The sequence below is a fragment of the Talpa europaea genome (genome assembly GCF_964194135.1).
Source record: "Talpa europaea genome assembly, chromosome: 7".
Taxonomy (NCBI): domain Eukaryota; kingdom Metazoa; phylum Chordata; class Mammalia; order Eulipotyphla; family Talpidae; genus Talpa; species Talpa europaea.
In genome coordinates, this window is record NC_140074.1 from 96547624 (window position 1) to 96619712 (window position 72089).

The following is a 72089-nucleotide window of genomic DNA, read 5'->3' on the forward strand; positions in this document are numbered from 1 at the left end:
AGAATTTTAAAATATATTTTATTAAAGTAGGAGGTAATGGAACACTTTTAAAATACTGAAAAGAACTCTCAGAATTCAGATAAAGATGTTTCAGATAAATTAAAAATGAGGGGAATGTTTTACAAAAAGACCAAACTGCAAGGTATACTAAATCATGCTCTTCTGACTGAAGGGAAATGATACCAGATGCTAAATTGCATCTACAGGAAGATAAAAAGAGCACCAGAAAAAGTAAGTATGTGGGAAAATCAAAGACAACTGACTATAATTATGTAGAAGTAAATATATGTCAGTAGCACAAAAAAGAGGAGAAAAATGGAATTACACAGACATAAAGGTCTTAGAGTATGTGAGGTGGTATAATATTAATTTTGAATAGGTCACGATAAATTTAGGAAGAATTTTGTAGGATAACTACAAAATAATGCTAGTAAGAGATGTTGGTCATATAGTGGTGAGCATAGCTTCCTTCCAAAATAATGCTAGTGAAAATAATACAAAAGTATAATTAAAACATTAAGTATTAAAAATATTTATTTGACCCTCAAAAAACGGGAAGATAAATGAAAACAGAAGCAAAAAAAAAAAGTTGGAGCAAATCACTCAATAAGATTTACTTTAAACCCAAACATAGCAGTACCTACATTTAATATAAATGGTCTGATCAGCCTAATTATTAGGCAAAAATTGTCATGTGTGTGTGAATATGTATATACACACAAGACTCAATTATGTCCAGTCTATAGGAGATTCATTTTAAGTATTAAAATACAGATAAGAGGGCCTCCCCGGTGGCGCAGCGATTGAGCGTTGGGTTGCGAAGCTGCCCGCAGCCTCTGCAGCGCCGGTTCATCCCCGGTTGCCGGGCGAGGGTCCCGCATGGCGCGCAGACCTCTCCTGCCGCCCGCTGCTCCCCTCAGCAGTGTACTTCACCACTCTGCCTGTTCTACTCTCCACTCTGGCTCTGGTGAATTCCCTCACCCTCCCGACTTCTGACTGTACCCAGTGCTTGTATAACTAAATTAATTAATTAAAAAAAAGATGTTAAAAAAAATACAGATAAGAGAAATCAAATGATGGAAAAAAGATATGCAAACATTAAGCATTTGAATGCTGGACATGACTAGAGTCCATATCAATATCAAAGTGACTTGAGATATATAGGGACATTTTATCATGATAAAAGATAAGTCATCAGGTTTACCCTCTAGTCCCAACAACACACGTCTAATAACAGTTTGAATGTGGATGGTATCGATAAAATTGTTAAAAATACACGAAGGAAAAACTAAAAATTAAAAGGAAACGAAACAAATATGCAATTACAGTTGGAAATTTTAATATTTCCTCTATCTACAATGGATAGATATTAGAAGAAAAATGGGCCAGCAGTGGGTCTCCCTGGTGGCTCAACGATTAAAGACACAGCACTATCAAGCTGTCTCCAGTCACTGCAACATCAGTTCAATCCCTCGCCAGGGAGCTGACCCACATGGCACAGTAGACCTTGCCTGTCTCACCCACTGCTTCCCTCAGCAGTGTATTTCAGTACATCTGCCTGTTCTGCTCCCCACTCTGTCTCTGGTGAATCCTCACACCCCCTGCTTCTCTGGCCTACACCCAAGTTCTTGTATGCATAAATAAATCTTTAAAAAATATTTCAGGAAGGATGGCAAAAATTGAAATACTGTCATCAACTTACTTGTTCTGATCAAAAAATTTAAAAGCACCATTTGTAACAACTATTGAATGCATGCTGTTTTTAAGTGCACTTGGGATGATTACGAAGGCAAACCATATGTTGAACCATGGAACAAGTATCAATATTTTTTTAAAAGATCGCAATCTTGCAAATAATATTTTATGGTCCAAGTAGAGTTAAATCGGTATCAATAACAATTAGATATCAAGAAAAGTTTAAAATATTTATAAGTTCCACACATAAGTAATCCAAAGTTTCAAAGAAGAAATCATCAGAAAATATATCAAAGTAAATTATAAACATGACAAATCAATGGTTGTGGGATACAGCTAAAATAGTAAAGGGAAATTTATAGTTTTAATTGCTTATATTAAAAAGAAGGCTTAAACCCTGGAATCTAGTTCCATATTAAAACACTCTTAAAAGAACAAATAATTAAATAAGTAAGGACAAAATTAAAATGTAGACAGAAAATTAATATTTGGTTCTTTGAAAGGTTTAAATAGAATTGCTATAGCTTGTAGGAAGATTAATCAAGAAAAAGAAGACAACTAAATATCAGAAATGACAGAAGTAATATTACAGATCCTATAGATATTAAAAAGGATTTAATGAAGAAACTGTGGGAAACTTTATGCAGAAAATATGACTTAAATGATCTAAAGATACTCCTTTTGAAACACAATTTCCCAATACTAACTTAGGAAGAAATAGAAAGATCTGACTAGCTTTAACTCTATTAAAGATACTTAATTCATAATCAAATAGCTTCCCCCAAAAATGAAGTTCCAACTGTAGCAAACATTTAAGGAAAAAAGTAATGCTGATGTTATATGAACTCTTAACACAGGTGGAGGGAATAGTTAACAATTCATTTTATGAGTCTAGAATCATGCAGCTACTAAAACCAAAGCTATTGTGAGATCATTAAAATGCTGACCAATATCACTTATAAGCAGGAAACAAAACCCCTCAATTTAATATTTACATATAAAAAAGTGTATGAAAAGGATTATACCATTTTGGTTTACTCCAGGAATGTCTGGCCACTTTAACATTTGAAAATCAATCAATGTAATTAATCACATAAACAGAATACATGGGGAAAAGTTATCAAATCATGTCCATAGATACAGAATGAATTTTTTTATAATGCACCAAGCTAGGAATGAATGGAAGCTTCTTCAATTCCATAAAGACTGGTTTTGAAAACCTACAGGTAACATCATACTCAGTGGTGACATTCAGAATGCTTTCTCCCCAAGATCATATATGAAGCAAGGATAAAGGATGTGTACACTTACCACTTTTATTCAGTATTGTACTGGAAGTTATGCAATGAGAAAAGAAAAATAAATAAAAAGCGTGAGCATGCACAGGTGTATGCATGCATGCGTGTGTGTGTGTGTATGAGTAGATACAAAGGAGTAAAGTGGTCTGTATTCACAATTGCATTTATCGTCTATATGGAAATCCTAACAAAAAGCAACTACTACATATGACAATTAGCGAAAATTAGCAAAGTCAATATACAAAATAAAATCATAAAAAATGAATTGTGTTTCTACTTGCCTGCAACAAATAATTAGGAAAATGAAATAAAAACATCACATTTACATTTGACTTAAAATAGAAAATATTTGGGGACACATTTAACCAAATATATGCACAATTTATACACAAAAATGACAAGCAGCAGTTAAAGTTAAGAGAAAGATGACCTAGATAAATGGAGAGATGTGTCATATCTATGGTTTGGATATATTGCTAGAGATATGATCATTTCCCTTAAAATCACATATAGATTCATTATCATCGTATCAAAAGCACAACAGCATTATATTTTTAGAAATTGACAGATGATTCTAAAATTTAATAGAAATGCAAAGACCGATAGAAGCCAAAACAAACCTGAACACAAAAGCACAGTCGGAGGATTTAACTGCCTGATTTTTAGATTTACTATAAAGTTGCAGCTATTAAGACAGTACAAAACTGTGTAAAAATAAAAAGGAAACTATGTCTGTGGAACAGAGCAGTGTCCAGATAGCCCCCACAGCCAGTTGTTTATGAAAGGTATTTAATCATTTCAGAGGGGAAAAAATATCTTTTCAGCAGAGAATGCTGGATCAACTAACTATCCCTATAGAAAAAAAAATTGGCACGTCATCATACTAATATACACAAATTAATTTATGATGGATCATAAACTTAAAATATTAAAGCTAAAATTATGAAGTTTGTAGTAGAAAATGTAGTGAAATGTCGTCATACCTTTACAGTAAGCAAAGATTTCTTTAAGCAAATGAAAAAGCATTAATAAGATAAAATTCATCAAAATTTAAATCTGCTTGTAAAAAAATGAGCAAGGAAATCCACAGATTGGGAGAAAATATTCAAAATACTTTGATAGCATAAGGACATAATTTAGAATTATTATGAGTAATGAAAAGACAAATTTTAAAAATAAGGAAAAGCCATGAAAAGAACTACACAAGACTTGGAACATGATTCATTATCAGAACAACACAAATTAAAACTGCATTAAGCTACCTCTGAACACCCACTAGAATAGTTAATATCAGAAAGACCTTCACCTACATGTGTTGGTAAAGATGTGAAGCAACTGAAACTGATACTTACATGGGGCGGCGGGTGTAAAATAGTAAAACTAATTGAGAAAATATGTTTGAAGTTTCTTTTAAAGTTAATCATACATCTACCCTGTGACCCAGCAGTTTGACTTTGAGGTATTTACTCAAGAGATGTCAAAACATACATCCACAAAAGGACTTTACCAGGTCAAGGAACGCTCCCCTCACCTGCTGTTAATGTTGGTGGCTGATGGCTCACAGCTGCTGCCTCTCCAGAGAATTGGCCTCAATTAATAGGTGCCACCTCATTCAAGAAGTTATACTCCCACCCTCAGAAGGATCCACACAACTGATGACTGATACAAAGTGCAGGAGGCCAGCCTCCTTGCTTCAAGAGTAATCTAAGACTTGACCTCAGACCTCATTTTACCCTTCCTCTCTCATAGGTTTTTCCTGAGAACACTCCTGAAATAAATTAACTCCACCAGAATCCAGGTAACAGGGTCTGATTCTAGGGGCCCTAACATGGGGATGAGAGGTGACAATCCTGAGAATTTCTTGTATAGTTCTTTATAGAAGCTTTATTTGTTTTTTTTTCTAAAAAATTTTATTTATTTATGCATACAAGAGCTGGGTACAGGCCAGCGATGTGGGAGGGTGAGAGGATTCGCCAGAGACAGAGAGGGGAGTAGAACAGGCAGATTAACTGAAATACACTGCTGAGGGGAGCAGCGGGCAAGTCAGGAGAGGTTGGCTGCTCCATATGGGTTTTTCCCTGGCCGACTGGGGATCTAACTCATGCTGCAGAGGCTGCGGATTGCTTCACAGTGTGGTGCTTAACCCCTTGCACCACCAGGGAGGCCCAAGCTTTATTTGTATTAACGAAAAACTGAAAGAAAAAAACCAAAAGCCTGGAAGGGGAAATCCACCAATACCAATTTGCAATGGATATAGAAACATCGGTACATCTTAGAATTGATTTGTACCACAGAACTGAACTGAGAGGAATGGAATGGAGCAGAATAGAATTTTATCCATAGAACTTAATACCATTAATAATTAATGCATGAACTGATACAGGGAACAAAATGTATGATTCTCAAAGACAAAAATACTACAACAAAGCAGACTTATTTCTTAACGATTCAAGGTTAGTCAACAGTTGGGACATGCATCAATTTAATTTCCAATGAGAATAGTTATGATCATCTCAATGGTCTCCACACCCATTAGTAATTAGAAAGGTACTGATAAAATAAGAGATTATATAAAATTCTCTCTCCTTCCCTCCTGATGAACACATGCTATATTAAAGTATAGTACACATGTTCTATAATTGTGTTTGTGGATTGGCCAAATTTTCAACTTTTTCTTGAGTAAGTTTTCATAATTTTTTTTTTCACAAGTCTTTCATTCAGATTTATTTTAGTATGGGTCTTTTCTGTGGGGGATTTACTTTTACTTTTTGAATGAATGAGTTCTTTTTAATCACTATTTTTTTTTGAAAATGCATTCTTTTTTTTTAAGACTTATTTATTTATTTATGCAAGCACTGGGGTAGAGTCAGAGCACTGGAGGATGAGCGGATTCACCAGAGCCAGAGTGGGAAAAGAACAGGCAGACTGACAAAGTACACTACTGAGGGGAGCAGCAGGTGGCAGGAGAGGTCTGCGCACCATGTGGAATCCTCACCTGGGGATCGAACCGGTGCTACAGAGGATGCGGGCAGCCTCACAACCCAGCGCTCAACCGCTGCGCCACCAGGGAGGCCCTTAATCACTATTTTTTAAAGAATATCATTCTTCTTGCTTAAATTATAATCTTTAATTTTTTTAAAAGATTTATTTATTTTTATACAAGAACCGGGGTATAGGCCAGATGCACAGGAGGGTGAGAAGATTTGCTGGAGACAGAACACAGGGAACAGAACAGGCAGACTAGCGAAATACACTGCTGAGGGGAGCAACGGGCAAGGCAGGAGAGGTCTGCTTCGCCATGTGGGATTCTCGCCAGGATCGAACCCGCACTGCAGAGCTGCGGACAGCTTCAGAGTGCAGTGCTCAACCACCTGCGCCACCAGGGAGGCTCTAATCTTTAAAATTTTCTCAATGTTTTTCCTGTGGTTGCCTTCCATTTTTCAATTTCTTTTTTTCTATTTTTATTTTTGATTGGAAATAGCACAATTTTTTCTATTTTACTTTTTTTAAAAAAGAACTGAATTTTTTTTAAATAAATTTTATTTTTATATTCCCCATACAATTGCAACCCCCTTATTTTGACCCCAATCCCTCCCCTCCCCACACCCTACACCCCATAGAGTGTCTCTGGTTCATAGTTGTTTGTTGACTTTGATTTTCACTTTCTTATTCATTTTCCTGGTCCCTTATTTAAGTTTTCTAGATTCCTGCTATGAGTGAGACCATCCAGTATTTTTCTTTTTCTTTCTGGCTTATTTCGCTGAGCATGATCCCTTCCAGCGCCATCCATGTTGCTGCAAATTGCATGTGTTTATCTTTTTTGAATGCTGAGTAATATTCCATGGTGTATATGTACCACATCTTCTTGATCCAGTCATCTATTTTTGGGCATTTGGGCTGTTTCCAAAGCTTAGCTATTGTAAATAGTGCTGCTATAAACATAGGGGTGCAGGTGCTCTTTGGAATTGATATTTCTGTGTCCTTTGGGTAAATACCTAGGAGTGGAATTGCTGGATCATATGGAAGCTCTATGTTTAGTAGGTCCAGAAATCTCCACACAGCTCTCCATAGTGGTTGGATCAGTTTGCACTCCCACCAACAGTGCAGGAGAGTTCCTTTTTCTCCACATCCTCGCCAACATTTGTTGTTGCTAGTTTTTTTAAAATGTGCCATTCTCACTGGTGTAAGATGGTATCTCATGGTAGTTTTGATTTGCATTTCCCTGATTACAAGTGATGTTGAACATTTTTTCATATGCCTGTTGGCCATTTGCATTTCCTCTTCAGAGAAGTTTCTTTCTAGCTCTTCTGCCCATTTTTTGACAGGATTATTTTCTTTGTTGTTGAGTCTCATCAGCTCTTAGCAGATTTTTGTGATCAGTCCTTTATCATTAGTGTTGTGTGCAAAAATGTTCTCCCAGTGGGTGGAGTTTCTCTTTGTTTTTGTTATTGTCTCTTTTGCTGTGCAGAAGCTCTTTAATTTGATGTAGTCCCAGCTGTTGATCTTTGCCTGCCAAAGCAAAGAACTGAATCTTGATTGATTCAATTATTTTCTTGTTTAGAATTAGTTTTCTTTTTTTTATTTTTAAAGATTTATTTATTTATTTATTTATTTGTCTGTTTATTTATTTATTTATTTATACAAGCACTGGGTACAGTCAGAGTGCGGGAGGGTGAGAGAATTCACCAGAGCCAGAGCAGGGAGCAGAGCAGGCAGAAGGACCGAAGTACACTGCTGAGGGGAGCAGCGGCAGCAGGAGAGGTCTGCGCTCCAAGCGGGACCCTCCTCCAGTGGCTGGGCAGCAGCCGGGGATCGAACCGGCACTGCAGAGGCTGCGGGCAGCTTCGCAACCTAGCGCTCAACCACTGCGCCACCAGGGAGGCCCTAGAATTAGTTTTCTGATTTTGTATTTATAAATTTCCTTTTCCTGACTTGTGTGATTAGTTTCATTGCCCAGGTGAACAGCATCCTAGTTACTTGAATGGTTAGTTTTCTTACTGTTTTTTGAAATGAAAGCATTAAGTCTTTACTTTTCTCATATCATTTTGACTGAATTCTAAGGTCACAATATGTAATGTTCTCAGTTTTGTTTGCATTAACTTGTTTTGTAATAGAAACCATTAATATCATTTTGTACAATATTTAAAGGACAGTGTTCTTGTCTTGCCCTCCCAAATCCTAGGTATTTGGGATTTTGTTGCTATTCTGGTGGTAAGTTTGTCAATTTCTAGTTTTATTACGTGCTAACCACGTTAGGTAGCCTGTACATTCTTTCCTTTTTAGAAATTATTTTTTTTTTTGTATTGTAGATGCTGATCAATATAAAAATTCTTCATGGGGCTTTGTAAAGAATATGTATTCTCCAGTAGTTGAAAAATTGACATATCTAATAAATCAACCTATTTCTTTTATTATCCAATTATGTATGTTATGTCTACTTCACCAAATATGCTGTGTGAAAATCATCAACATATTTCTCTTAATATTGTCTGCAGTTACTAGACTTTTACTTTAAATATTGTGAAGACATTTTACTTGACTAGAAAAAGTTTCATCCAATTGTGGTTGATAATTATTTTATTGAGGTTGATAATTATCCTCAAACTGAAATGAATTATTTTCCTTTTAATGTATTTTGCCTTGCATGTTATGTACCTAATGCTAATGCTGTCACTTTTCTCTTTTTTCTCAAACTCACTAGCATTTAGCCTAATATGTTCTTCTCCATTACATATACTGTATATTTAAGTATACCCAAAGCAAAGTGTGTGTGCGCATGTGTGTGTATCCCAATGTAATATTTGTTTCACAGCTGCAAGCCAGATAGGTCATTTTAAACTCTAATCTGGGTCACTCAGAGTATCCCAATTTCAGGTTCCAGAAGATTTTATTGCATTTATCTATGACCCCTGGTATGTGATCCAGCAGGAGACTGCTTTTATTTATTTGTTTGTTTGTTTGTTTTTTATGCTATTGGAAAGTATGGATTTGGGTCCAGGATATTTTGCTATGAGGTCTGCAGAGATACTTTGGTTTTATTCAGCTATAGAATAGGGATAGAACCCCATCCTACCACCATAGGGATATTCTGGTGCTCACATGCTGGAATTTGCATATGGAAAGTTGATGTCGCAAATTCAATCCCCTGCCACTGTATCACAGGATGATGCAGCAGTTAAGGAAATAGCCTCTCACTGATTACCAGGAGACAGTTCTCAGCAATAATCTTCAGCAGGTACATACTTGGAAGATTGCTTAATCCCTGTGCCTCATTTTCCTGGGAAAGAGATATTATCATTTCCTGCCCTAAAGTTGTGTTGCAAGAATAAAACAACATTTCTCTGTGCCTGGCATAGAGCAAATGCAATTAAATAGATCCTGTTAGCCCAGAGCTGTTATCCAGTTCGGTAGAATTCCTGCATCTACTGAATATGGACTTTCAGAAAGACCTTATTCTTTGATCTTCCCACACCAACTTGAAAAAACGCCACGAAACTGCCCTCAATCCATTATGAAATGTATGTCCCCACAGGCTTCACCTCATTTTCTGTTCTATGTAGGCATCCTACAGCTTGTTTATAATCATGGATAGTGGTATTTTAAAACTAGAAGGGATATTTATCCAACCCAAATCCATCTTTTTGTAGAGAAGGAAATTGAGCTAGAAAGTTCAGACAACTTGACATAGAACTAACTTGATGCTGGAGCCAGGCCTTCTCACCCTGAGGCCAGTGTTTTTTCCACAAAGCTTGACATGTTCCAATAATATTCACAGGATTATAATGCCCTTTCATGTAGAAAATACTGGCCTGCACCCCCTTTCTCACAACTTCTGGAAAGTCCCTAAGGTTTCTGAAAATTCCTAAGAGCTTCAATTCCTATTTCTTCATCAGTTGACTTCATCTGTTCCAGGATTTCCCATCTTGCATTGCATTGACCTTCTTTCATGCTGCGTTGACCTTTTCCGTTTCATTTCATTTTCAAAATGATTCTTCTTTCAGGAGCCAATTCAGTTTCCACATTCAAAAGTTAAGTTCCCACTTCTTGCATTTTCTCTCTCCTGACTGCTCTCTTTTGTCCTTCTGCATTAGTTGCTCTCCCCCGCCTCCTCCTGATTTTTCATTATCCTGAAACTATGTTGTTAATGTGATGGCTTTTTAAAGAAGGTTTAGTTTAACAGGTATTAATTTCAAAATCCAAAAACAAAACTTGTTCTTTTCCTTTTCTCCTGCAGAGCAATTCAACTCTCAAACTTTGGGCCATCTTCCTTTGCCTCTCAACTTAGATATACCATTTGTGAGGATTTGCATTAGCTTGTGTACCAGGAAACTCCCCTCACTGAGTTGTGCAAAATGGCTGCTAGGGCCCCTCAGTCACAAATATTTCCTTATCAGTTCCAGCTGGATGAGTTCCTTAATATTTCTGTCAGAAAGCACCAGGAAAGATTGTGATTGTCCTGACTTGGGCCAGGTGTTCACTCCTAGAATAAAATTTATGGCCAGAAGTGAGATTCACTCTCCTCAGACCTGTGTGGCAGTCCCACCCCTCTCATGGTGATACTATGGTGGTAAATTATCTACCCCAGTCATGGAAGAATGTTCCCTGCCAGGAATAGGACGTCTGGTGCTGAAAGAGATGGGGAAGGGGTCCTGGGCAGACAAGAGTAAAGTCCACTTCAGGTACCAGTATTAAGAAAAGGAGTCCCTTGGTCTGAGCCATTCTCCACATTGCTGCCATGTTAGTCTGCGAATACCATTATTCTGAATTTCTTCCATCTTCAAAAACTTCTGAAGACATCCCATGGCCCAGTTGATAAATTTGGGTTGGAGATAGTTCAAAGACAGTACCAAGATTACCTGTGACCTGCCCCCAGGTTTCCTTTAATTTTAGATCCCGTATCTCCCACTGCCCTTTTATAAAGACATTCTCTGGGACATTCTCTCGTTGCTGTGCCATAAGTGTGCTTTGTATAGTCCTGCACCTGCATTGCTATACAAGCCACTGCACCATCAAAGTGCCCCCTCCTTCATTTATGAAATCCTTACTGTTCTATAAGGTACTTCCTAACCTGATCTCTTTTGTGAAACCTCCCGAAATCACCTGCTTTCTATCACCCAGGATAGTATAGACAGAAACAAGCAGGGGAGGACAGTGGCTGTAAACAGAACTTCCTCATCTGAGTGTCAGGGGTATCAGGGAAAATACCTCCTTAGGATGCATCATTTTTTATATTAAAAAAATCAAATCCTTTTATACTTTCTCATCCCATTTAATTTTCACAAAAGAGTGTTGCACTAGATGATTGTAAGGTCCTTGCTAACTCCAAAATGCAACAAGAGAGCCTATAAAACTAAGTTTAAAACTGGCAATTGTATAGCACCTGTGATCGTATGACTTATATAAGAAATATGCATTTGATCTTTGTTCCCATTCCTGACACAGAACTTTGTAATCTCCTAAGGATAAGAAAAGATATGAATGATGAAAATGGTACAGGTAAAAGGTGACTCTTTTGTTATTCATAAGCCCCTTTCAGCCACCCCTGAGTTATGTTAAAAAGTGACTTGGAAAGCCCCTGAGAATGGGGGCTGCCAGGGAAATTAATCATGTGGTTAGAGAGTTGGAACTTTCAGCCCCACCTCCTCACATTCAGGTGGGGGCAAGGCACTGGAGGTTGAATTCATCACTAATAGCCAATGCTTTCATCCATCATGTCTGTGTAATGAGGTCTCCATAAAAAACTTAGCCAGAGGGGTGGAAGGAGTCTCCAGGCTGGTGAATGAGAGGTGCCGGGAAGGTGGAAGACATGGAAAGGACATTCATGCCCCTCCCCATGTGCCAATGTATCTCTTCCATCTGGCTTTTCCAAGTGTGTGCCTTCTTATAAGAAACTGGTAATCTAGTACATAAACTCTTCCTGAGTTCCGTGAGCTGTTCTAGCAAATTGTGCAATTCAAAAGGGAAATGTGGAACTGCTGATTTGTAGCCAGTGTGTCAAAAGTACAGAAGGCCCAGGACTTGAGATTGGCCCCCACAGTGTGAATGGTCTTTGGGACTAAGTCCTTTACCTGTGAGCTGTAATGCTATCTGCAACTAGATCCTATCAGAGCTGAATTGTGGGGCACCCAGCTGGTGTCACAGAATGGGTCAGTATGGAAAAAAATCTCCCTCTTGTCCACCAGAAGTGGTGTGAATAGTAGAGAGAAAAGGGGAGTTTTCCTTTCAGGACAATATGTAAATTTCCTTTCAGCGCTTTAGAAAACACCCACTTCAGAAAACAGAAAGATGGTGTGTCCCTACATCACGTCCTTTCCTTTTTCAAGAGCTGTTTGGCATTTTCTTTTCAGGAAAATATAAATAAACACTTACCTCTCACAGTGCTCATGGCTCCCTTAAAAAAATGAATGGAAGAAGCAGATGGAATGCCAGCTTCTCTGCGTAGTTGGGGAGAACAGAAATAAAGTTCTTTTTTTTAATACATGTCTGTTCTCTCCAGTAGAAGCAATCAAGCTTTAGAACTGCTTTTGTAGTTTACTTTCCAAGAGGGTGGGATGGTCACAAATTCTGCCAAGGAAACAAGAAACAAAGTATAATGGATAATAGTACCAGTTTAGAAATTTGCATGCAAGGTGATTTTTAAATGATAGTTTATTAAGCATAGCATATGAATACATTGCCAAGAAATGGGCTGCACACAAAGGTGTAATGAATAGAATCATCTTCATTTCCAACATTTCATTTTGCAGCTCCATTTACTTGAAATGATCTGATGCAAAAATATATTGTACAACTTATTTCCTTTCATGAATATACTTATATACCATGAGAGAAGATAGGATCATTTTTGTTTGATAGTGGGGAAAAAGTAAGGAAACATACAAGGTAGATTTCAAGCTGAAGTCGGTGTACTGTGCTTTGTTCAGTTGTCAAGAGAATGTCATATTATCTTGTGCGAAGGTATTACTACAACTTAAGTGTCAAAAGATGCCTTTAAACTGTCTTCTGGTCTGCCGATCAAATTAGTAAACATTAGCAGCTCCATAGGTCATGCATCTTTTTGGCAAACACAGATGAGATTAAGTCTTTTTGTAATCTATATTTACAGATGCACGCTGGTAGATGAGGTAGAAATACTTTCCTGGTTAGGACATAAAATGGCCCCTGATCAAAATATATAGCTGAAATAGCAAAGGCGATTGCAAGGTTGGGGGCAGACAGGATTTCCTTTATTAATTCAAATATCTGTTGGCTGGAGAAGGTCTAAGCACTCATATTTTTCTAACAAATGGTTCTCCTGAAAAGGCTTGAGAACACCAAAAGAGATACAGCTTTTCTATCAATATGGTAAAGAATGTGCTATAATTTATACTTCAGTCTACCCAACACATACTGCCCGTGTAGTAAGTAAGTAGTAAAGTTATTTAAACTCTCAGTCTCAATTTTCTTAGCTGTAAACTAAGCATTAATCTAGCTACCCATTCATTCATGGACATCTTGTCCCCCTCCCCAGACTGGAAAGTTCTAGGGAGTAAGAACTCTTTCATCTAAATATTTTTCCCTTCCCCAGCTCTTTGTCCTTGTCAACATGGCCACTCTCCTCTTGCTGTAGATGTTCTAGGGCTCAAGTTCTCCTGTGCTGCAGATTACCATCTATATTCTTGTATCCAATTTACTCATGGATGTCAACCTATATTATTAGCCCATTTAATTTTCTGCCACAAAATAGTCTCAGTCTAGCAACATTTTGTTTTTATCTTTAAAGCCTCTATTTGTAATCCCTGTGATTTCATCAAGTACCCCCCCCTTACTCATGAGTGTCTTCTGCCTTATTCAGACAAGCTGTCATTCAACCCTACACTGAAATACACAGGAGTCCTATGCAAGAAGCCACAAACATCCAAGTCGAAGGCTGGAAGCACTGCTTGAGAAGCAAGATGCAGTCTGAGTCATAGGTAATGGCTGGTGTAAAGAAAAGAGCAGAGGAATAATCAGAAAGAGAATGCCAAGTATTGAAAGTAAGAGTCAGAGTGAAAGAGATGCTACCAATTAGAAAATAAATCAAAGTACTTAGAACTAAAGAAAATGATAGTGACACTGAATTTATTGAAATCCTACCATGTATCAGGCACTATGCTAAGTGTTTTCATGTGTGGTCTCACTTAGTCCTCAAAACATCTCTAAAAGGGTATTATTATCCCCATTTTAGCGATGAGGAAACCATGGCTCATAGTTAAGTAACTTGACCAAGCCACACACATAGCCAGTAAGTGACAAAACCAAGATTCAAACAACTCAAGCTGTCAGATGCCAGACCTCAGGCTCTTAACCATCCTTATACACTGTCTTCCAGCTAAAGGAGGGTGGCTAGAAGAATGGAAAAAAATGATGTTTCCACCCTACTGAAGTTGGAAACTTACACTCTGCATTTTTTGCAGCCTTCTCATCTATCCTAAATAAGTAATTTCTGCTTACACCTTTTTCTTTCTAAAGAGTAAGGTTAAGGGACATCAAGATGCTTCAGATTACAAATAACAATACTGAACAAAAATACCATAAGTAATAAGGGCTTTATTCTCTTATCTAACCCCTAGAGACATGTCAGTTCAAGAAATTTTAATTGAGTGGCACAACTTTGCCCGGTGTTTCCACTCTGCCATGTCAGCTTATCAGAGCAGCGGCTCCTCGTGATCATAAGATGGCTGCAGTACTGCCAGTCATCAAATACAAAGTAAAATATCCAATTAAAAAATGAAGTATTTTTCCCTATTCTTCTCTATATTACAGAGGATATTCTTTACCAGAAGCATCTTTGAAGACTTCTTGAGTTTGATACCCATGGCCATACCTAGACCCAACACTGGCCAGAAAGATAGGGTAGTTTAGCCCAGTGGTGGTCAGTCCTGGATCTGAAGGACTGACCTTATTGCTAAGCAAAGTACAGACAAAACTGGGAAGAAGAAGATGGAGGTTGGGGGGAGGCAAGGGGTAGGGAAGTTCTACTGAGTAAGCAGAATAAAATATATATATATACTGACTGCCCTGCTGGGGTAGGGGGAAAGGAGATTGCTTAATTTCTACCTATTTTTTCCATAAGGTAAAGTATACAAATCAGTAAAACACACCAGAAAATAAAGAATTTTAAAGAATCACTATGGGAATTATAGCTACAACACAAATGGTCTCCACTCTGTTTATTCAGTAGGTTTATGCAGTTGTGAATTCCTGTGGACTCTTAAAAACAAGGTGCTCTTCAGACCTCCTAAGGTTGCTGTCTTACTCCCAAAGATGTCTCCTTAAGGGGTATCTTTACTAAATTACAGCTGGAGAACACAGAAGTAATAATAAAACAATAATGCCACTGTTGAATCACAATCAGTCTCACCTCCTACCACATTTTTGTCTTGATGAACATATCAAGCAACTCAAGTCTGTCACATTTATCATTTTCAACACACCACAGCTTAGCTGTTACATCACGGCGATTTCTCCTTTGATAGCACATTTTTGTATAAGAGATGTTGGGGAAATTAGTGTCAGGGAGACTTCTAGGCATCTCAGGCTTATTCTGTTTACCAGTGTAGTTCCAAGAAGAATTTTTAGTTTGCATGCAAACTGTATGAGAATATGTAATCAACAGGGTTCCCTATTTGGTGGGAAACCAGGCTAGAAACCAAAACTAAATGACCCATGGAAATTTATTTCAGGAGCAGAAGTATTTCTACCCTGAGAGAATCCTTCAAATCAGCAGAATATTAAACTGATGTTAATAAAAACAAAGATGTGAAATCTCCTACTGTCCTCCTCTACATTCAGTTTTAGCCACATGTTCCACTCAGGAGAACCCCCCCTAGAGTGGGAGAATCAGCTCCTCGCTCAGGAGACTCCCCCAAAATTGGAAGTCATGTAAGAGTCCAGATGAGTCAGGAATGGCCTCAAGTTCTCAATGTTGCACATCCTGTGAAGTGTGAGAGGAGTATGGCCGTCCAGTATGGCAGGCAGGGGTGCGTAGAGGAGTCAACGCCTGTGCCCACGATGCAGAGTCTATAAACTGATTGGGACAAATCCTTTTGCCTTCTGCTGAATTCTTTAGCCTTCCTACTATACAGTGTCTTTCCCATATTTTAGGAGAAAAAAAAATTGGAGAGGGAGAGCCCAAAAGCAAATGGATCCGCTAATAAATAAGAAGTTCCAAATGCACCCCTCTTCCTAGCTTCCTCAAACCCCCGCAGGAAGATAATAAAGATCAGTGGAAATTAAGCTATTAACACTGTGAGTTGTCAACTGTGGAACGCCTGTGTTGGCTGTGTTCATTGCCATTTTGAACCTCACATTCTCAGAGTGCATTAATGGGATTTTAATGTATTGTTAACTTTATTTTACAGAATTCCTGATTCCTAATTAGAAGCTGCTTTGTAAATACAAAGTTTGTTTTGACCATTCAGTTGCTGTTACCACAGCCAGTAAAACAGTGAGCTCTCTAAGTGGTTCCTCTCTACCCAGGTACTCAAATGGATTTTGAATGTAAAGGGGGCTCTGAAACTGATGAAATTCCTTATACAGATTCTGTTCCTTTTCACTAGTGCTGGAAGGACTCAGATGAATGAATACTAGCTATTGAGTATCTGTGATACGTTAGGCACTTTGTTGGACACTTTTACCTGCCTTATACTTTAAATCACAATATCCAATATTCATCAAAGCAAAGGAGCCTACAGAAACTCTATGATTTATTCAAGTTCTTTCAGAAAGCAGCAAAGCAGTGTGATGCAAAGCCAGTCTTTTCCAACAGAGCTCATGCTTTTCACACTGTATCATATTTTTCCATCAACAAAGACAACAAATGGGGACATGCCAATGAAATAAACAATGTATTTATGTAGAACTGCTATATGCATGGCTCCATGGTGGCGGTGAAGCCAGGCTTTTTGAGCGGGGCAGGTTTCAGATTGGAAGGGAGCAGAGAAGTGATCATGGCTGGAAGAGGAACAGACGGTTGTGCGTGTTACCAGAGTAGGCTAGAGGCCAGCAAAGACCCGCACACAAAGCCTCAGAAGCTCAGCCTCAGTGAGTTTGGGATTCTAGATACCAAGAGACTTCTTAGGGCTTTTGTTTTCCTTTTTCCAGAGCTCTGAATTACATAGCATAGGATTCAACCAATTTACCCAGTCAGTCAACAAATATTGATGAAACAGCTTCTCTGCGCCAGGCATGGAATTAAACACTGGGGATCCAGCAGAAAACAGGACACACATGGTTCTTGCCCCATGGAAATTACATTCTAGAGGGACAGACGGTAAACAAGTAAGCAATGATTTAACGAGGTAATTGTGCTGTGAAAGCAATAAATAGGATAATGAATGAGTTAGAAACTGGGAAAGAGGAGAAAGCCTCTCTGATGTGACATATGAGACCTGACGGGCTAAAGGCAGCCAGTCATGCAAACAGAAGGAGCTTTCCAGCACAAGGAACCTCCACCCCACAGGGTCTTGGTAGTTGGAGATAGGTAGAAGGGACATAAAGAAACTGGTGTGTGTGGAGTCCAGTGAGCAGGCGAGATGAAGTGTGACATGAAAAGGAGGCAGGAGCCAAAGTTGGGAGTACATTTTAGGTCATGGGTAGGAGTCTGGATTTTGTCCTATGCCTAATTAGAAGCAGAAAAGTGACGTGATCTGATTTGCACTTTAAAAAAGATCCCTCTGGCTGCTGAAAAACAGGCTGGGAGGCAGGATAAGACACAAAAATCATATTCTAAAGCAAGTGTGATCACTTGTAGAAAAAGGAAACCCCTCCGAATAACCTGGACATACAGCAAGGACACTTGTGATCCTACTCTATTTGTCCTTTTCAAGATAACCATCAGTTCATAAATACCTTTTCTGATTTTTTACAAAATACATCAAAGTAGAAAACCACTGAGCCTTCCCTATGTAGGCAAAACACATTAGTTCTTTTCTCCTGTGTTTCTCTCCTGTGTGTCTCCTGCATATTTCACTTCTGATACTTCTGGTCACTAAATGTGTAGGGTTTCTTCCTTGCCCCCAAATGCCCCCCCTCTGCCATTAAGTTCTCCACTCACCGGCTGGGTGTTCTATAATTTAACTCAAGTCTGATACCAACTACCTGGAGATGGTCACCATGTTATCCACAATTCTGTCTGATTTGGCTAGAAATCAGGGGTTCCTATGCCCCTCTCTTAGGCTCTATTAAATTCTAGAGTGGCTCGCAGAGCTAGGGGAACGTTTACCTTTTCCTGTAAATTACAGGATATGATAATGATACAGATGAACAGCCAGATGGAGAGAGATGTAAGCCAAAGTCTGGGAGAGTCCTGAGCTCAGGAGCTCCTGACCCTGTGAAATCAGGTACATTGGTTGTGTTTACCAGCCTGGAAACTCTCTGAATCTTGTACTTTGGGGATTTTTTTTGGAGGCTTCATCACATAGGTGTGATCAATCAATTCCATTTTCAGTCTCTTCTCCTCAAATATAAGTGAGGCTGACAATTCCATGCTTCTAATCATAATCATGGCGTCGACTTTCCGGTGACCAGCCCCCATCAGGAGCCCACTCATTAGAACAAAAGTCATTTCTATCTTATCATATGTATATGCTTTTAATATGATTATCTTGTTAAAATTTGTTTTATATAATTTTTGATGGTGGTATACTATTTTAATATATTGGTGTGTTTTTGCAGTAAAATTTTTCACTATTATAAATATACTTTCATTATCTGTTTTGTTGGGGTTTTTTTGCCCCAATACCACCAAGCAATTCTCCAATGAGTGTCCCACAAATTTAACTTAATTCTGACCTGGAGGTAGTATCAGATCCCAAAAGGCTAAGGAGTCAGTGCCACAAAACGGTGTCCCTGCCCCAAAAGACTTTTTTTTTTTTACCTGTGCTTCTGAACCACTAATTATTAATTATAACTCTCAGTATTCAGAGAAACATTTTTAGGTTGGAAGTTATTATAAAGTGATAAAATTCTGGAACAATTAGATGAAGAGCTATGTAGGGCAAGATATGTGGGAAGAGACTTGGGTCCCAGCTCATTACTCTCCCCAGGTCTCCATAAAACTTTCAACCTGGAAGGTCTGGTAACCCTCTTTTTGGTTTCTATGGAGGCTTCATTACAAAGGCATGACTGGCTGATTCAATCATTGGCCGTTGTGACTGAGCAGAATCTCCAGCCCCTTTCTCCCTCCCAAAAATTGGGGGTTGGGTGGGACTGAAAATTCCAACCCATTAATCACAGGATTGGCAATTCTAGCAACTCTCCCCCATCTTTGGGTTAGGGGTACTTTCCTTTAGTCACCTCATTAACATAAAAAAGACGCCTTTATTGCTGTCATCACTTAGGAAATTCCAAGGGACTAAGACTAAAAATATATTTCACATGATATATTATAGCATCACAGTGCTGCAGTGAGCAATCTTACAGACAAAACTTGAAACTTAGTGAATGTATTTGACATTTTCTTAAGGAACAACTATTAGTGATGGAATTCTTGCTTTAAAAAAATTTTTTTAAAGTTTTGATATGTGTATGGCTAAATTACACTTTAGCAGTTCTTACTCACGTATCTGCTAACTCTTGCAACATAGACAGTAATCAAATTTTAAAAATTAAAATCTTGACTGTCTCTATGACTATGATACTGTGGTTTTTCCTGTAAGCACATAACTAATCAAAACCAAGTCAATTAATTTTTAAAATCCTGTGTTCCTTATTTTTTTTTCTGATTGAGATGTTTACTTCTGGTTCATTTGCTCAGGCATATTTTCAATTAAAAAATAGACACAAAACTAAATTCAGATCAAATCAGAACTTCTTTGAGTACCAAAATTTGGAATAACTGGCATCAAGCCTTAACCTTCACCTGAATTTGAATGCTGTCTTCAAGGCAATGCCCTTGTGAATGGATCTGTTTATGCAAAGACCCTTCCACAGTAATGTGTTTATTTTAGGAGAAAAATTTAGTGGGGGGTGGGGGGAGTAGGAGAGAATAGAAATAGACACCCCCCCCCCAAAAAAAAAACATAACATCCACTTGTCCAGATTTCTCTTTATCCTCCTCAAGTTTTTTCTTTCAAACTTGTGTTTCCATTTTTTCCTTTTGGACAAAGAAAAGCAATTCAGAGTTTGCTGACCACTTATAATATCCCTGTCCTTATAATATTCCAGAGAATTGAAAGGTAATTCAGCGCTATCTGTACCCTTTGAGAAAATTCACACAGCAAAGAGGCTAACGAAGTTGCCCAGTGTGACAGAACAATGTGAAAAGTTCTACAGAAGAGTTGCAAAAGGCAGACCTGAGTTATGCTATGAAAACCAGCAGAGAACATGATACAGAGACAGTGTTGTGGAATGAATACACTTTCGGAGCTGCAGTTACAAGGAAGGAACAGCCTGGAGTCAGGCAGCTGAGAGAGCAGGAGAAACAGCCCCATACAGTGGTGAGAGGGGCAAGGCCGTGAAAGTAGGGTGGGCACATCGTGGCCCCTGGGCCAGATACAGCCTCTGCCAGTTTTGCTACAGCCTGCCAGTTAAGGATGGTTTCCACATTTTCAAATGTAATCTACAAAAACAAATATTAGCCTTTCTTCAAGTATACCTACACTGTTTTGCTTCCACACCCAAAATGTCTCCAGAATTTGTTGTCTGGACACATCAGAAAGAGTTTGCCAAACACTGAAGAAGTTTTGTAGCCTGTGCTCAGAATATTAAATACGAAATAACCTGTGTTTCTAGGCCAGGCTTTCTAGCCTTCCTGTTCTGGTCAGTTCAGACTGAGCAGATAAGATGATAACATGGTAGAAACTGGGATCAAACCACAGTAACAACAGTTTTCTCTCAAGCTTCCCTAGAAAGCAAGAGAAGATATAGTCTGAGTCCTTTGTAATGGCAGTCTTTCTCAACTCTCTTCCTGATGTCACACGGCTCCATCACTGTGAGGTGGAAAGACTTCGACCCAACAGAATACAAATTTCTAGGTGTGTCCTTTGTCTTCTTTTGAGTCTTTTTGATGAATAAGATTCTTATTTAACCTGCAGAGAGGTAAAAGACCAATGTGGGTGAAGATGCTCTGTCTTCCCATGCAGCTCATGAGGAGTCTGAAGTTCAGTTAGTGTCATTAGCACCGGCTTGCTCCAGTCTTGCTTAGTGGAGCTTCTAGAATTCCAACAGAATCCTGTCAACTGGCAAGAGGTTGTCCCATGATTTATCTGCACAGGTATATGAGGAGGGGTGGGAAGTCACATTTACTGTAGGTGGGCCCACAGGAAGAAGAATATTATGGCCTCCCTAACACAATTTTATGTCCCCTAGGCTTTGCTCTGCTCTGATCCTTATCCAAGACCCCAGTGGCTGCTGGCAGGTATGAGGCAGCTTTCTGGCTCCTTTTCCTTTGAATTGCCATCTTCCTGTGGCTCTCTGCTGTCCAGCTGCTGTCATCAATCCTTGGCCACTATTCTTACTTCTCTTAGAATCTCTTGGGGAAAGTTCTCACTGAACCCTCACGAACTGCAGCATTTTTTTGAATTTTTCTTCCTGTGTCCTGTAGTGACCTGATTAGGAAAAAGTAGAGAAAAATACAGTGGCAACCATCGGCTCTGATTTTCATGTGAGGTATGTTGAGATTTTATCTCTTTTGTGGCTAGGCCTATATCCTCAGGATCCCCAATGGTGGGCCTTCCTGGTGGCCTAGGGGTTAAGTATCAGTGTTATCACTGCCCTGACCTGAGTTTGATAGCAGGTCAGGGAGCTAACCTGCATATGGTACAGCAGACCTCTCCTGTCTCACCCACTGCTCCCCTCAGCAGTTTATTTCAGAAGATCTGCCTGTTCTGCTCCCTACACTGGCTGTGATGAATCCTCTCATCCCCTGCACTTCTGGCCCACACCCCAGTTCTTTCTTCTAAGCAAAAATAAATTTAAATAAAGGTCCTCAAGTGTGCTTGTAGAAGAACATTCTCTCTCTCTTATTCCCATACTGGCATATCATCTCCAGTAATTCCTCTGGTGTCCCATAATATATAGGGCAAGATTATAAATTACATTTATAAATAACCTGAAATATCTCCTCATTCACCAGGGAAATTGAAAGAATTATCTACGGTGACATTACAGATTTAATTACAGCTGTGTGGTTGTGATCATTGGCATTGGGAAGGAAGAATCAAACTGTAACAATGGTCTCACATTATCCATCCATCTAATCATGTTGACATCACTGGAGTAGCCCATAATAAAGATAAATGGGCTATTTGTAAACCTAAAAATGAAAATGTCAAGAATATTGATTTGAGAGTAAGCAAGACCATCGAAATTTTGAACTCACAATAACTGGAATTAAACAATTGAAATCAATTTTTCTTAAAAATGTTAGTTAGGGGGCCTCCCCTGGTGGCGCAGCGGTTGAGTGCTAGGCTGCAAAGCCACCCACAACCTCTGCAACACCAGTTCAATCCCCGGCCACCAGCGAGGGTCCCACATGGCGCAGTAGATCTCTCCTGCTGCACCCGCTGCTCCCCTCAGCGGTGTGTTTCATCAGTCTGCCTGTTCTGTTCCCCGCTCTGGCTCTGGTGAATTCTCTCACCCTCTTGCGCTTCTGACTGTACCCAGTGCTTGCATAAATCAATAAATAAATCTTAAAAAAAAAGTTAGTAAATAAAGCATATGGAAAAATGAAATAGCGTATAGTGATGTTCTAGATTTCTCAAAAAGTATGAGAAAATTGCAAGAGAGATGTGACACATGTCTGTGTGCATGAAACAAACCATCCTAAAGATTCTGCAGTTTGGACAGGGTGTCACAGGAGTGGCCCTCTCCACTTCACAAGGGATTAGCTGGCGCCTTTACAAGGTCTGTTCATCTGGGAGCTTGACTGAGGTTGAGCATGCCAAGTGGCTCCCCTCTCATGTCTGGTGGCAGGAATGTTGGGGATTGGCAGGATTTCCCTCTCCAGTGAGGTAGTCATGCTACTTACATTGTGGCTAAGGGTTCCAAGAGAATGAAAGGGTTCTTAAAGACCAGAAATTTCTGTTACATCGTATAGATCAAAACAAGTTACAAGACAAGATCCAAGGGGTAGAAAGTAGGCTCCGCCTCTTGTTGGGAGAAGGCAGGAGAGTACAGGATGAGAATTGCAGGAAGCTATATTTGCGATAGCTACCAGAGATGTTTTTATGTCTAGGTATGGAAAAAGGCTCTCTCTTTCATCAAGCACACCCAGACTTGAGCAGACTTGAGCACTCTCTTCAACTCAACTTTGGCCTATAGGAACTAACACTGTTAGCAGAAACAACTTTGTCCACCCCCACACTGAGAGACTAAAACAAATAGTAGCAGAGTTTCAGTCAGTTCAAGTCTGTGTCTCTAGGGTGATGATCCCCACCTCCTTAAATGCTTGCCTGAGAAAACTGAACTCTGCCAAAATAATTTACCATTTGAACCAATGAAAACCTGACTCTCCTTTTCTTAGAACGTTTACTTTCGAAAACTTCTACTTGTAAATTCCTTCTCTATTTCCTTGAGGTGTATCTTCTACACCCCCGAATGTCTTTTTCAAAGGCCTGGAAGCTATGGCATTGAAATGTAATCACGAAAGCTGGAAGCCTGTCTCCCAAGGTCTGTGGTAGGTAGGATCCTGATTTTGGTCAGTGCCAGGTAGCAGACAGAAGGCCTAATCCCACTGGCCACTTTTCTTACCTGCTTTTTGTAATTTTCCACTTCCCTGACTCTGCTCAAGTCAGTGTTATCTCCTTACCCTACTCTCAAATTCTCCCTTTAACACACCCAGTCCTATGCAAACTGATTGAGTGGAACTCGGTTTCTTTCTTCAACTGCAGTAGCCTGAATAATATCTTACAGTTTTTAACAAGTGTCTGTTGAGTAACTTTTCTTTGGCGGTTTTGGTCTTTAGCTATGGTGTTTGCATTAAAGATAAAGGGGTAAAAAGAACTGAGATGTATTTAGAAACTGGACCAAAAGTTATTGGTGATTAAGGGAAGGTGAAAGAGTCAAATAAAACATGAGGTTTAGGGTTCAGGATTGGACAATTACAGGGTTGGTGGTGCCATCATTGTGACTGGCAGCACAGAGGGGCGTAGGTTGGATTCCATTCATACATCCTGATTTGGGAAAGTCTTCCAGATGGAGAAGCCCATTAAACCATTGGGTGTACAGATTTGAAGCCCTGAAAGAGATGTGTAGAAGGGGTTCGTTTTCAAATAGTAAACATGTCAAGGGCTAAGTAATGTCCTTTGAGTAGCTGAGAAAAACTAGAGGGAATGTTTACAAGGGAAAGAAAAGAGGGTTTCAGAATTTGGGAGTAAGCAAATAAAATATTGGCCCTAAAAAACTGAGATGGATCAGCCAGAGAGAAGCAGGAGGGACTCAATCCAGGAAATGGACAGAAAGTATCACCCAGCCAGCCTCACCACATGTGGCAATAGTAATGGAATTAGGCTAAAAGGCAGGCCATCCCAGAAAATGAAGGCAGTTTTTTCTGATAGCTCCATTGTCTCTTGGAAACAGGATGAAATCTTGTCTGTGCAAACAAGATCAGATCTCTACAAGCCCTCACTCTCCCACAGCTGTGGGTAGCACAAGGGGACGTGCAACATACCACGTCCACAACCAGCCTCTGCAGAGTGTAAGATGGAGGCTGTAAAACAACAGCACCTAGTATTAGATGCCCGTTATGTGCCAATACTGTCCTTCCTTGCCTTTCATAATTGGATATTTACGAGTTGTTAAACTTAATGTAATTGAAAGAGGAACTTAAAGAACTCTTTGGATAGGACTTTCTTTAGCTACTAATTTGTTCCAGGAACCAGGCTAGAAAATCTCTGGTTTCAAGACCACCTCTGACCCTCAGCCTTACTGCTTCTGTCCTCAGAGAAAGAATCAAAAATCAAAATGGTAAGATATTTCCAGAAATCAGAAAATACCATGTCACATTGAAATGCTGACTTAGCCACACCCAAAGTAGGTGCTCAAGAGGGAGATGTTTTGTTTGTCCAATTCCTCTAACTTCCTTGTTTACTAGCAATGAATATAGACCAAATGTACATTGTTTTAGCATTTGGTGGCTAGAATTGCATACTGCTTTTTAAAATTAAATGAAAGGCAGCCTTTGTTGCAAGTTATTCGTCCATGTCTTTCACTGATCTTTCCCTATAACTCATTGGCACAGCATATTTGAAAGATGTCCCGTCTCTGTAGCAGCCAACAAGGTTCAGATGACAATTGTTAAATAATTCAATTTTTAGAGGAAAAGGTGGCATGAGCCAGATGCGCCCAGAATATTTCTTTTGTTTTTGTTTTTGTTTTCCTAATTAGTCTCATGCAGCCTCCTTGAAAACACACAGGGGACAGACGTGATTTCAGAAGACCTCAGCTGGTAGACACATTTGCTATCCTCTAGTCACTTAATACTTACTTTCATTTATCTAAGTCTTTTGTTCAAATTGTAAGGCCAGAGAGTGTCACTTTCAAGTTACTTTTTCACTGAGCACTTGGCATGATTCTATGATCTTGAAGAACTTCAGTGGATGAAATAATGTTATGATCTGCTGTCTTTAGAAAGATTCATTTTATTTGGACCACTTAGAAATGTCACCAGCTCCATGGAAAGGGTAACTTTCCAATCAGGAAACAGCAAGTTTTATTTTAGAATAAAACATGAGGATCATGTTTATTTCTAATTCATTTTGCCTTAGTTCTATTTGAAATTGTGGATGGAAAGAGAATGAGTTAGCTTATAGAGTGATGGCTACATACAAGACACTGTTAGACGCTCTCTTTTTATATTAATGCACCTAATTCCCCAATGACCCTGAAAGATAGGTACATAATAGGGTCCCCATTTTTCAACTAAAGAGAGAAGTATGGCGAAGCTAACCACTTACACAAGGGCTCAGCTGTAACTGGAGAAGCCTGCTTGGATAAGCTGACTGTGCTGTGTATAGCAAGTATAATACCATCACCATCTGCAAAGTGGGAAGTCTGGTGGATGACCCAGGCCCCTACCTAGGTAGTTATAATGAAATATGGAGCTATAATAATAGGGATATATACCCAGGATTATAGGAACCCAGGGGAAGGATAAAACCGAGTCATCGAGGGGAGATGGAAAAAACTTCCTGCAGAGGAAAGTTCCTGAGTTGGTCTTTAAAAGACAAGAAGGCATGAAATGGGCAAATGTGGGGAAGGGTATGCCCAGGCAGAGGGAAACAGGAGCAAAAAGGACAAGGTGACAACATGCAGGGAACCATCTTTAAATTTCCTTAAATACAAGATGCCATTGATTATAAAATCTCCATTTGTATACATGCCACCATGAAGGAAAAACTGCTGCCACTTAGCCTCTGATTTATCATCAATTGAAAAATACATACTAGCTCAGAGATATTCAGATGTGGAAACCCGTGCACCCTGAAGTAGTGAAATGTGACACAAATAGTTTGGTGTAACTGGTAAGTTAAATTAAAGGGGGAAAGTAGAAGGAGGCTATTAGAAACTCAGTAGGGGAGATTGAAATAAGACCAGATAGGTTGTTTCTGATTCCAAAGCAATGGAATTTGGTGGCCATCTGGTGCTTGAGGGACACCTAAATAGTTGCTAACTGTTTAAAGTTGATTTACATATATAATAACTTTATAATAATTATATGTAACCCTAGCCCTAACATAAACTTAGTAAATCTATTTGTTTCCTATATAATTATAATCAGGTGACTGTAATCATTTTCGTGATGATAGGTTTCTTAAAAATTCATGAAGAATAGTAGGTCTTGGGTCTAGAAATACAGATGTGAAAGTCTTCATCATGGAGATAGTGATGGAAATGTAGGGAGCAATGACCCCACTCAGAGAAAGTGTACCGAGCTACAAAGAACCAAGCTACAAAGTGAGATAGACAATAAGAATCCTCAAAATAAAATTTTTTAAAAAGCATGCAAATGTATCTCAAGGTGGGGTAAACATCCTTAGCATCCAGTCTAAGCAAAAGCTGTCTTAGATAAATGCATCTTTCATTTCCTGAACTGATTTTATGAGCTCATAAAATTAAGTTTTGCCAAATGAAGTGAGTCTGGCAGAGGAACACTCAGACCTTCATGAATGGTGGGCATTGCAGGAGGGGGTGGACAGAGGATGCCAGACTCATTAGTCACCAGGGGATAAAAGAGCTATCTACACAATGAATGGAAAGTTCTGAAACTCAGCAGATTTCCAAGATCAGGGTTCATATCCACAAATATTTACTGAGCACCTACTCAGAGCAAAGTGGACTCTTGAGATTTCTTCACTTCTCCCAATCAAACCTAAGCAGCCCAGAGACCCTAAGTGTGGACCTCAGTCTATATGATAACAGCGACAATGATGTCACTCTTGGCTTCTTGCAGAAGTCCTTCAGGGTGCTTGTATGTGGGAGCCCATGAGGACAGTTAGTTGTAACTTCATGACTTGCCAAAACCTGGGTGGCAGGCCAGGCTCCCCTACTCAAATCACACTCAGAAAACACAGAAATCCAAGCTGTTGCCTGACATTCGACTAAAGAGTGTTTAGATTCCACGTTGGGCTTGTGTTCTTGCTATGAGGTCTCTTTCTATTTATGAGCAGGCTTTTATTCAGGAAGCCAGCATGACACCATGTCCTGCTGAAACCACAAGTTATACATGTTCTAACTCCTTGTATTCCTTTTGGAGAGGCAAGCAGTGTTTTTTTATATTTTATAGATAAACGCCTAAAGGACTAAGAAATTAATTGAATTACTTCAGTTCTAAGTTAATACCTGAAGGGAGAATGGGCTCTACTAATGCTTCATAAAAATTGTGAGTTTAAGGAAAACAACTCCTTTTTAAAGAAACACAAGGTTAGACCAGTTAGACTTGGGTCAGTTTTGCCTGACACACAAATGAGCACACAAATGGAGACACACAAATTTTCAATGTTATTGAAAAATCACTTAATGATTGTGTGATTTTAAAAAATTATAGGATGGGGCCTCCCCGGTGGCGCAGCGGTTGAGCGCTGGGTTGCGAAGCTGCCCGCAGCCTCTGCGGCGCCGGTTCGATCCCCGGCTGCTCCCCGGCCACTGGAGGAGGGTCCCACATGGTGCGCAGACCTCTCCTGCCGCCCGCTGCTCCCCTCAGCAGTGTACTTCGGTCCTTCTGCCTGCTCTGCTCCCCGCTCTGGCTCTGGTGAATTCTCTCACCTTCCCGCGCTTCTGACTGTACCCAGTGCATGTATAAACAAAACAAACCAGCAAACAAATAAATAAAAGCATGCCTCTATAAAAAAAAAAAAACAAACAAACAAAAAAAAAAATAAAAATAAAAAATTATAGGATGGATGGATGGATGGATGGGTGGGTGGATGGATGCATGGATAGATGGATAGATGGATAGATGAATAAATGATTGATAGATAGGTAGATACATATATATGTAAATGATAGGTAGATAGATTGATAGGTAGATACAAATTTATGTATATACATATATTTATGTGTGTGTGTGTGTGTGTGTGTGTGCGTGTGGCAGAAAGATAGTAGATGATTACCGGCACTGTCTGGCACTGAATAATGAAATATGAGTCAATGATCACACAGAGAAAAAGAGCACTGAGTTTGATCTCTTGGGATCACTGCTTCAGTGTGTGACCTGGAAGCAGGCCCTCACCTTTTGGGGCCTACTTTGTATTATTTATTAAATAGGGATCAACATCTAACCCTCCTGGAGATATTAGTAATAGTCCCATGACTACTAATAAATAACATTTACTGAGTATGAGTCCTTAGGTTAATAATTTTACTCAGAAAATCTCACTTGACCCCTAAGGCATACCTTAGGGATACCTTGTCTGATACCTTTTCAGACAGAGAAAATAAGGTATAAAATGTTTCCTCAGTGCTCTGAAGTCACATAGCTATCAAGTTGAGATGCCAGATCTGAGTAGTTCCATTGAGGCTGCCGTCCTCTACTTCATGGGGGAAACTTGGGGAAAACTTCAGGCATCATTTTTTCTAGGATGTCAAGATGCAAAGACAATCATTCTGCATCTCTATGCATCCTTATAGGCTGGCAAATAAATGAGCATCAGACAAGCTGATAAGAGAAAAGGCCAAGATGAAGTTTAATAATGTTTTTAAACAAAGTTTAATTATAATAACTCTTGTGTACATGGGGGAGCATGTGCAGCGCGACTGAATAACTCACCCACATGGCTCAGTAAATAGCTAAGGCAGAAGGATCTGGGAGGCATGGAAAAAGGGATGATCAGTTAGGGAGGTTACTGGGGAAGACATAGTGGACAGAGACCTGCAGATTTAAATTCTGTCATGTCCATTTGCTAAGGATGAGATTAGATCTTCCTGGCACATTCTCTTACACAAGTTTGCATGCAATTATCTTTTTCAAAAGAAGCCTCCACCCAGTCTTGAGAGCCCCATGAAATCAACCTTTTGCCAAAAAGATACACATTGGAGTGACAGATGTTTGCTCCCCTACAAGAGAAAGTCCTTTAATAAATATTCCTTATAGCCAACATCTGATACTTTCATTTTATTCCTTCCATGTAGGTAAGGGGTGTAAAGGTGTAAACTGATTCTGATTTGTGTGTGTCTGTGCGCCTTTCATAGATATTTTTTTCTAATCACACACTCAGGCTTCTTGTTTTAGAATCTGGTATTTACTGTCTTGGGGTCTTGGCCTCTAGAGGGAGCATTTGTCATTATTCTCATGTATCAGCCCAACAACTCTAGGAGGTTGGCATTTTCCCCACTCATGGATGAGGAGAGAGGTTTAGTGAACAGTCAGGTGAATTGTCTGAGGTCAAGCAGTAACCATGTTTCTTAGATTTCGGAGTGCAGGCTATTATTACGCTGTTCTCTCTTGCCTTCCAAATGGATTGAGTCTCTCACGTCTCTTCTTCAGTTACTGAAATCTATATCCAGGCAGCTTTGGTGTGGGGAGGAAGTCAAAGAGACCTGTGTTGACAATTTCATGTTGACAATCTACTCAGTGGTCGCTTCCAATGATCCAGCCCTGAACATTTTGTAGCCACTCATGCCTGTGGCTACCACCTGGCCTCCTTACAGCTCTCTTTTCATTGTCACGGTAATATTCCCCAGGTAATACCATCCAGACCGCCAGTCCCTTGATGTCTAATTATTTTGTCTCAATCAGTTCCCTCTTTTACTTTTCCTCTCCCACTCTACTCTTTCCAAACTTTCATGGTCAGATTTCTTGAAAGAGTTCACTTATGTGCTTACTCTACTTCTCTATCACCCTATCTATAGAACCATGACTTACCTTCCCTTCTTTGCTCTCAGTAGCCACTAATTGTGGGATAGCATTTGTAATAATCCCCTTTTTTAAAATCTCAACTAGTATATCCCCTTAGGGAAGCCGTCTCTAAATCTATTTAAAAAAAATGGGGCTCCTCTGCTAAATTCATGCATAGCTGCTCTACTCACTGCATCATCACATTCATCCTCATCAGAATGTAAATTCCCTTTTTCAAAGATTTATTTATTTATGTGTACAAGAACTGGGGCACAGGCCAGAGGTGTGGGGGATGAGAGGAATTCACCAGAGACAGAGGGGGGAACAGAACAGGCAGATTGACCGAAGTACACTGCTGAGGGGAGCAGCTGGTGAGTCAGGAGAGGTGTACTGTGCCATGTGGGTTGCTCCCTGGCTGGCCAGGAATTGAACTCATGCTGCAGTGGCTGTGGATTGCTTCATAGGTTGCGTCTTAACCCTTGCGCTGCCAGGAAGGCACCTTGAAAGCAAGAATGATATGTTGTGTAGCAAGGATTTCCCTTCACTTAGGGAATTTGAGACACAGGGTTGGGTTCTCAGATATTTGAAATATGATTATCATAGTAGTGCTAGCTAACACTAATTATGGCTTTGTAATTACCAGTTCTTCTAGTATTGGGAAGATTAAAATCAAGTGTTTTAGCTGTTTAATGTTTAATATTTTTATTGCCTATAATCATTTGCTGTATATTAAGTCTCCAGAACTCATTTATCATCTACTTAAGTGTATCCTTAAACATCATGTCTCCCATTCCCTACCCCCAGTCTTTGTAACCACCATTCTACTCTGCTTTCATGATTTCAAGTTTTTTAGGTTCCACATATAAGAGCTATCATAAAATATTTGTCTTTTTCTGTCTGACTTATCTCACTTAACATAATGTTCTTGATTTCCATCCATGTTATTGCAAATGACAGTATTTATTTCTCCCCCCCATGGTTTATTGACTAGTATTCCACTGCATATCTACGGCACATTTTAAAAAAAATGTTTGCATTGACAATACTTAGGTTACTTCCATGCTTGATAATCGTGAATAATGTTGCAATGAAAACATTGTGGAGGTTCCTCAAAGGCTTAAAACAGGGGCTTTCCTGGTAGTGCAAGGGGTTAAGTTGCACTACTATGAAGCTGTCCACAGCCACTGCAGCATGAGTTCGATCCCCGGCCAGGGAGGTGACCCACATGGCACAGCAGACCTCTCCTGTCCTGCCTGTGCTCCCCTCAGCAGTGTATTTCACTCAATCCGCCTGTTCTGTTCCCCACTCTGTCTCTGGAGAATCCTCTCACCCTCCGCACCACTGGCTTGTACCCCAGTTCTTGTATGCATAAATAAATAAATAAATCTTTTTTTAAAAAAGCTTAAAACAAGAGCTACCATATGATCCAGCAATCCCACTCCTGTATCTTTCCAAAGGAAATGAAATCAGGCTAGTGAAGAGACACATGCACTCTCATGTTTATTGCAAAATTATTCACAATAGTCAAATACTTGTTAGCTAGATAAAGGAATGAAGAATAGAGGGATCCAACTAGGCTGGCAGAAAAACTGACCAGCACAGGTAGAGGTGAAGTGTTTCAGAAGACAACTTTATGAAATAATCCAGACGGAGGGAAATATGTGGAACTTGGCCCCAGGACATGACTGAGAATCTTGTAGGAAGGAATTGGAGTGAGCAGTTGTCAGGGCAATTTTTACTTTCCAGAGAGAAAAGGAAAACCAAAGAAATGCCTCATGTTATTATTCATGAAAAGAGCTTAATGGCCAAGTGGGAACATTTGTTAGGGGAAAAATTGAAAGGAAGAGTTTAAAAGCTAAGACAGCCTGGTGACTATTTTAGAATAGCTTGCTTAAAGTCCAGGATAAATGCATGCCAAGGAAGCAAAAGACCTGGCACTTTAAAGAAAACAACAAAAGCACACATACAACTCTTCATGGTCAACTGGCAAAATAAAATAGGTTTTTCTCCTGCCATTTTTCAAAAATGGAAAGACAGGCTAAGTGAGGAAAACAGGAAGGCATACACTAGAAATTAGACATGCCCAAAAAAAGAATTTAAGAGAGTATTGTGGTAAGGGACTCCAAGGCTAAAAATAATGGACTCTTTATATCCACAAAAAGGGCGAGGTCAGCTAGAGGCTCAGGGAGCAGTGAAATGGATGTTGTGCAAACGTAGAGCTGAGATAAACTAGCAACAGCAACAACACAACAGAAAATTTGTAGTTACTATTAGCCATAGGCTAGGTACCATACCAAGTATTTTGTATACATTGCTTCATTCAATCCCCACAACTTCCTGCTACTAGTTTCACTTTATAAAGGAGGAAACTGAGGCACTGAGACATTAAGTATTTACCCAAAGGCAGACAGCTGATAAGTAACAAATTTGAGATACCAATACAGGTTTGAATCCAAAATCTGCCTTTGCTGTCACAAATGACCAAGCAGATCAGTTACTGGATCAGTGGTTTGAAACGATCAAACCACATAGAGATACATGGGGTAAAGAAGGCACCTACCTGAGAGGTCATTGAAAAATTGTGGTGTTATTGACACACAATCCCTAAGCTGGAGAGATGTGTAGTGTGATCTATCCCCCTCCCCCAAAATTAGCCCAGAGGGTAAGTGCAGAGCAGGGAGTTTGATTTCATACCAGATTAGTCATTGCCATCTATAACCAAAGTTAGTTACTGGTATTTAACAAAATATCGCCCAGCCCCTAGAAAAAGACACTCCAGGGTTTGTGTAAAAGGAATGCATGTCTGTCTTATTTACTAAAGTGAGTACCATGCTTTAATTCACCCCTTCAAAGGGTTAAAGAAAACTAAAGGCTTTGATAGATTTTGACATTATTTATTTTGACATTATTTGAGACCCTGTCTTGTTCCAAAGAGGCTTAGGAGAGATGGATAAAACACAAATTAAATTAAAAGAGAAAGCAGGGGAAAAAAAAAAAAAGGACAAGGCCAGGGACAAAAACTATGGCCAGAAATTGGGTTAAACCTTTTGGACCACAATTTTAGATCTTAGATTTTCCAGCATTTAACACACACACACACACACACACACACAGTCAATTATATAATTTACAGTTTCAAAGAGATGAAAGCACATCTATTGCTCAGAAGAATGTATTTTTTGTTGTTACCAGCATTAGGGGGGAATTTATTCTGGGATAGAGATACATAAGGTATGATATAACTAACAATTTCTTATCATCAGTATGGTGAACATAAGACTGACTTTCAAATGCTGTTTCTTATATCTACTCTGAATTTAGATGGAGACCATCAAAACAAAGCATTGTATTAAAAAAAAATCCCCCAGGGAGCAGACTTTGATGCCTTTGCAACAAATCTGTCCCAGAGACTGACTGACTGATTGAATTCATTAATTAATTAGGGTTAATAAAGGATTGTAAAATGATTTAATTGTTTCTTGAAAGGAGAGATTTGGAGTAATCATCAATTCTCTGAATGAGGAAGTATCTTTCCTTCCTTATGAAGGATCTGGATGGAAGTGTTTAGCATGAAATATCAGGGATAGATGTGCGTGCTAAGTTATCTGAGGTTGTATATTTATTTACTTATTAGTTTTATGTATTCACCAAATATTTTTTAAACATGATTATATTCCAGGCAAATGTGGTATTAGGGCCTGGGACTGTATTAATCTTCATCCTCATGAAAATTCCAATATTGCAGTAAACCACAGTACTCTTTCATAAAGTTGGATAAGGAGGCAACGTATTGTCAGATGCTTTTAATGAAAAATGCTGGGTGGTTGCATTTAGTGTAAGGATGCATTTCTGAAAACCTAGCATTATTCAAGACTAAGTTTCCCTTAGGAACAAATGTAAAAGTGGAGTGGAGGAGCAAATTAAATTTAGGGAACATAAATTTAGCTCTCAGCTATTACTGTGTATTTTTTCAGTAAGACTGCTTTTTATTTCCTCAGAATCATCTCTAATGTTTCTCTTCATGCTTTCTCCAAAATAATAACACAGCACATTTTGGTAGTTTGATCAACTTCATAGTACTTTATCACACCTAACATCTTTCTAAAATTTGGTGATTTCCAGGTGCATTTTCCAGCAGCAGCTCTAGCACCACCACATAGTGAATGCTTAAATCACAATATTAAAGGTGATATTTTTCAGGACCACATTAATAACAAAAATAAATAGCATCAATGCATATAAATAATGAGTTGTAAAAATATGTTAACATAAACACAGTGGTTATCAGAATTGTTCAGGAGTAGCAATACATGTTAATTGTAACATGTTTCATGAAAATCAGAAATGATGATTATCCAGGTTTTCTTTATCAACCAAAGTTATGCTGTCACATGGCAATGGCATAAAAACTTTTTAAAATTAAGTCTGTCAGCCAGTTTTAAAATTTTGCAGGTCTTGACAGTTTTTGTTTTTGAGATCTGCATAGTTTACCTTGGCATAGAGCGTGGTGTATAATGAAATTTTGTTCTGCAGTACCTCAGCTCTGCCTACTTCAAATTCACATAAGATATGACTGCCTAATAACACAGATTAGCTGTATATGAACAGTATAGAAGTAGGAGCTGAGTTTTGTAGGCAAGCAAGCTTGACTCTTAGCTTTACCACTTAAACCTTTGGTCCAGAGTCATACATCTTAAAGAGTCAGTAGTCATGTACTAAGAAACTAGAAAAGCAAAGGAGACAAGTCTAAGGAATGAACTGCTAAACAGTTGACTTCATGCCAGTAGAATTCTGTCCTTTTGTGTACTTAGCTTTAATTAAATTAATTTAACTGTTGTAGAATATCTTTTTTGGAATTTCCTTGAATCCCACTTAATCATCATTACTTTCAGGTTGGTATAGGATGAGATTTTCCTGCCCCAACAAACATAGCCGACCACTCCTCATTAATGCCCATTGCCAACATTCCGATCTAGCCTACAACTGCAGAAATTCCCTCTAAGTAAGTAATATATATGTTTTTCATGGAGGCAAGAGAGAACTAATGAAACTGATAGAAGTGGGAGTCTTGTATTCCTTTTTATTCCTGAGGCATTCAATTATGTTTTCTCCTTCATTTCTGATTTTCTTTGTGTCTTCTCTTTTGAGAACCTAGTTTCATTGATTGTTTCTAATATGTTTTCTATCCTGTACCTTTTTAAACTTCTTCTTTTATCATTGTTGTTCCCTTCTTTCTATAATTATATAACAATTTTAATAGCCTACAGGAAATGGATACAGAAATATATAGAAATCTACCAAAATTTAATCATTAAGAAATATAAAATCTGAACAAATTACTAATCAGTAATGTGATTAAATCAGTAATCAAAACCCTCTCAATCAGTAATCAAAACCCTCTCAACAAAGAAAAGCCCAACACCAGATGGCTTCACTGGTGAATTCTACCAAAAATTTGAAGAACTAATGCCAGTTCTTCTTAAACTCATACAAAAATGGGAGAGGAAGAAAAGCTTCCAAACTCATTTATGAGGCCAATATTATCCTTATATCAAAGATAGAAAAACACAGTACAAGGAAAATAAACTGTCAGCATCTCTACTGATATTAAAATATTAAGGATTTTAAGACATTAAAATCCTTGACAAATAGTAGCAAACCAAATTCAGAAGCACATCAAAAAGATTAAATACCATGAACAAGTGGGAATTTTCTCTGGCATTCCAGGATAGTTCAAGATGCAAAAATTGACCAATATAACACATCATATTAACAGAGCAAAGGATGAAAATCACACAAGCATCTCAACAGATGGAGGAAAACCATATGACAAAAATCCAGCATTAGTCCATGATAGAAATACTCAACAAACTAGGAAAGAAGGAAAGAAGGAAAATATTTCAATATATTAATGACCACATATGAAATGTTTACAGATAACATCTTACTCAATGGTGAAAAGTTGAAAACTTTTTCTCTAAGATCAGAAACAAGGTGAAGATGCCCTCTCTCAGCACTTACATTTAACATAGTATTAGATGTTTTAGCAAGAGCAATTCAAGAAAAAGAAATAAAAAGCATAGGCATTGGCATAGATGATATAGTCTAAGAAAAGATTCCACAAAAAACAATGTTAGAACTAATGGATGAATTCAGTAAAGTTTCAGGATACAAAATAAATACACAGAAATTAGTTTAAATTTCTATATACTAGGAGCAGATTGCTCAAAAAGTAAATTAAGAAAATAACCCCATCTACAGTAGCATACAAAAATACTTATTAATAAACATAACCAGCAAGAAAATAAACTTACACACTAAGAACTACAAACATCACTGAAATAAATTAAAGAACAAATAAATGGAAAGATATCTCATGTTTGTGGATTGGAAGAATTAATGATCAAAATCAAAATTATCTACAGATTCAGTATAATATTTATCAAAATCCCAATGGCATATTTTTACAAAACCAGTCTTTTCATTTGAAATCATAGACAACACAGAATAGTTAAAAGAGTCTTGAGAGCGATGAATAATGCTAGAGGATTTAGACTGCTGATTTCAAAACACATCACAAAGCTACAGTATTCAAAACAGTATGGTACTGGCATAAAGACAGATGTATATATCAATAGAGGAGACTTGAGAGTCTTGAAATAAGCCCACATATATATATAGTCAACTGAACCTTGATAATCATATAAGAGTACATGATGGAAAAGGATAGTTTGTTTAATACATGGTATTGGGAAAAACTGAAAATTGAAAAAAATTTCAGAAGACTAAAATTGAACTGCTTTTACAACAAGCACAAACATCACCTTAAATTGTATTAAAGATTTAATGTACGACCTAAAACTGTAAAACTCCTAGATATGCCCCAGAAGCAAAGGCAACAAAAGCAAAAATAAATATGGGTTTCCTCAAACTAGAAATATCTGCATCATAGTACAATCAACAAAGTGAAAGGTGAAAGTATGTGGAATGGGAGAAAGTATTTGAATGGGAGAAAGTATTGAAAATCATGTATCTGAGGAGTTACTATCCAAAAAATGTATGAAACCCCTACAACTCAATAGCAACAATTAAAAAATCACCATTAAAAATGGGCAAAGGAGTTGAATAGACATTTTCTAAAGAAGATGTACAAATGGCCCACAGGTGTATGAAAAGATGTGAAACATCACTAATCAGGAAAATGCAAATCAATCCCACAAGGATACATCACCTCACATCTGTTAGGTTAGCCATTTATCAAAAAGTCAGAAAATAGCTAGTGTTTGAAAGAAAGTGGAGAAATTGAACCCTTTATGTCCTTTTTAATGGGAATGTGAAATTGTGCAGCCACTATGGGAAAAATATGGAGGTTCCTCCAAAAATTTTAAAAAGAGAACTACCATGTGACCCAGAAATTTCACTTATGGATATTTCTCCAAAAGAATTGAAATTAGAGTCTTACGTAGATAGTTACACTCCCACGTGAAGTGCAGCTTTATTCACAACAGCCAAAAGGAGAAACAGCTTAAATGTACATCAGTGGATGAATGGATAAAAAAAAAAAGTCGCTTCATACAAAAGAATATTATTTACCCACCAAAAAGGAGATTCTGTCAAATATCACAGCTTACATAAACCTGGAGGGCAATATGCTAAATGAAACAATCCAGCATGACAAATGCTGCATAATTCCACTTTTAGAAGATATCTATGGTAGTCAAAATTATCTAAGCAGAAAGTAGAATGGTGGTAGGGGGTGGGGGCAGAGAAATGAGGAATCACCTTTCAGTAGTTGTAAGATCAGTTTACAAGATGAAAAGCTATAGAGACCTGCTCTACAACATCGTGCTTACAGTTAACAATACTGCATTATACACTTAAACATTTATTAGGAAGATAGATCTCATGTGTTTTCTATCACCAAAAAAGCAAGTAAAGTAAAACTGAGAGCAAAGGAAAAACAACACTTAGGAGCCTTAAGTACTTTAAATAGGTTTTCTTCCAAGAAAAGGGATTTGATATTTACAGGCACAGTACTCATAGATCTCCCCAAATTTAAGGCCAGCTTGGTTCATGTTCTGCATTCCCCTTTAGTTAGCCCATAGTGTCTGGGACTGTCTCCCAGGCAGCACTTGGACACCATACTCACTCTGAGAGGAGATTCCAGCCCGGACAGAGTGTTGTTCTGACTGCCTGTTCTTTGGGCACTGAGCCTGCCCTGTCACTGTGTTTATAACTGGCACAGAGTTGTGTGGCAGCTGCCCAGGAAGAAATGGCAAGATTACAACCACTACCCTTTTTCTTGGTCAGCTCTTTGTAAAACGTCACTCAGTTTTTCATTTTTTAAATTGAAAAGATTTGTAACATATATCCTTCTATGAAGGGACTGAAATCCACCAAAATTTCATTTTTTTTAAATGCCTTTTTTAAAATTGAGGTATACTTGACAATTTATAATTTACAGCATGGTATTACATTTAGGTGTACATTCAACACGTTATACATGCATGTGTACATTTGATATTTACAGGTTTGCTATATTACAAAATGATCACCATAACAACTTTAGTTTACCATCTACCACCACACGATTTTTTTCTTGTAATGAGAACTTTTAAGATGTACTCTAGTAGCACTGTTCAAATATAAGAAACCATGTTGTTTATGAGATTCACCATGCTACTTTACATCTTCAGGACTTATTTATCGTATATTTGGAAATGACTTATTTATCTTATAGATGGAAATTTTTGGAGCAATATCCATAAGTGAAATTTAACTACTGTCACCTATAAGAAACCTTTTTGAATCCTGATTAATGTTGTATTAAATTAAGCAAAAATATGGGCGCGTTGCAATGGATGATTTCCTGATGTAATATATTGAACTATGACTAATACAATTGCTGTTAAAGAGAACTTTGCAAATTATTATGATCCCAGTTAGTTTTTGCATAGGAACCAAAGCACATAACCATTAAGAGCAAAGACTCATCTTGTGCTGTCAATGTGAGAATTTCAGAGCATCATTTTCCTTCTCTGCATGGCTGAGATGATGACCTACAGATAATAACTTCAATGGCCTTGTCTCAGGGCATTCACCAGTTGATTTTTCCATTAAAGTTAGTCTTTTCTCAACTTAAGAGATTAATATAAAAGACAAATTAGATTTTTAGTACTCTTTCAGCTTTACTATATTGAGGCATGACTAGACATACTTTTAAGGTAATAAAAAAATTCTGATTTTTGATGTAGCCTTAATATCTTTAATCTTTTTCTCTAATGAAAAAAGATGATTAACATGCTTCATTAATAATATGTAAATGGCACCAATATAGATGCCATCTGCAGAAGTTATATTATGGCTAAGTGCCCATAAAATTCATGTTTGCTATTTTGCCATATATATTTTTTTTTTTTTTTCTGAAGAAACTAGGCAAGGTCCTTTGCCAGGTATGGAGAAGTGTCACAGATAAAACAGTTTCTTGGTTCCTCATACTTACATTTAAAAGTTACTTATAGGGCCTCCCCTGGTGGTGCAGCGGTTGAGCGCTGGGCTGCGAAGCTGCCTGCAGCTTCTGCAGCACCCGTTCGATCCCTGGCCGCAGGCGAGGGTCCCACATGGTGCACAGACCTCTCCTGCCGCACCCGCTGCTCCCCTCAGCAGTGTATTTCATCAGTCTGCCTGCTCTGCTCCCCACTCTAGCTCTGGTGAATTGTCTCACCCTCCCGCGCTTCTGACTGTACCAAGTGCTTGTATAAATAAATAAATAAATAAATCTTTAAAAAAATTAAAAATTAAAAAAATAAAAGTCACAAACAGAACTTTGTGGGAGGTACTGTCAGATTTAGGAACAACTGCAAAAATATAGAATACCTAGTTAATTTTGGATTTCAGATAACAGTGGCTAATTGTTTATGGTATACTCTGTCGCATGCAATATTTGGGGCATACTTAACAAAAAAACTATTTATTATTTTAATGAAATTCAAGATTAATTATATAGCCTACAGTTTATTTGGCAAACCTATCTATCAAGAATTTAAAGTAGAAAAAAATCCCCTAATGGTTCTGAATATGGTGAATTCAAATTAAGAGCAGGATCTGACTCAGTTAAACTAACTTCTATGTGGAGTCACACAGATGACCATAACCTTTATTTGGCCTTCCTGGAATATTATCATCCAGCTTCCCCTGTGAAGACCAGGAAAGAGGTCAACACAGGACTTATTCTAATGACCTATCCTGCATGAGAAAGCAGATGGGAAAAGGCTGCTTCCTAAAGATCCATTAGAAGCCAGGATGTTGTGAATCTCTGGAAGCGCTTTCTTTTCTTCATCTTTTCTACCATCTGTGTACTAAACATTCACACACAAACACCCCACTGAGTGCATTTGGGAAGTTTATTTCGTATTTTCAGCTGGAGTTAGAAATGTGTGTGCACCATGTGTCTCTCTAGAGATTATAGATTTTACCTTCTCATGATTCACTGGTCACCCTCAAAATATATTTTTGCCTAAATTATCCCACCATCAAAGAATCTATTAAAAACACAGTCTTTCAAATGAAATCAGTATTGCTAGAGTTCAAAAAACATTTGAATGTCCAGTTCAAAATGACAGCTGGCTGCCACTTTCATAACTTCTCTTTTGAAGACTCGTGAAAACAGAGAAAAGAATAAAACATTCACCACCTCCAAAGCCTAAGACCCAAAGACAGACAAACCAGTATCTGGGAAATGAGGCAATAGAACCAGTTTTTTTTTTAATATATTTTATTTTATATAATTCTTATATCATTTTTCATTTTTGCACAATGTATGCATTTTCATTTTGGTTATATTCCCCATACAATTGCACCCCCCCCTTATTTTGACCCTAATACCTCCTCTCCCTTCCACCCCAATGTAGTGTGTCTCTGGTTTATAGTTGCTTGTTGATTTTGATTTTTTTCTTTATTATAATTAGTCTTTTTCCTGGTCCCTTATTTAGGGATCATGCTCAGCAAAATAAGCCAGAAAGAAAAAGAAAAATACCGGATGGTCTCACTCATAGCAGGAATTTAGAGAACCAGTTATTTTTTAAAGCTTGCTGAACTTTCATATCATCGCATCCCCCAGAACCTCTGATTGAAAACAACAGCAATTTCTCTTTCCCTCTGAACTTACCACATTGACCGTGGTCTGTATTATCCAGGGACCAAGGTTTAGGTTCTATTCTTCCTTATCCTGTTTGTACTCTGCTATGAAAGAGGCACACTCAAGCTCAAACAAAAGCAATTGATTAGTCCAACCTCAAAATGGGTTTGTTTGAAAACAAATGATTAAAGACAGGATTTGAAAGTGCGTTCATAGAGACACCTGAGAGAACTTTCCTGAATCCAAGACTAACAGCACCTTATATATATTTTTATCTCTGGGGGACCTCCCCCATCTGTGGGAAGCAGCATCACCTTCTGTGGAGATGCCCGGCATGTTGGGTCCTGTTGCTTGATTTGCATATGTGTGGGAACTCTCTACCTTCCCACCACATTTAAATAAGATTTCTCTGTACTCCTGTTCACAGGTAGCACACTTTTTTTTTTTTTATCTTAGGGTCCCACAGATAGCTTTCTACATCTGGTGACACTAATCCAGAAGGCACCTGTGCATGAAGAGAATAGACAAAAAGTGCCACCAGTGCATTCTGGCATTTGCTCTTCAACCACTATGCTAGGCATATTCTCTAGAACACCACATGGCAGGAGTGGTTTTGACTATGTCTCAGAATGATTTCCAGACAAACATACACAAATACTCAAATATAAAAATCTGCAACATTGTTAAAATCTGAATTCTTGGGCCAGATTAATTCCAAATGCCCATTTGGATCCTCTGAATAGGATTCTTAGGAAGTTCTGTTTTAATTTTTGTATAATTTCTTTATTAACTGTGATATTTGCATGTCTCCATCAGGTACTGTCTTGGGCAGTTCTAAAGGCTGCCATCTTCACCAACTCTGTCCTTGGATGGAAAATATCCTATTCGTGTTTACACCTGTTACCCTTTCTAGAACTATTTGCAGATATACCAGTAACTCTTGCAGACTTTGAATTGCTATTTCATTTTGTTTATTGGGCTCCTAAGACAAAAAAATGTCAACGGTATGTGAGATTTTTTCCCTTTGAACAAAATTCTGCATGTCAAAATGGAATCAAACTTTTGACCTCAGAATCAGAACACGAGGGCAGATGGTAACCAGTCCAGTTCCCGGTAGCTTATGAAAACCAGCTTCTTCTTAGGATTATTTTTGGGAGGTAGAGCATCAAAGAGGAAGTTAACTGGACTCCTGAACAAATGAGTGCAATATGAATGAGACCTCGAGAGGCATTTGGTGTTCATTAGCGGGCATTCAGTAGCTGCTTTGTCATTTTTCTTGTTTGTCATAAAAAATAAATAGACTTTAATAGATGATCTAACCTAGCAGGTTTTGGCAACAAAGTAGACTGTGTCCCATTATGATCTTAATGTGTATAATTTAAAGTAAGATGGAACATAAAACCATTTCCAGCACACATAGGGGAGTGAGTGACACAGATTTAGTCTCTGATTGTGCAGAAATGAAAACCAGTGCTGTCTCGGATGGTGTATTAAATCATGTATTCTGTTTTATGGAGTTTGTGCTGTAAACAGCATATTTCAGAATAATTAACCCTGTCATTTTTGACTTAAAAGTTTGTTTTTAAAAATAGGAGTGTTTTATATAGAAGGCAGAAGCTTAAGTGCCTTAATAGATTGCATGAAGGCCAAAAGAAACTTGAAGGGCAGTTCCTGTTAACTCACAGGTCAAAATTACCATCAGTTAGCAGGAATTAAGACATGCCCAGAAAACCCAGGGGAAATTCTGCGCTTGGTGGGAAAGATCTGGGATTCCGACCGGGGCCTCTCGCCTGGCCAGGGCGCTGAGGTGACCGACAGGGCCCGCAGAAGTCATGCCTTTGGCATGACACATTGGATAATCATCTCCTTTTCCACAGAACAGCATCAGGAATGGATTAACCTCTGCGGCAATTTGGGGGACTCTTATCAGGGAACTGCTCAGATTTTCCGCCTGATGGGTGAAGCGACCCGATCAGAGTCACCCCCAGGGGATTTTCCTTAAGATATATTTCTTGATTTGTTCTCAGATTTGTAGTCTATGCTTGGTTCTCATTGATCTCAAAATGCAGAAATTCTCTCCAAGAATATTAAAGAAGTGAGTGTTTTTGTTGAATTCCTAAAGCTCCTAAGTTTGGGGAGAAATCCTCACCAAGGCTGGGACTCAGAAAAGCCTTGGCTTCTGTTTCCTCTTCTCACTCCTATAAGGTATAAGGATTATATTCCTTCTCCTATATTTTAAAAAAGTCCAGGCAGTACATGCCCAGCGAATAAGACATTTATCATGTACAAATGCTGTGTTACTATTTATGCAAGTAACACATCATCTTGCAAGAATAGGTGTATCTAGCATCTTGTACATCAGACCCAAAGATTGGCAGACAGGCTGAATGCCACCAACAAAATGGCAAACTTGAAAAATGGGTCATCAACATCCCTTTCTTGGGGACTTTGTTGGAAAACTTCCAATTCTTTCTTTTCATATTCTGTTTTTCCACATCATAACACCAGTGATTCCATCACTCAAACCCAAGAATGCCTAGTTTATTTCACCTGGTATTTATGAATATGACTAGTATTTACTGTCTTATGAATGATATCTTATGAAATGGAGAGTTTTTCTTGGGAGTTCGAGAAAAGTCAATATTTACCAGAAAAAAAAGCATATTTGCAAACACAACCAAATAGCTAACTTCACACTTCCAAAAGACAACTCAGAAGAAAAAAAACAGTAAAGTTCATTCAGGGCCATCTTCTCAAGATACCCAGGCACCCAGGGGCATCTCTTAGCTTACCAGTTTGAGTAAACTTGGCTGCCTGAACCCCAAAGCCCCTCCTCTGAGCAAGCAGCAAGAACCTAGTCAAGTGAAGGAGGCTTCACTTTAGCTTTCCAATGTCTACAAAATTTTGAATAAAATCTTCTCGGTATAAAAATCTCAGGACACACCATGACATAAAGACTATTGTTCCCGTTTTGCAGATGAGGTGACTCTGCTGTGAGAGAGAGTAATTTGCCCTAGGTCTCGTGGCTAAGGCACAAAGCTGGGACTTCTGATTAGACCAAAGACTGTGCACCATCTATCTGCTGTCCCAGGAACTAGTTACACAGTCACAGAGAGTTTTATTTGATATTTTGTTTTCTCATATCAAACTTTGTTATACGCCACATATTTTTGTCAGTATATGCAAATTCCTAAAAAATAAGTTTATACTTGGTGCATTTTAATTGTAATAGATATGGTCTTAGTCATCCTCAAAATAATATTTTACCAACAAACTCCCTCCAATAGTGTATGAGAATATGTTTCACCCCAAATCCTGGCAAACTGTGGAGTACATAAAAATTTCAAAATTTTACCAGATTAATAGGTACAATATATTTTATTTGCTGTTTAATTTGCATTTATTTAACTATCAGTGAAGATATGCACCATTTCACCATCTGTTACTTTTTGTTTAATTATTTGAGAAGTTCCTGTTTATTTTTCTTCTGATTAGCTTTCTCAGAAATATTATCAATGTTGGCATCTAAGACCTCTGTGAATCAAAATATTTAGCCCATGATCCATCACATGTTGCAATTTTTTTCTGGTTTGATTTTTTTATATATGACTTTGTTTACAATATTTTAAACAGTTTTGACTGGTAGTAATTGACACATGTCCAAACTGCATAATTTAATAGCTTTTGACATCCATATATACCCAGGAACCATCTTTACAGTCAAGATAATGATCATGCCCATCATATTTCTTTGTGCCCCTGTAGTGGCAGGATGGTCACTGAGCAGGTTTTCTATGATCGGAGCAGACACAATAAAGGTGTTCTGGAGCCCTTGGTGTTGTTTGCAGGCTTTTATTGAGCTTTTACATGTAGTGCAGCAACCAGGTACACGGCAGGCAGGGGTGTGTGTGTGGGGGGGAGGGTCCAGAGACCTGCAGGCCTCCAAGCCCCTGGCCAGTCTTCATTCTGGGCTTCTCTGATGTTTTTTCTCTCCTGCCTCTTTCCTGCCTCTGCTTCTCTCAGTGACTATCTCAGTACTGAGTCATGGCCCTCAGAAGTAAACAGCACAGCTTACAACAATGTAACAACTGCAGGTACCCTATCAGGCAGAGCAATACTTATGGTGGGAGGGGAGAAAAACCTAAAAACCATTTACACTACAGCCCCTTAGAAGCCCTCCCTGCCCTCTCTCAGCCCCTCTCTGCTGTGGTGTTTTCTACCACTATATATTAGCATGCATTGTCTAGAATTATATGTGTGTGTGTGTGTGTGTGTGTGTGTGTGTGAAATCATAAAGCATGTACTGTTTATTGTCTAGCTTCTTCACTCAACATACTCATTTGATCCTTGTTTATACATCTGTTGATGGGCATTTAGACTGTTTCCATTTTTATGAACATTTGTTATAAGTTGTTGTATTACCCTATGCTTCCTTTTTCTTAGATAAATGCTTTAGGAGCACAATGACTGAAGCATATGGTAGGTGTACGTTTAATTTTCTAAGGAATTTCAAAATGATTTCCAAGATGGTAATGTAAGATGTGTGTGAGAGTTCCAGTTCGTGCACAGCACTTGATATGATCAGTCTTTTTAATTTAAGTCATTTTATTAGGTTTTATCTCGTGTTTTTAAAGTTGCATTGAGTACTTTGCTCTTTTTTTCTTATTTTTTTTACTATTCATACGTCTTCATTGGTAAAGCGTTCAGATTGTTTGCTCCTTTTCCTATAGGGCTATTGGTCTTACTGAATTTTGGAAGTCATTTATGTAGTCTGGATATAAGACTATCCTGGATGAAAGCAAATATATCCTTTATATTTAAATATATTAAATATATTAAATGTGTGCTTTTTAAATGTTTTCTTCAATTCTGGGGCCTTTTTTTTTTTATTTATGCATATAAGAGCTGGAGTGCAGGCCAGAGATACAGGGGTGAGAGGACTCATCAGAGACAGAATAGGGAACAGAACAGGCAGATTGACTGAAATACACTGTTGAGGGGAGCAGCAGGAGAGAGAGGAGAGTTCTGCTGTGCCATGTGTATGTCCTCCCTGGCTGGGGATTGAACTCCTGCTGCAGTGGCTATGGCTAACTTCATAGTGTTGTGCCACCAGGGAGGGTTCTGTCTTTTTATTCTTTTAACAATGTCTTTGTTTTCGATTGTTATTTTTTCTGTCATAGATCATGATTTTGTTATCTTTAAGAAATCTTTGCATAAACTGAGGGTATTTTCTAATATATTTTCTAGAAAATATAAAACTTTAGATTTCACATTGAAGTATAAGATACCTTTTTATTTTATTTTATTTTTTTTAATTTTCTAGAGGCATGTCTTATTTATCTATTTGTTTGTTTGTTTGTTTGGTTTATACATGCACTGGGTACAGTCAGAAGCCGGGAGGGTGAGAGAATTCACCAGAGCCAGAGCAGGGAGCAGAACAGGCAGAAGGACCGAAGTACACTGCTGAGGGGAGCAGCGGGCGGCAGGAGAGGTCTGCGCACCATGTGGGACCCTCCTCCGGTGGCCGGGGAGCAGCCGGGGATCGAACCGGCGTCGCAGAGGCCGCGGGCAGCTTCGCAACCCAGCGCTCAACCGCTGCGCCACCTGGGAGGCCCTAAGATACCTTTTTAATTTACTTTTCTATATAACATGTGGTATGGAGTAGTTCATGTTTATTTATTTTTTATGTAGATACCTAACTGATTTACCACATTTTTTGAAAAGACTATTGTTTTGCCAGTGAGTTGTTGTTATACTGTTATTAAAAATCAGTTGTCCATCTATGTGTAAAATTACTTCTAGGGTCCTCTGTTGCATTTTGTTAATTTATTATCTTGACAATAGTATATAGACTACTTAGTTTTATATAGCTCTGAAATCAGGTAGTTTTAGTCATCCAACTTTGTTCTTTCTTAAAAAAAGGTTAACCATTCTAGATTCTTTGCCATTTCATATATATTTTAAAACAAATTTGTCCATTTCTAGGGAAAAAGCTTATTAATATTTTGCTTTGAACTTCACTGAATATGTGTATCAATATTTGGAAAAGTGATACCTTAACTATTAGTAGTACGTCTTCTGAACCATGGACAGTATAACCTTCCATTTATTTAGGTCTTCTTTCATTTCTTTTAGATTTTTTTAAAGGTTTTTAACTTTTTATTATAAAACAACTGCTGCACCAGAGTGATGGCCACATGAGGCATTGTCATATTCTGCTTTCTTTCAGATTTATTTTGTAGTTTTAAATATCCGGGTCTTTCCTATCTTTTCTTAGATTTATCACTATTTTATATTTTTATGTTATGGCAAGTGTGATTTATTATTTTTTTATTGCTGGTATATATATTATATATATACACAACTGATCTTGTATATTGATCTTACATTCTACAGTCTTGTCAACCTCAACCTTATTTATTATATCTAATAGACGTTTTGAAGGTTTCATTGGGTCATCTACATGGGTGATCATGTTGTCTGCAAATACAGTTTTATTCCTTCCTTTATGATTTTGTACCTTTTCCTTCTTTTCCTAGCCTTACTGCATTGGTCATAACTTCTAGTAGTCAACATCCAGTTGAATAGAACTGATGAGTGCAGAAATCTTTCTTTCCGATCTTAGGACAAAACATTCAGTTTTCACCACTAAGTATGATGTTGGTTGTAGGTTTTTCAGAGATGCCAAACAGCACCTAGTTTCCAGAGAATTTTTTCCACTAATCATGATGTATACTATGTTCTATATTTATTATAAATTAATGTTTGGAATCTCTGCATCCACGTTTGTGGGTGATCACTTCTATATTTTTATAGCACTGTTTTCAAGGCTTAGATCTCAACTCAGTGGGATTGTGTGTGTGGTGGGGTCAGGGGTGATGTTTCTTTCCTGGGAAGTCCAAATTCTTCAGGTTGTGGGTGTTCCTATTATCTGCTATTTCTATAATCTTTACTTCTTGCTAGCCAATCCTTTGTTATTCTAATGCCAATGATTAATAACCCTTTATACCAAACTTTTTGCATCCAAACACAGGTTTCTCTTTCCTGCTTGGACACTGATGCAATTATATTTTTATAACTTGTTTTATTATTAGATGGAAATAATTATCCTTCATTACATCTTATTTTCAGTTTTTTTCTAGATAGTCTTTTATTTACAACTCTGCTTAATCATGTGAAAATGAAAGAAGTTCATTGAATTTCAAAATTCATTTATGTGAACTTGAACTCTCAACAATCATACTGAGTTTTTTTCTTAAAGCAAAGAAGTGCTTCCATTTATTCAACTATTTTGCAGTTTCTTCATAAGAGCTTTGTCTACTTATTTGGCAAGTTTATTATGAAATATTCTTTTACTTTATATCTTGTTCCTTAGTAGTTTATCTTCAGTTATTTTAAATGGGATGTTTTCTTTCATTTTAGTTTCAATCTGGTTACTATTTGTATCAGGAAACTTTTGTTCCATTTTTTTTCTTCTTTGACTCAACTGTTTAAAAGTGAAAACATAATGAACTTACAGGTACACAGATGTGCATTTGTTGGATTTGGGTTCTAATTTTTTTTAATTTTACTTTTTAAATATTAATTTTCAGTTTTATTGAACAGTAATTAGAGAATTACCTTTTTATATCTGTAATGTTTTAAAAATGTATTCACCTATAATTTGTGGTGATCTGAGAGTACTTGGGTCCCTTTAGAAATGGCTGTCACCACAATCTTTCTTTATATTAGAGCTTGAAATATCATTGTGTTTGGGTATTTTTCTGTTAAGAGACAGGTAAATATTTTAGGGTAGGGGCTTTATAGTCCATGTTACAACTCCTAGGCTCTGTCATAGTAGCATGACAGAAGCCACATTCAATAGTAAAACAAGTAAGTGTGACTGTTCCAATAAAGCTTTGTCTATGAAACAAAACAGGTGGCTGATGTCTGATTTAAAAGATAATGTGAATATATTTTAGAACTTAAGGAAGAACAAGTATCTCCTTTCTTTTTCAAATTAGGCTTATTTACCAGATAAGTTTTCTCTTGGTGTTAAAAAAGAATCTCATAGGGGAGAGAGAAAAAAAGCAAACTGCACCCATCCAGGACACATCCCTTACAAATAGGGGTGCCCAAGTACAGAGGCAGTCTCCCTTTCCCCCTCTATTCTCCTGTCATTCAAGACTCCCAAGTGCCACCACTTGAGGGACCCATGTACAAAGCCTTTGGACAATACACTTTCATGCTGAGTTGGTACAGTGGCAAAAGGCAATCCTGGCCTGAAGACACATGAGCAGTGTAACCTTGGGTAGGTTACCTAACCTCGCTGAGCCTGTGTTTCCTATACGTAAATTGAGTAGAACAATGCTAACTGTGCATGATTATTCTAAGGATAAAATAAGGGAATGAATTAAATTGCTTTGCACATAATAAGAACTTTAACAAATAAATATAGAACATAGTATACATCATGATTAGTGGAAAAAATTCTCTGGAAACTAGGTGCTGTTTGGCATCTCTGAAAAACCTACAACCAACATCATACTTAGTGGTGAAAACTGAATGTTTTGTCCTAAGATCGGAAAGAAAGATTTCTGCACTCATCAGTTCTATTCAACTGGATGTTGACTACTAGAAGTTATGACCAATGCAGTAAGGCTAGGAAAAGAAGGAAAAGGTACAAAATCATAAAGGAAGGAATAAAACTGTATTTGCAGACAACATGATCACCCATGTAGATGACCCAATGAAACCTTCAAAACGTCTATTAGATATAATAAATAATTGAGGTTGACAAGACTGTAGAATGTAAGATCAATATACAAGATCAGTTGTGTATATATATAATATATATACCAGCAATAAAAAATAATAAATCACACTTGCCATAACATAAAAATATAAAATAGTGATAAATCTAAGAAAAGATAGGAAAGACCCGGATATTTAAAACTACAAAATAAATCTGAAAGAAAACAGAATAATATGACAGTGCCTCATGTGGCCATCACTCTGGTGCAGCAGTTGTTTTATAATAAAAAGTTAAAAACCTTTAAAAAAATCTAAAAGAAATGAAAGAAGACCTAAATAAGTGGAAGGTTATACTGTCCATGGTTCAGAAGACGTACTACTAATAGTTAAGATATCACTTTTCCAAATATTGATACACATATTCAGTGAAGTTCAAAGCAAAATATCAATAAGCTTTTTCCCTAGAAATGGACAAATTTGTTTTAAAATATATATGAAATGGCAAAGAATCTAGAATAGTTAACCTTTTTTTAAGAAAGAACAAAGTTGGAGGACTAAAACTATCTGATTTCAGAGCTTATATAAAACTAAGTAGTCTATATATCCACCTTTCAACACACAAATATGCTTAACTTGCCATTTCACTTTGTTTTTACCTGGTTTGTTTGGAAATGATTGGAATACACCTTTACCGGTTGTTTTTTACTAGTTTATTCTCCATCTAACAGCAGATCAGAACTGGTTGGAAGACCTTTGCCTGAAGCGAGTTGCTAAAAACCCCATTACAATTTAATTTTTAAGATATTTACTGTGAACCCCAGAGAAGAATAATATGATTAAGAACAACACGGAGGGCCTTCCCTGGTGGTGCAGCTGTTGAGCGCTGGACTGCAAAGCTGCTCGCAACCTCCGCAGCGCCGGTTCAATCCCGGGTCGCCAGCGAGGGTCCCACATAGTGCACAGACCTCTCCTGCCGCGCCTGCTGCTCCCCTCAGCAGTGTTTTTCATTGGTCTGTCTGTTCTGTTCCCTGCTCTGGCTCTGGTGGATTCTCTCACCCTCCCGCGCTTCTGACTATACCCAGTGCTTGTATAAATAAATCTTTATTAAAAAAAAAAAAAAACAACAGGGAGGGGAAAAAAACGAATATAAAACTTACAAGTATGTCAGAATTGTTTTTTAGATAATTTTGAGCATAAGCGGGGGAGATCTTTTTCCTTTCTTTTTTAAAGATTTATTTATTTATTTATACAAACACTGGGTACAGTCAGAAGCGCGGGAGGGTGAGAGGATTCACCAGAGCCAGAGCGGGAAACAGAACAGGCAGACTGACGAAATATACTGCTGAGGGGAGCAGCAGGCAAGACAGGAGAGGTCTGCGCACCAATGTGGGAACCTCACCGGCGGCTGGGGATCCAACTGGCGCTGCAGAGGCTGCGGACAGCTCCACAGCCCAGCGCTGAACCGCTGCGCCACCAGGGGATGCCCAAGATCTTTTTCCTTTCTATTTAACTCATTATTATTTTATTATTATTTTCATTCATATGAGCTTTATGTATATACTTTATGTATATTTTAAAGTAAAGAAAGCCTTTGAGTTCTCCTGAGTTAGTTCTCTTTCTATATGGGTATATATTTTAAATATATACATATATTGCATTGTATTTTACATATATAGGATTTTTTTTTCTGAACTTATTTGACAGTAAGTTATAAACAACTTAAAATACTCTAAAATACTTCAGCAGAATTAAAACATACTCTCCTACGTAATAGCAATAGAAATCATTCCTAAGAAACTTAACATTGCTTTCCTCCGCGCAGTTAATATTCACATTTCCCCTTTGGTCCCCCAAATGTCCTCTTTGGCTTTTTATTTCTTTCTTCCATTTTAGTTTGAGAAATAATGGTTTCTAGTGTCTAGTTCTCATTGCTCTTTGAGGTGCCTGGTCCCAGTGACACACATTTGTTTTGGCCATAGTTAAGGAACACTCTGCTCCCTCCCTGACCTTGCTGGCCACAGTGACACTGTTCTAGTTCTTCCTGGAGGTGACTGCTTGATAGCACGTAGGTCTGCCTCTGACGCCCAGTGACTTCCTTTGCCAGTTATCAGACCTTTTAAAATTAAGATTTACCTTTTCTTAAGAACTCAGCACTTTGCTAGGCTTGTATTTTATTAATGAGCCATCCGATTGTTTTGGTAAAAAAAAAAAATAATAAAGGTTGTATTTTACAAGGGCAGTAGACAGAAGAGTTCCTCTTTAGGAATAGGGGATCAGCACCGGCTGGCTTACATAAGGCCTGATTTGTTCCTGTCCTCAAACTGCGAACACGCTTTTCTGAGAACAACACTGACAAAAATTTCTTTTCATTTTTGCTTCATCTGTGATTTGTAGCATGCAAACAGGAGTAATCACTTAAATTGGTAAAGCTCAAAAAGGCAATTGAGCTGACCCAGGGTCTGATTTCCTGAGGGATGCCTTCTGGAGAGCAAAGGTCAATGGCAGAAACAATAACTAGAGGCTCACAGTCCCTCAGCCTGTGGCTATTTTCCATCACGTGTGGATAATTTGCCAAAGCAAACTCTTCTAGATGAATGGGGCCTCTCCCCAGTCACTTTCCCTCCAACACTCACTGGAAATGTAATCTTACTTCTGATAATAGAGGTCCAGCCCCTGAAAATAAGTACTTACAAATATAATCCAGGAATTGCTGCGTATCACCAAATCTCACAAGGATAACCCTGATGTCTTCTCATTCCCTTTACAACATTGGTTCTTTTCACATTGATTGTTTTTGTAATTTTATTAAGGTTTGAGGGTTGCAAGGATATATTACAGAAAGAGGTCTCCAGCTTTACTAGCATTGTCTTCTCTCCATCACCTCTGAATTTCTCACTGTATCTCCCCAAAAGAGAAAATCATATCGTATTATTAATTCAGAATAACTCAGTTTCACCCAGTTTCTTCATTTAAATTTGTCTATTGATCACAAACAAAGTGTTTTAGCTTGTCTTGGAGGGTATACTATATTCCTATATATGAGGAAAACAAAGCTGATTTGATTTCTACCTTCCAGGAATTTACACTCCAGTAAGAGTGATTTCTATTGAACAATTAAGGATCACAAAGCAGCAAGAAATATACACTATAGTTTTTATGCATTTGTGTTTTACATCAACACTTTTTTGTAGTGACATATCAACAAAGTAGACAACCCAACATTTCCCTTGATGGAGTTGGGACCATTTTTAGGTTGTAAAAGATCGAAATCCAAATGCCAGCCCCCAAATCTTACAAGCTAGAAGGAGCTTGCCTGCCCCTGAAAGCTGGAAAATCTAAGAGGTTGAGCCAGCTTTAGGCAGAACTTATTCTAGGGTTCTGGACATATGAACAGAATTGCGTTACTTATCTTGAGGTCCTGTGTCCAGGGTTAAACTCTAAGTGGCAGTCCCTGTAGCTTCAGGCTGGCAGGAAGTGCTGAAGAGTTGATTCATAGATTAAGTGAAAGCCTCAGAATTAAGAATTATGGATTCTGTTTAACCAACTTATCTCGTGCGAATGGCATGGGGGCAGAGATGTGCTGAGTGACCTAGTCCAGGTCATGCTCTGCCTCTGGATGCAGAGTCAACTGTATACGACTTGACAGTACGATGAAGTGGGTTTTCCAAAAAGAGTTTGAAATAAGGCAGTGAAAAATGTTGGGTGAGAAAATAGTAGATATCCACTCCAGTTAAGAAATATAAAATAAATCATGTTCAGAGGAATTATATCCTACCTATGAAAAAAATTGAACTGACCCAAAGTCCTTCATGACCATACGTATGAATACATTCTGCCTTCAGAGGTCCATCCTCCTAACTGGTTATCAGTGACACAGCCAAGGTAACTAACTGGTCATTGTGATCCAGTGTGTGCTACTTGTTTGCAGCCAGCCTGGTGCTCACAGCCCCAACAACCCAATACCCCAGGCTAGTGGCCGCTCCATCATAGTGCTCCCTTCATAGGACAGAGACAGACAGTTCTGCTCTAGGCTTGAAAAGTCCTGTCCCCGGGCCTCCCTGCTGGTGCAAGGGGTTAAGCATAGCACTATGAAGCTATCGCAACCTCTGCAGCATGAGTTTGATCCCCAGCCGGCCAGGGAGATACTATCCCAGCAGCAGACCTCTCCTGCCTCGCCTGCTGCTCCCTTCAGCAGTGTTTTCAGTCAGCCTGCCTGTTCTGCTCCCCACTCTATCTCTGGTGAATCCTCTCAGCCCCCACACCTCTGGCCTGTACCCCAGTTCTTGTATGCATAAATAAATCAATTTTCAAAAAAAAGTCCTGTCCCATTTCTCTACTCCAAAATCTCATCCTTGGAGCTAAGACACTGCAGGACCAAGCTCAATGGATAGCAACAATTACCTCCTCACAATCTTTGGTCTCTTGTTTTTCATTTTTAATTTAGTAATAGGAACCATATCTTGAATTGCTCAAAAACTGCTATTGTTGCTCCCATCTGCTTCTACTATCATTATAATTGCTATGATTGCTGCTGCTATTGTTGTTAAAAATGGTAATCTACCAGGAGTCCAGAAATAAGAGAGAGAATAACAGTCCCACCCCGATTTCCGATCTCCAGGATTACCCAAGACAGAGTGACAGGACCTCTAGCCAAATAAGTCACGTGGTAGTTATTCATTTGTGATGAGCCTTAGAAAATGAGGAACTCAGTGCATGTCTAACTTAAATATTCTGTTAACAAGATTACTACCTATGTTTGCTTCTATGTATTTTATGGTTTTAGATCTTCATTCAAGTTTTTATAATCCATTTTGAGTTAAATTTTTATGTGATATAAAATAGTGGGCTAATTTCATTCATTTGGATGTGCCTGTCCAGTTTTTCCAACTCCATTTGTTGAAGAGATTTTCCTTTCTCCATTTTATATTCTCAGCTCCTTTGTGAAAGTTAATAGTGCATATATATGTGCTTCTCTCTGGGTTCTCAAGTTTGCCCTATTTGTGTGTCTGTTTTATTTCTAGTTCCATGCTATATTAGTTACTATAGCTTTGTGATGTAGTTTGAAGTTGGGGAACATGATTGATACTTCCATTTTGTTCTTTTTTCTCAGTTGTTTTGGCTACTTGGGGTCTTTTGTGGTGCCATGCAAATTTTAGAATTTTTTTTGTGTGTGAAGGGTGGCACTCGAAACTTTGTAGAGAATGCATTGAATCTGTATATTGCTTTAGTAAAATGTCCATTTTTAACTATATTGATTCATAGAGTCCACAAGCAGGGAATAGCTTTCCATTTCTTTGCTGCTGCTTCTATTTCTTTCAACAGTGTCATGTAGTTTTCAGTTTAATGGATCTTCCACCTTGGCTAAGTTGATTCCTAGATACTTTATACTTTTTGATATTATTGTATATGGGATTTTCTTAAGTTTTAAGTTTTTTTTTAAGTTTCTCTTTCTGCTAGTTCATTGTTTGCATATAGAAATTCAGCAGATTTTTATATATTGATTTTGTAGCCTGCCACTTTAATGATTTATCCTTTCTAATAGTTTTTTTTAGTGAAGTCCTTAGTGTTTCCAAGGTATAATATCAAGTCATTTGCAAATAGTGATAGTTTTACTTCTTCCTTTCCAATATGATGCCTTTTATTTCATTATTTTGCCTGATTGTTTTGGTAGGACTTCCAATACTGTGTTGACTAGCAGTGGTAAGAATGGACATCCTTGTCTTTTTCCTGCTCTTAGGGGAAAATCTTTCAGTTTTTTACCATTGAGTATGTGAGCTCATCTATCACCATGTTTCACTGTATTATGTGAGGTATTGTCTTTCTTATATCCTTTTATTGAGAGTTTTAATCATAAATGGATGATGACTCTTGTCTGCACCCATTGAAATGATCATGGTGTTTGTGTATTTATTGCCAATGACAAGGGAAACAAAAGTGAAAATAAACCAATGGTACTATATCAAATTAAAAAACCTCTGTACAGAGAAACTCATCAAAATGAAGAGGCACACTACTGAATAAGAGAATATATTTGCAAATCATACATCTCACAAGGGGTTGATATCCAAGATAAGTAAGGCATACCTATAATTCAACAACAATAAAAGCAACCAGACTAAAAAAATGGGTAAAGGATCTTAATAAACTCTTCTCCAGAGAAGATTTTCAGGTGACCAACAGACATGTAAAAAGAAGTTCAACATCACTTATTGCTAGGGGAAAAGCAAACCAAAACCACAATGAGATAGTACTTCACCTGTGAGAAAGGCTATTATCCAAAACATAAGAAACACAACAAACATTAGAGAGGATATAGAGAGAAGGGAACCCTTATACCCTGTTGGTGGGAATGTAAATTAGTGCAGCCACTGTGGAAAACAGAATAGAGGTTCCTCAAAAAGTTAAAAGTAGAACTACTATATGATCCAGCTATTTCACTTCTGCATATTTATCTGAGAAATAAGAAAAAGCTAATTTGAAGTGATATGTATACTCTGTGTCCATTGTGGTGTTACTTACAATAACCAAGATTTGGAAACAAGTGTCCATTGATGGATGAATAAAGCAGATGTGACAAATATACATGAGGGAATACTACTCAGCTATTAAAAAAGCATGAAATTTTCTATTCATGATAACATGGATGGAACTAGAGAGGATTATGTTAAGTGAAATAAGGCAGATGGAGAAAGACAAATACCATATGATCTCACTTATGGGAAAGATAAACAAGTGATCAAACAAAACAAATATTTTAGTTAATGAGAATGGAATGGTGGTTACTGGAGGGGAATAGTTCTGAGAGGTGGGTGAAACAGGTAAAGGAGGTCAGCTGTATGGTAGTGGTGGAACTTGACTCTATTGGTGTCATAATGTAGCATGTGCAGATGCTTAAGCATAATCTTGCACACGTGAAATTTATATAATGTCATAAACGAGTGTTACTTAAAATTTTTTCTAGTTAAGTCTGCAAAAAGCAAATTCTGTTCAACTAAAGTCTTTTAGCCAACAAATTAATCGTCTATAGAGTTGTCACTTCCAAAACTATCTGAAGTCAATTTTTCCTCCAGAGTCTGATAATACCTGGAAAAGTGCCTAATGAGACTCACATGGAAATAACCTCCTGAGATTTTGCCATTTCATTTTGCTCCCCCAAACTGACTACTTTTTATTGAGATATAATTGACATATAACAGTACATTGGTTTCAGGTATACAACATAGTTTGATTTTTATATATTGTGTATTTGTATATATTGTGAAATAATCACCACAGTTAGTACAACGAACATTCCTCCCCACTCACAGTTAGAATTTTTTCTTTTGATGAATATTGATTATTTTAAATATTGTATCTTCTGCCCATGTTGGTATTATGACTTCCAAGAAGTTCTGTAGTGTTTGACTATGAGTTCCCTGGTGGTTAAAAAACCTGCTACTTAAATGTTTTGTTAACAAAGCATTGTCTGAGTTTTGAATATAAAGAATGGAGGTTTTACCAAGCTGATGTCTCCCAAAACAATCCAGTGAAAAATATCTTCCCTCCCAATCAAATATGCTAGATGATTGACTGTATTATTTGAATTTTTGTGTGGCATTTTGATACAAATTTGACACATTAGGAAGAGAGTCCTGAGAAACACAAAGTTATGATTATTGTATCAAATTTGAAAATCCCTGTGCTGAGCAGATGCAGCTGTTTTTCATCTATTTCCATAACTGCATTTAAAAGGCATTAAGTGGTGTGATTGTGGGGTTATTTTTGTTTGGTTCTTTTCATCAATTCAATATATAATGTAATAAATTTCAGAGACATACATTTATGATATTGCATTTGGGAATGAGAAAGTTATTGTTTTATATGAGACTCATTGAAAGGATGATGCCATCTTAATGATAATGGCCTTTAGAAATGTTGCACATCCAAGAACATTCCCCTCCAAAGCTGTGCCCTTTAAATCATTCTCCCGGCTTGCACCATCGCTCTAGGAAAACAGCACATTAACCTCCTTGACTAGTGTTATCACCAGTCTCGTTTTATCTCAACACTTATTCAGGCCAATACAGCCCAGAATGTGGGATGACATGGAACGGGCCGCCTCATTCTCAGCCAGCTTCCCGGCTTCCATTACCCGATGGGCTAAAATGGTTAGTCTCCAAGTTTTCCGTGCAAATTCCTAAGTCAGGCCAGGAGATTGTTTGAATCACGGAAACACTAACTTCCCAGTGTGATGCAGATCCGTTTGTGCAAGTGAGAGGGGCCTAGACAGTCGTTTTCACTAAAGAAAAGATGGATACAAATGCAAGTCCTCCCCACCCCCAATAAAAAGATCAGTGAAAAAGAAAAGGTGACAACAGAATCCAAATAGTGCAAAGCTTAAGACAGCCTGTGTATAACTTATATTGGAAAGAAAGGAAGACAAAAGAAAACCTCCAATGAGGCGCCCCAAAGTAAATAACTGCTGGGACATGCTCATGGTGCAAATAAGGAAGGCAGGCCTCTGTGAGACATGAGTACACTGGGGATCCATCAGGAGGGCATACTGGGTACAAGGTTGCTCGTTTCTCTCTGTGCCAGCGGTTGTGAACCCACAGCCAGATACTTTGAGAAACTCCAACTCCAACTTTCCTAAGTAATCTGATTTTAAAATGTCTTGAAAATTGTGTGTGTGTGTGCATTCATTTGTAAATATTAATATAGGAGACTGGGAGGCATCATTATATGCTCTCCACTCATAAGAGGATTTGGGGCACAAAGTTTGGGCACAAAGCTTTCAAATACAAATTTTATAAGACATAAAGGTAAGACACTAGAGTTAAGACAGCTCTGTGAGGGGCCTCCCTGGTAGCATAGGGGGTTAAATTAGTGCTATCACCATTTAAGCCAGGCAGACCTCTCCTGTGTCACCCACTGCCCCCCTCAGCAGTGTATTTCAGTCAATCCACTGCTCTGCTCCCCACTCTGTCTCTGGTGAATCCTCTCACCCTTCCCCACCTCTGGCCTACACCCTAGTTCTTGTATAAATAAATAAATAAATCTTAAGACAGCTCTGTGAAAGGAAGTGACTGTTTACTTCTAGTTGTTTAAGAATGTTTGCTTTAGGGAAATGCAAATCAAAACTACCCTGAGATACCATCTTACACCAGTGAGAATGGCACATATTAAAAAAACTAGCAACAACAAATGTTGGCGAGGTTGTGGAGAAAAAGAAACTCTCCTGCACTGTTGGTGGGAGTGCAAACTGGTCCAACCACTATGGAGAGCTGTGTGGAGATTTCTGGACCTACTAAACATAGAGCTTCCATATGATCCAGCAATTCCACTCCTAGGTATTTACCCAAAGGACACAGAAACATCAATTCCAAAGAACACCTGCACCCCTATGTTTATAGCAGCACTGTTTACAATAGCTAAGCTTTGGAAACAACCCAAATGCCCAAAAATAGATGACTGGATCAAGAAGATGTGGTACATATACACCATGGAATATTACTCAGCATTCAAAAAAGATAAACGCATGCAATTTGCAGCAACATGGATGGTGCTGGAAGGGATCATGCTCAGCGAAATAAGCCAAAAAGAAAAAGAAAAATACCGGATGGTCTCACTCATAGCAGGAATCTAGAAAACTTAAATAAGGGACCAGGAAAATGAATAACTATAAGAAAGTGAAAATCAAAATCAACAAAAAACTATGAACCAGAGACACTTTTGGGGGGGTGGGGGCCAGGAGGGGAGGGATTGGGGTCAGAATGGGGCATTTGCAATTGTTGGGGGAATATAAAAATAAAATTTATTATTTAAAAATAACTAAATAAATAAAAAAGAATGTTTGCTTTACATTTTAGTTGTGTACTGTGCAAAGTTTTGCCATCCATGTTTTAAAAGGTGACTTATTTTTAGGGAAAGGAACTGGCAAATTGATCATGGAAGCAGATAGATGACTTGGAAGCTGATAGATGACTTGCTCTTTTTCCTTCCACTGCTGATAGAGTGACTTCAAGAAACAGAGCCGAGGAGAGAAAGATCGGGGGAGGAAGTACAGCCAGCCATGTCTCTGTGGCTCCCTTGTCTCCTGAGACCTTGTGGTGGCCGGTCGCTTGTGTGGCATCAGTCCCCACGGCCATAGTGACAGGACCCTGGCATCTCTCTCACTACTTCCCATTCTTTCTGGGTGTCATTAGAGAACGTTACTGTGAATAGAATCATGTCAGCTCTTTTCCCCTCCCTTTAGCCTGACTCAGTTCTGTGCAGGAAAGCCATTTCGGGGAGGTACTTTGCCATGTTCTGTGCTTGCCAGGGCCCTTAGGGAAAGGGGTGCCCCACAGCATTACCACAAATATCTCACCATCCCCTACACTTGCCCCCACCAGCGAGTGCTTGGGGCCTAGCACAACAGTGGCAGATAACCTCTTTCTTACCCTGTGTCTTATATAGACACGGGCCTTCCTTGTCAAAATGGCCTCTTTGGAATTTGCCACCCCCTCCCACTCCCCTGAGGGGAGACTTGCTGTTGCTATTATGGTGTTCTTTCTGAGTGTCCCCGCTGAGCCCAACTCAGCTGTATCTGTTGGCACATGATAGACAAGGGGGCTTTTGTTTTTGACATAAAGAGAAAGGGAGTTGGTCCTTGGGTACTGTGGGAAGGAGAAGGGGGTGGGGGGAAGGGGCAGAAAGTCTCAGCCTGATCCTCACAGAAATGACATTTGCTAGCACCTACTAAGCATAGACCAGAACATACCTGACACTTTGCTTAGTCCTTACATTAACCCATGGGTTAATAGTATATATTTCATTACTCATCTGGGATTCAAAGAGGTTGATTGACTTAGTCATGGCACTGGAGGAGAAGCTGGGATCCTTGTCCACAGCTCTTCCCGCCAAGCTACACTGTTGCCTCCAGAAGAAAGATCAAGGATGGTTTTACTTTGTGTGGGTGAGGCCTCAGGAGCTTTGCATAATCATATTGTGAGAATAATAATAACTAACACATTGTAAAGTCTCCAGAGGGGAGAAAACAAGAAACTCAAAGCTAAGTCTTCCGCAGACTGACCGCAGTAAGTGGAGACTTAACTTGAGGGTCAGAAGATTTAATAGGAGTGAGGAGAAAGCAACCACGTTCCTCAAGTACTTGTAGTGGGATTCAGTGTGATACCAGAGTATGCATGAATGGGAGCTACAAAGAAACTATTTCATTTTTTTTTCCCCTCTAATAAAGGATACTTCCAGTGTGACTAGTGGGTTTCGCATCCTAAAATACATCTTAGAATATATTTAAGTGAGCTCAGTTAAGTAATTTTCAGAGATAATTTAAAGCAATTTCTTAAAATGTAGTCCCTGGGTCAGGAATAGCATGACCACCTGAGTCCCTGTTGGAAATGCAGATTCTCAGGGCTCTCCCCAGACATTCCATACCACAAATTCTAGGGGTGAGGCCCAGCTGTTTGCATTTTAACACATCCTCTTGGTAGCACTGATTCGTGCTAAATCTTGAGAACCACCTTTTTAGTGGAATATTCGCATATCTATCCTGCACTCTGAACACTAAACTCACCCCATCCTTATGTCATCATTGTTTATCACAGTGCTTAGAATGTGGCAGGTCCACACTCCTTAATTGGTGAACAAATGAATTACCTGTGAAGGAGAACACCTCTGGAGATACAGTTCTCAGGTATGGTCTGTAAAGCACACACATCATACTAAGATGGAATGTTCGTTACAAACACACATTTCTAGACCCCCACCTTACCCCACTACCACACATCTACCTACGGTGTCCAGATCTCTGCAGTAAGATCCAGGAATATGCATTTTTACCACTTAAATCATTGTATTTCTTTTTTTACTTTAAAAAATTGACATATTTATAGAATAGTTAATAATACCATGTATATCCACACGCTATTACATTCAAAACATACAAATGAAAGTTCACAGCCAGTAAATCTTCCTCTCACCTTATGTAGTCCCAAGTCTCCTTCCACAGTAGTTACAGGAAGTGTTTCCTTTGTTTTCAGAGATTTCATGGTTACATAAGCATCTGTACACCGCCAACAAGCGCGCGCGTGCACAAACACACACACACATTTATAAAAGGATTGTACAAGTATAGGTTCTTCTGTCCCTTGCTTTTTTGTCTTAACTATGTATCTAGAACCTACATTTAAACATATTCACCAAGCAATTCTTTCGCAAACAGACTTTTAAGAATGACTTTTTTGGACTTTTTGGACAGAATTTGAAAAACGTGTTCCCATAAGAACGTTATAAATTCTCCATATAGTTAGGTTAAATTTTGGTTTACCCCACATATAGGACCTCACAAGTTGTTGACTAATGGGATCTGAATGAGATGATATTTATGTTTATTCTTAGAGTCGTATTTTGTATATTTGTCATGTGTTGCCCTTGAGTGTAGTGAAACCACTTACAAGAAGAGGCCAGGTCTTTCCTTTCTGTCCATACCCATTACCAACAGTGCTAGTAAGTGCGCAAAACTGACACTCAGTAAATATCCACTGAGTGATTGAATAAGCATGTAGCATATGTGACTGACTAGCAGAGGATTGACTGAGTTGTATGGACCTGCTGGCTGTCAGTGCTAATATTCAGAACCTTGTTTAAATGTGGTCAGGAGGCTGAAGAGTGCCCGTACATGTGTGTATGACAGCAGACTACAGAACCCATGATACCTGGCATTCTCCCTCGGTTTCATTTTCTGATAGAAATGGGTGGGGGGAGGGTCCAAGGTAGAAGGGGGGAGAAAGGAAGTGCTCCTGACCCTCTCTGTTGAATATTGGTTCCGCCCCTTCTGTTTGGTTACTGGATCTAGTCCATTGTGACTTTTAATAACTGATTGCCTTTTTGAGGCTGACATGGTCTGACAGTCAGAAGTACTGAAGTTTGGGGTTGGAGGGACTTGTGAGGGAGACAAAGAGATTTTAAGCCTCTAGCATCATCACTTCACACCTTCTCTCTTCTGGGTGTATAAAGCCCGAACACTGTAAGATCCATTTGTCAGGGTTTGAGACCAGTAAGTCAGCAAATGCAGGCTTAAGGGCTTATTGAATACAAAGATAGGCTGCTAGAAATTAAAGGAGCCACAGCAGCCAAACAAAACAAATAAAATCCATAAAACCAACAAAGCCACCCTCCTGTCCAGCCATCCCTCAGGGCACAGAGGGCTCCAGCTCTTGCAGGACATCTTGTACTCACAGCTCTCTCATCTCTCAAATTTATGGTAAAATAAGCCAAATGTCTAATATTTCTTAATGTATGCAGGCTAATTTCTTACCTGTTCAACTAAATGCAAGTTATGAAAAAAAAAATTTTTTGTGGTGATTTACCCTCTCTAAAATGCAGAGTTGGAATTTAAAAGACCCTCTGCAAAGTCTGAGAGGATCACCTAGGCCCTCCCAGGGCCTTTTAAAGATAAAAAATAAGCTGGGCTATAAAAGGATAATGCCTCAAGCTGTATTCTAAAGACAAGGGTGTGTTAAGATTAAATGCTTCTGGAACTGCTGGAGTCTTGCAAACAAGGAGGTATAAATAGCTGAATCAAAGGATGCCAATTCCAAGTTGTTCTTTTTTGCTGGGAGCTCTCAGGGAGAGTTTTGCCTAGGGCAGCCCCAGTGGATCTGCGGGTAGGAAACCCAGAGTAAATGGAGCCATTGCTCCATTCTCTTGCTACTGTTTGGCTTTTTGGTTTGCAGGCATCACCCCATCCATTTCAGTACCTCAGCCTGCAGGAATGCAGTAGAGATAAAAGGAGACAGAGCAACCCTATGTGTAGGATGAGCCAGGACATCACAGTGTGGACAAAAAAGGACTCAAAATGTTAAAACAACTGAAATTTGGTGTAAATCAAATTTGTGCAAGAGCTGAAATCATATTGTGCTAAAATACTTTTTAAAAATCTCCCAGCGCATTCTGTGGATGATTTGTAGTGTCTGTAAAATGTCTGTTAAGGAGTAGAGCAGTTTCTGCTTTCATCTAATGGATTCAGAGAATTCTGTCCCTGCCTCAAACTCTCTGACTTTCAGTTCAATCCAAGAGATACTCAGTTGTCACCTAAGGTAGCCACAACACAATGTTAAACACCCTGAAGAGACATGTAATTGAATAAGGTAGGAAACAAAATATTAGCAATGGAAAAGCCTTAGATATCATTCATTAATCCGTTCAAACAAATACTCAGTGGTCACTATGTGCCAATCTTCTAGTTTCCCCTGGAAACTAAGGAGCTGTAATAAGCTAAGACAGACAAAATCTCTGCTTCCATGAACCCCTGGATACAATTCTACAATCACCCGAGGAACCTGTTAAGCCCATTCCAGGACTTTGCCCCACGTAGAAGATTTTGATTCAGCTGTTCTCATAGAATCAGAGCAGTGCAGATAGTTCTGATTTACATTCTGGCTTAGAACCAGTAACGTAGCTCCATTTTACTATCATTAAGTTGAGGAAACTCAGGCTCAGAAAGAAGCTGTGATGTGTGTATGTATTATATATGAATGCCAACTTATATCATGACCTTGAATTTTATACCACGATGTGTTATACGTGTACATAAGTGATTACACAAGTAGGTAAAACATGACGAGGGCTCTTGGAAAATCAGGAGTATATGAGAACACAGTGGGAGAGACCACTTCTAGGATGGCCAGATGAAAAGAAAACTACCTTGAAGAACCCTGGAGAAGGATGGGATTATGTACGTTGCAAATTAGGAAGTATGAATCCGCCACTTTTGCTATTTTTTTTTTTAAGACGGCTTTGGCTATTTAAGGTCCCTGCAACTACATATGAGTTTTAGAATTCAATTTTTGAAAAAAACAAACAAACAAAACAATAAATCACTGGGATTTCAATAGATGTTGTATTAAATCTATAGAGTGCTTTGGAGTGTGTTGTCATTTTAACAATCTTGAATCTTGTAATTCATAAACAAAGATATTTTCCCAGTTATGTAGGTCTTTAATTTCTTTTAGAAGTACTATGTCAGTTTCAGTGTATAAGTATTGTACCTCTTTGGTGAACTTTTTTTTTTTTTTTATAGAGGCATGTTTTATTTATTTATTATTTGTTTGTCTGTTTGTTTGTTTATACAAGCACTGGGTACAGTCAGAAGCGCAGGAGGGTGAGAGAATTCACCAGAGCCAGAGCAGGGAGCAGAGCAGGCAGAAGGACCGAAGTACACTGCTGAGGGGAGCAGCGGGCGGCAGGAGAGGTCTGCGCGCCATGTGGGACCCTCCCTCCTCCTCTGGTGGCTGGGGAGCAGCCGGGGATCGAACCAGCGCCGCAGAGGCCGCGGGCAGCGTCGCAACCCAGCGCTCAACCGCTGCGCCACTGGGGAGGCCCTATTTGGTGAACTTTTTTCTAGAAGTTTTTTTTATTCTTTTTGATTCTATTAGAAATGAAATGTAATGTAATGTAAATTAAATGGTATTTTTTTAATTTCCTTTTTGGATTGTTCATTGTCAGTGTATAGAAATCCGACTTATTTTTGTGTGTTCATCTTATATCATGCAACTTCACTCAATTCGTTTGCTAGCGTCAATGTTTTTTGTTTGTTTGTTTAAAGTAGATTCTCTAGGATTTTCTGTATGTAAAATCATGTCATCTAGGAATAGTTTTAGCCCTTCCTTCCAATTTGGATGCTTTTCTTTCTTTCTTGTATAGCTGCTCTGACTGGAACATCTACTACTATGTTGAGTAGAAGTGGTGAGAGTAGACATCCTTTTCTTATTTCTGATCTTAGGGGAAAACTTCTAGTAGAGATTAAAAGAAAGTAGATTCACCATTGTATAAGATGTAATGTATGGCTTTTTTCACAAATGTACTTTACCAGATAGAGGAAGTTTTCTTCTATTTACTTTAGTGTTTTTAATTATGAAAAGATGTTGAATTTTGTCAGATATTTCTTTCTGTATCAGTTGGGAAGATTGTTTGGTTTTTCCCTTCATTCTATTAATGTGTACATTACATTGATTGATTTTTATATGTTGAACCAATATTGCATTCCTTGTATAAATCCCACTTGGTCATGGTGTACAATCCTTTTAATATGTCGCTGGATTTGGAGGGATTCTTTCTTAAGCTATTAAATCAATCCAGTACACAATATAGCTATCAGTTGGATTCCTGGTGAAGGAGAAAGTTTGCAATTTCTGCCCCTGACAATGAATAAGAGAACAGCAAGCAGGGAAACTAGAAAGGCAGATATAGATTTTCTTCTTATTGGCTTGAAGGAATCTCACAAAGGCTCTGTGAAGGCCTTCACTGCCAAAAAAGAATGGCTGTTGATAAAAGCCTTGACATGTGGTGAGCTTCATAATCCCAAGTGAGTGTGTAGTTTATACACACATACACATGCACTTCATTGTGTGGCTATCCTGAATAAGCTCTGTGCAGTAGATTATAATTAAGTAAGTTGATTAGTAATTTCTATGTCAGTAACTTTCTACACTCTATGATTAATTTGTGTTCTTATCTGTTACTGCCTAAGAAGCCAGTCCAAAACATAATGGCTTAAAATAAGAACAATCATTTTCTTATCTCTGGCAGTTTCTGTGGGCTAGGAAATTTAAGCAGTCCTGGCTTGAGGTCTCTCATTTCAGTCACTGTGGCTGGAGCCAAGACCTGGAGCAGTTGTGGGAGGGTGGGGGGAGGGGGAGGGGAGTGGAGTGACCAGGCATCGTTTTTCTTCATTTTGTCTCATGGCTTCTCTAAGTGCTTTTTCCAGTGGGCTGCCTTGGGCTTCCTCACAGCATGGCATTCTCAGAGTGGTGAGACTTTGTGTGTGGCAGCTTAGAACTCTAGACTGAGTGCTCCAGGGTACCAGGGTGAAGCCAGACCTCTTAGGACCTGTCTCCAAGGCCACATAGCTTCACTTCCACCTTAGCCAATGGATTGACCCATCACTGAGATTGGCCAGATTCAACAGAGGAAACAGGGCCCACATCTCCAGGACAAGAAAGCCAAAAATGTGCAGGCCTATTTTCAAATAACCATATTTCCCTTGACTGATTATTTTAATGATACTTTATTTAATTGATTGGAAAATTTAATCCCCTAATATTGAAGCATGAGCTTTGTTATTTGTCCCACAGAGCTCACAGTGGAGCAAAATTGTTCACTCAGAGGCAAGCAGAACACCCAAGAGGAAATGATCAACTTCTTAGTCCTATATTTGCAACCTAAGTATAAATGGAGAATTTTACCAAATGTCACTATTCCCAGTACTGATAGATAAAACCCATCTTCCAGAAAACAGTGATCCATTTTTCATGTGAAATTTAAGAAAATATCATAAAATATCATAGAAGCAAGGCCCTTACAGTACCTGTGGCTGACACTTAGCTGCTATTTTCATTTGCATGAACCATTTCCCCTGTCCCACAGAGCACAGAGCAAACAGCTGGTTAGCCCTTAAATGAACACCATGATACAAGAATGATGTTCTGTGTGTGCTAAAGGAGGTCTCGCTGGATAAATAAAAGGTTGCTCATTTATTTATGATGCAAAAATCTATTGTGCATTCAGTGGAAAGACTCATCAATTATTTATTCAGAACTCCCTGTCTCCAAGTACAGCTTTTTGTGTGCACGAGGCATGTCTGTTTTTATTACTTTAAAACATGTAATTTTCTTTTTGATGTGGTGGATGTTCCATCTCTAAGCGTGTCGCATTGTGGTAACCTGCACATTTGATCAAGTTTATTATACCATTTTCATCTGAACCCTCTGTCACCTTATAGTCAAGCTCTTAGAAATTATGACAGATGGACATCAGGAGTTCATTTATTCACTAGCACATTCACTTCCACCCCTCTCTCACCAATGACATTACTATATTATTAAATCATTGATTATATTCTGGATGCAAACATTTTCCCAGGCATCACTGACTTATCTAACCCTAGTAAAGGAATGACTAGGGTGGTATCATTCCTCAGATGTATTTTGTTGTCCTTAAACTCTGACTTTCACTCATATTAACCCTAGATCCATCACATCACACTGCCAGATCTGACAATCTGTTTTTTACGGTATTTATAGAACTTGTAAATAGTTGAAATAGAGACACTCACAGCCTACCATGTGGCTCTCCAAGGAGGCTCGTTTGTCCCCAGTAGTTGTGCAGCAGCCCCTCTGTTGCAGCCCTCAGTTAGATTTGAGGAATTGCTCCTCTTCCTCCCAGCTGTCAGTGTCTCTGGATGCAGATGGTGTGCAGTTCTCCCTCATTTAAGATGTGAGTAGCTGACTAATAAAAGAGTTTGCTCTGGCACAGATTGGAGGCACTTGAGCAGTACCACTAGCAAAAGGCAGTTCTTGGATTCCTTACCCAGCACCTCTAGGGGACAGTCTAATCTTGGGCCCCTCACCTGGATTGAGGCACTGCAGGTGTGGAATCTGCAGAGGTGCTTGGCTCGGATTTCCGTTTGTGTGACCCTACAGGGGGAGAAAGGTTGCCTTCTCAGCCTTCAGGTTTCAGCCTTTGGATGTACTCTTTCTTTCTTATTTTTTTCTTTTTGCTTTTTTATTATTACTTTATTTTTTAATATTTTATTTTATATATTTTTTACATCATTTTTCATTTTTGCACAATGTATGCTTTTTCATCTTGGTTATAGTCCCCATACAATTCCCACCCCCCTTATTTTGGCCGTAATCCCTCCCACACCACCACCACCACACTCCCCACCCCCATACCCCTCACCCCCCCTTAAAGCTGCTTGTTGATTTTGATTTTTACTTTAGTATAATTAGTCTTTCTCCTCATCCCCGTTTAGATTTTCTAAATTCCTGCTATGAGTGAGACCATCTGGTATTTTTATTTTTCTTTCTGGCTTATTTCGCTGAGCATGATCCCTTCCCGTACCATCCATGTTGCTGCAAACTGCATGAGTTTATCTTTTTTTGATTGCTGAGTAATATTCTGTTGTGTATATGCACCACATCTTCTTGATCCAGTCATCTGTTTTGGGGCATTTGGATTGTTTCCATTATTTCTTACAAGGCCACCCTGCCCCTAGGGTGCTTCCTGTACATGAGCACAGCAGAGCACGGGGCTGGCTGTTTCTGCCCTACGTGGAGGGGAGTCTCAGGCTCATCCCGTTCAACCTTCCTTTCTTGCTTCCTTTCACAGATATTGGACCTGCATCATGACCTAAAGGCTCTCCTCGCCTACTCTTATGGGTGCCCTTTATTGAAAGATAAAACAGTCATTCCCCCCAGCAAATCGCTCCCACTTCTTATTCCATGTTAGCACTTGCTTTCTGGAGAACCTGAACAATCATATTTGGTATCTTGGTTTTGTGAAAATTATTAAACAGAAAGTTCATTTAAATAAGGGTGGGTGGTTAGAGGGAGTTCTCACACACTCCCACTCAGAGCACCCCCGAGAATCCAACCCAAGACGTGCCTGCATCCCTGACAGGAAGTGATGCCGCTTTGCTGCTCCCACGGGAGGAAGGGCCCCTCCCAGACCTGCAGCTTCAGCCAATGAGGGGACACTAAAACCAGGGGAAAGCCACTACACTTCAAGGCCCAAGCTTCCTCCAATGCACTCTTTGTTTATCATAGCCCCTCTCACGGTTATAAAGAACCTTTCTTCTGTTCTGGGGCAGTGCGTACATGGCTCAACATGAGAACCCCAATTCCAGAATAGCTGTTTTTGTTACATATTTTTTTTCTGATGAAATAAATGGCTGATTATCTGTTTGAGGTCAACAGGTCTTCATCCTTCAGTTCCCACTCTTTCCTTCTCTTCTAGATTCTGCCCACACATCCTATATCTGCCCACACAGCAGCCTTACTTTCTTTTTTGATGGCAGATCAGAAAGAGATAAATAATACATTCTGTGTAAACCTAAATCAATTAAAATCACACACACACACACACACACACACACACACACACACACACACGCGCGCGCGCGCGCTTTCCCAGTCCCTACTGTCTTCAGGGCAGGTCTTGGTACCTTGGGTAGATCTTTCCTACATCCCCTCAAAGGACAGAGTAATCTTTCTAAAGAAGCAAAGGAAACAATAAGAATAAACAAAAGTAAGTGAACCATTCATATGCTGCTATATCCAAATTTTACTTGATCTTATTTTATTTATCTTTATATTATCATTCAGTGCCCTGAATGGTTCTACCAGTTGTAATAATTGAGTAAACACTCCACAAATTTTCTCTCTGCTGTCCCCCCAACCCACAGTCTCTTTCTATAAACACTCTGGTACCTCCTGGTGGCTTCAGACTTCCTTTTGGCATTTTCTAAGACTTTCATTAATATGCCAAAATCAGAAAACTCTCACCACTCCAAATTGTTCTTGGTCCTCATCTAAAATGCCTATTATTCCATTAGTTACCACTACTCCAGCTGCCAGAAATCTGATTAAACTCATAGAATGTGAAAACAATTTCCATGGAAGTCAGGATGCCCCCTTTAATTATGGATTTTGTATCAGGAATTCAATTTCCCTTGGCTTCAGTTTTCATACCCATGCTACCTAGTTTATAATGTCTATTATAAATAGAAAGAATTTTCTGAGAAATGAATTAATACACCAGTATGAATTTTGGAAGTTTGTTTTTTTTTTTCCATTTCCTGGGCTATTGTAGGGTAAGGGAAAAGGTATCAGGCTTTTCTGCCCTCCCACCATTAGGATGGATGACGGAACCCTGTGGTCCCGAATGCATGCCTGATGGCGGGCACCTGGAATAGGGTGTGGGCATATGTAGATTGGATTCACCTGAGCTAAGACTTGGCTTTTAAGGGCGGCGTCGTGGGGACGCCAGCAGAAGCAGAGAAGCAGAGAAGAGGAAGCAGAAGCAGAGAAGCAGAGAAGAGGAAGCAGAAGCAGAACCAAGCAGAAAAGCAGGGGGAATGTGAGAGAAGGACGAAGAGCCCAGAAAGAGTGAAGACTTGCTGGGGGCTGGGAGGCCTGCCAGCCTCCCGACCCCCCAGCACTCCTACCTGCCATGTATGCCTGGTAAATCCCAATAAAATCCTGAAAAGCCACTGAGGGCTCCAGGACTCCTTTATCCGGTGTGCAGGATCAGAAAACCTGCACTGTGCATGCCTGCCATTACAGATATGTATATTAAAGGTACTTGTTAAATCAGAAGCTTTTAACCTCTTTGCTGATGGAAGTGAAAAATGTCAAGTAGTATTGAAGACATATACTGGCAGTATTAGCAACAGTAATTTTTCCAAGCATCAAAGTACATTCACCAGTACCTTAACCCCCCAAAAAACACATGCTCACTCACATTCCATCCCATCCCACCCACCCAGACACACAGCTCTTGAAAGTCACATCCTTACTTGTTGTGGAATAACAGGATGTCTTGCTGGTATGTTTGGACAAGTTTGCTAACTCCAGGCTTGTCCATCAAAACCTATAATGGATGTCCTGACGGTGAAAGACATCAGCCCTAGCCAATGAGATGTAAGGGGTTTGAAATGTAGGACAAAACCTTGGTTATTTATGACGAAACACTCCAGAGTTCTGAGAAGAAGGAAATCTGACATAAGCTTCCATATTTCCTTTCCCTGCCACTGGGAAGGGACCCTAAAATCCATGCACCTTGGAAAAATGCAAGATATCTGTTGGATTTAAGCTCCCTTTCCATCAGCTTTAAGTACTATAATATATTAAGGTATAACTTGGACAGACTGCAAATGTTCCTTAATAAAATGTGCTCCAGTGAGATCCTTCCATGGAAATGAAGAACCTATTTATTTCCTGTCCAAATGCTGGCAGGATCCTAATTTTTGAGATCCTCTTTAGTCTCAAAAAATAGTCATTACCTGTCAGATCCTTTTCCTCAAAGTATTCCTGGAGGATCCTTAGAGTCAGGAACTGTAGCCTGTGGACAGATGACAGACTAGGGGACGCTTGGTGTGTCCATCTGA